Here is a 60,948-nt window from a genome sequence, read left to right on the forward strand (position 1 = left end):
GTTGGGAGGGGGAAGCCTCCTCAGTTCTCTTGGGGTGGGAGGTCCTGGTATATGGGGGTTAGGTGCTGGGGGAAAAGCCCACCATCACCCCTCAGCATGTTTAGAGAGCCCCAACTTAAACCTAGGGTGAGTCAGCTCACCTACATCCACTCTGTGCCCAGCCCAGGCCTTGGGGCACAACCCCGCCCAGAACAGTGTTCTGGGTACTGAATAAGGACAAGGCCAACACTCACACCTGCTGGCCCTACAAGGGCTCTGGAAACTCCTGAGGAGGCCAAGATGGGCTGACTTCCGGAGGCTTCTATTTTGCTGCCTAAACTCTCACTCTAGCCCTTTGGGTCAATTCCTTCCATCCCCCTCCCTGGTCTTTCACCTGCTGAGCACTCCTGATCCCACCCCTCCTTCTAGCACCCCCATCCAGATCTACATCCCCCCAAAGGCTCTCCACAGTGAGGCCTCCCAACTTCCACGCCAGGTCTTATCAGAGCCCTGGGTCTTATCAGAGCCCTGGGCCCCATCGGCCCTTACAGAGCTGGGAATTGCCCAAGGGCCGGGCTGTTTCTTCCCCACCAGACAGGCATCTGCTATTTGGTCTATCTGCACCGCTGTCCTCCTACTGCTAAGGGCAAGCTGTTTGGACCAGGAAATTCAAGAGAAAGAGATGTGTTCTGGCCCCAGTTCTTCATTTCCACTCATGTCCAGGAGTGCCTGGCTGCCAGGAAGTTTTTCCCAATAGGGGAAGAAGGAATTCTATTGCCAACGATGCAAGGCCAGCCTCCACCCTGTGGGCTCAAGGCAAGTAAGTCATCGTGGTTGAAACTGGCAGGAGGGAAAACAGAGACTGAGGCAACTCTGATGTGAGATTTAAGTACACCCCAGCCCTGGTGTGGGTGAAGTACCCCTCATATCAGATGCACAACCCATAGTTATGCTTTGGACCCCAACACGCAGGCCATCTTTAACCCCAAGAACTCTCCTCCTCTTCCTCCTGCAAGCCCCCAGGGCTTGGTCTTCTTGCATCTCCTCTGCAGCAATTCCACCCCCACTTTCATCCTCTGGGTTTGCAGCAGTCACTGTTGATCACCACCCATCTACCAGTCCCCTCCCTGTCCTTCCTTCTTGTTGGCAGACCCCGCCTTCCATGACAAAAGCTGAAAATGCCAAAGACATTTCAAAGCTTCCCTTGCACCTAGAAGTGGCCAATGGGACCTGGTTCTGACCAGTGCTATGAAGGAGAAGTCTTGGAGAGCTTAGGAGAAAGATTTTCTGCCTTGGTAAGAAAAAGATTTGGAAAAAAGTGTCCCCTGCTCTCTCTTCTTACTTTAATTGTTGTTATTGAGGGAGCTATACTTATTGCTGCTGGAGCATCTTTCTTGAGGGGAGCAAAAAGAATTGCAGAGAAATTGGCATGGTCGAGTTGCAGAATTAACCAAACCAGGAACCCCTGACATCCAGGTTTCTTGTTATGAGATAAACAGCCTCTATTTATAATCCACTTTAAATCAATTATTCTTTTTTTTTGCAACCTAAAGGATCCCAACTGGTACAAAGTTCCTCTTCCTAAGACTAATTATACAGGGACACTCAATCTCCAGCTCCCCTCCTTGTAGCCACCCAGAAATCAGACTTCAGAAAACAGAAGCCCCAGCTAGACACTGTCCAGCCACGGGGCCCACTTGGGCTGAACTCCTGCCTCCTGTTTATATCACTAAGGGAAGAAGAGGTTGAGCAAATACATGGAAACCTGAGCCTGGCACCAGATCATCAGGTCCCAAAGGGAGGTCGAGAGTGATAAGGAAGAGAGAAATGATGCCCTAGTTATCCAGTTTGGCTTTTGCCACTGATGCAGCTTCGTGCAGTATTTCTGCTATCTTCTAAGTAATATAAAGATATTTCTACTCTCATCTAAATGTGACCTTCCTCCTTCTTACTAGGTCACTGTTTCTCGCCGTATCAGTTCCAACCCCTCCTACCCGTGCACTCGAGGCCTTCCACAGCCCACGGCTCTGCTCTGGAGGGACGGGTCTCACAGTCCCACCCCACACCATCCTTCAGGCTGTATCCCCCGCCGAAAATGCCCTCCTTCTCTCACCCACCTGTGGGCCTCCACCTGCGAAGCTCAGATCAAGTCCCACTTGCTCCGTGAAGCCTCCCCAACTACAGCAACCCCGCTGACCTCTTCCTTCAAAGACTTGAGATTTTACTTCCTCCAGCACATCATTCAGCCTGTAATTTCACAGGCATCATCATTTAACTGCCATGAACATTACTGCCTGTGGCAAGAACCAAGACCCTACTGCCTAAGTCCTGGCCCCAGAGGACAGGGAACATAAAGGCCACCCTGGCTTGTAAATTCTCCAGCCCGGTGGGAGCAGGCTCTACCTCCCTCAGTTCTGACTCCAAGAAGGACAGGTTCACAGTGGTTTTGTGAACAACATGTTCTCCAGAACCATCCCAACACAGGCCCAACCTGCCATCATCCAAAGAGTATCAACAAAGAGGGGCAGCTTCTGGTGTTTGCTGTTCACAGGTCTTACAATGTCATCCAAAACACCACAAATACCAACTCTGACCATTTCAAATTTTTCCAGCACCTACCTCCAAAATATTTTAGGCCTTTATATATTCATCTCAACCAGAATCTGTAAATTAAAATATCTGGGACTTCCCTGGCGGTCCAGTGGTTAAGACTCCACTCTTCCACTGCAGGGGGCGCGGGTTCAATCCCTGGTCGGGGAATTAAGGTCCTATATGCCATGCAGCATGGCCAAAAAATAAAATTAAATTTAAAAAAAAAAAAAAGGAAAGATGTGCATTTAAAATAAATAAATAAATAAAATAAAACATCTAAGTTGCATTTCTTGCCTGAATGTCAACAGGGGTCTCCCTGTCCATTGCTACCACCACCCCTGCCCTGACTCCATACCCCCCATGTATGTCCAAAGCCCTCCCCAAGATGCCTACAAATTACAGGAGACTTTGCATTCGCATGCTCTTCTCTGCCCTGGAGACTGTTTTCTGAAATATCTGTCCTATGTCATGAGTTACATATGAAATACAACCTTTTCCTCAGTTTCCACCCAAAACAAAACACAACAAATGAAAGACATACAAAGTGCTCGTGAAAGTAAATGACTTTGCAAACTATTTGGAAGGGAGAGTCTCAGAGAAGGGTCTTATTAAGAAAGAAAAGCCAACAGACTTTCCTGAGATTAGAGAAAACTCAGAATATGCTAGAAGAGGATATTTTTCGTCAAAACTAGGTGTTACTAGAAGTGGGTGGAGGCGGAGAAAAAGTCAACCTCCCTCACCCAGAATCAGATAAAACAGACGCTGCGAACTTCTCGTGATCAGAGCCCTTCCATGGGCAGCCCAGAAGGACATGCAAACCTCCCCTCCCAAGGCCAAGATGTGAAGTAGGATGGGCCCCTTCCTAGCTCCCCGAACCTCTCCGCCCACCAGCTCCCAGCAAACCACTCCCCACCCTCTTTCTGAGAGCCCCCTAAATAGGAACCAGCTTCCCTTTTTCCCTCGCCGCCCCCCCGCCCCGGTTCCCTCCCTCCCTCTTACTAAAGTAACACTGCTGCCCCCTCCTGGCCTATCTTGGTAATGGCCCTGGGCGGTTCTGCAGCCTGCTCCTGTTGTCCTGCCTGCTTCTCTGAATTGAGAGGGCTGATGTCCCCAGCCCTCACATATACCCCACCCCACAGCTACTCCTCCCAGGACACAAGGACACATCCTGACCTTCTGGGCATCAGACTGGAGGGGCGAGGGAGGGATTGATGGGCCTGCTCTGACCCACACAGAGAGAAGCCCTATCCTTACCATTAGACCAGCAACTCCAGTGGGCAGGGGCTGTCTCCCCCTCAGAACAGGACTTGGGCCTCACCCCCTTAAACTGGGAGCTTCCTGGGGGTCACTCTATGGTTAGGGCATAGCCCCTCCTTCTCCTGGCTTCCTCAGGCAGCTGAGGACAAGATAAAGGAACAGAGGGGCAGCAGGCCAGGCCTCCAGCTACAAGCCAGGGTAAACATGGCAGGTGAACTCCCAGCTGGTGAGGACAGGCCGGGGTCACCCCTGCTCTGAGCTTTGCTGAGACAAAGAAGATCCACTCCCAAGGTGTGTGGATTTTTTTTCTCAGACATTAATGCCATTATTATAGTGCAGAACACGTAAGCTCCACCCTGACCGCTGGTGTGGCTCTCCCACCCGCCTCCCATGAAAGCAAGCAATGAGCTCACCTTTCCTCAGGGCCCAGGGCCTTTATTGCCCCCATGGCCGGTGCTTCACCCCTATCTGCCTTCCATCACCTCCTCCTGTATCCTTCTGGGCTCCCCAGACAACATCATGGACCAGCCACACAGGCCATGGCAGACACAGATCTTAGAAGGTAAGAGCCAACATTCCAAATCCAGCTCGGAGGATGCAGAGACCTCAGAGTGGTGTGGGATGAATAGGTTCTGAGAGGCCAGTAGGGAAAGGCCTAAGTCTCCAGAAAACGCAGATCAGAGTTGAGACGCATCACTGCCTCCCTTCTCTCCCAAATGCCTCCTCTCCCAGGTCTGTCTTCCTGCATTCAATTCACTTAGCACCTGCTGGGGGCCAGGCTGCCCTGGGCTCTGGAGAAACAATCAAGACAGGCAGGATCCTTGCCCTCCCAGAGTTCAAAGTCTGAGATTCAAGCAGTCATTCTTTATTTTTCCTGTCTTTTCTCTTTTATTAATTATAAAAAGTAATCCATCCTCATTACAGAAAACTTGGACTATACAAAAGCACATAAAACAGAAAATAAGAACCATTCATGTTACAAGTGAGTTTTACTTTTTTATTTTCTAGTGCTTCCTCCTTTTTTATATATTCATCCAATTAATGCATGCGCCTAGCTTTTTAAAAGCTAAATAGTTCAGAAAAGCTTATAATAATTTTTGAAAAAATGAACATTCCCTGCCCCTCCTCCAGCTCCTCTCCTCAAACGCAATCATTTTAACCGTTCCTCTTTCACTTATTCTGTGCTCATTCTGTTTACCACCATCATTTTAATAATGTGGCTTATACTTCTATTACTCCAGGCACTGACTTTAGACATTATCTACTGAATGCCTACAATGAACAATAAAGATTAACTTGCCTGGTTTTTTTTGTTTGTTTGTTTTGTTTTTTTCGCAGCAACGCACGGCATGTGGGATCTTAGTTCCCCAACCAGGGACCTAACCCGTGCCCCCTGCAGTGGAAGCACGGAGTCTTAACCACTGCACCGCCAGGGAAGTCCCTAACTTGCCTTTTTTCTGCTTCCCAATTCTTCTCCCTATCTTCCTCCCCAGTTTTGATAGTTATATTATTATTCCAGCTCTTCTCCTGACTACCTGTGTGACTTCTAATAAGAAACTGAAGGCTCCCTTTGTTTCCTTTCAGCCGGTGCCTCGTACCGCCCCCTCCCTTCTCCTCCCACCTTCTGTCTTTCACATTGTTGTGCAAAACATTCACATTCCATTCTGGGATCATAATTAAATCTTCAGGCTTTGTTTATAGGTTTAGTATAAATAACTGAAACCAAACCCAGGGCTTACATTGTTGTGGCAACATAATTATTGTTTACTCTATAGCCAGAAGTTGCTAAGATGACTCTGCTTTATCTAATGGTCCAGGGTCACACTCCTGGTTTCTTACCAGACAGACCTAGCATCAAAGTCAAAGTCTTTTCTTTCACCCTGTCCATTGCTCAAAATCATGCGACATTTTAGGATGCTTTGTTTCTGGACCATGACTTTCTTACTGTTTTCTATTTTATCTCAAGTCTCTAATTGCTTTGGATTTGTTTTTTGTGGGGTTTTTTTTTTTTTTTCCGCTTGTTAAGAGAAGGAACCTATGCTTATTACATTATATCACTACTGTCGTCTAGCTTCTATTACATGAAATTTTTCCACTAAAGTCATTTTTCTGGAAATCCACTTTGTGAATCTTTCCGAGGATGCAGTTTTCTTCTGGCTTTTGTATTTTTTCTGCATCTTCTTCTAGGGCCATGGGTTATTCTGCTTGATATTTTATCCTTTCTCCTTCGTGCTGCCAGTATTCTTCACAATTTGGCAATTTTATATTCTTAGGAACGAAAGAGTAAATTAGTTATTCCAAGTAGCTCATAGCTGATGCGGGCTTTCCTCACAATTAGGAACATTTATCTATTTCCCCAGCTGGTTTGTCTCCTGCATAGGAAGGTCACTTAGCAGTACTGTTTATGTGGCACAGCAGGCTGCACTTGAGTGAACTGACAGGCAACCCACCACTTATGCCAGAAGCAGGAAGGCTTTATTCTGGGATGCCAGGAAAGAAGTTCCAGAGAGTTTGTTCATTTTCTTTAGGGGACAGCTGGGTCCAGGCAGCTATTACTCTGCAAGCAGATATGGGAAGAGGGGAGAGGGGTGGGGCTGCCCTAGCTGGTCCACAGGCAGACTTTCAGCCAACCCTAACAATGCTATCCCCCCTTCTCATTCCCATCCTCCACAGCCAACTCATCCTGAAGTCTCTCTGGGACTCCAAAATGTACATCAGTTCCCGCCTTCACTCCATTCCTTTCCGGACATCATATTCTGTCTGAGTCTTCCTTCACTCTGTTTCATCTACTGAGACACCTCCTTCAATTTTCCATCTTCTATAAATGTTTGAATCTCTTACTCACTGTCTGATCCATCTCATATCACCTTTGCTGCTATGAGCTTCTATCCCCTTTTTAATGGGATCTCTGAAGGGAGACACAAACACAAATCCTCAACCCATTATTCAGAGCCAAATATCCATTATGAGTCATTTGCTATATTTTCTTCCAGATTTTTTTTTCTGGCCGTTAAGTTTCCAGTTTATGTTCCACAGCATATTAATTTCACAGGAGATTAAGTTTTCTGAAAAGAAACTTTGGAAAAATTTTCCCTCTTAGAAATTTATAGTCACACATTAACATAATGTATCAGTCAGTATTCAGAAATGCAAGCAACAGGAACTGCCTCAAATTGATTTGAACAGGAAAACATCTTAGTTGAATGATATTAGATATTTGACAGATTCATCAAGAAGACTAGATAATGAGGGCTTAGAAAATGGGCAAGAAGAAACAAAAGCTACACAAACAAAAGCACAGCAGTCTGGCAGGGACCCTATGTGGTCACCCTGGGCACTGGCCAGCATGGGCACTGGCAAAGCTGTTGCCCACTGTCAGGAAACATTCTCCACCACCTCTGCTTCTTGGGGAAACCAGCCCAGATCCAAACTTCCAGGCAGGTGCCTCTCTCTGGTTGGTGCAGCTGCCAAGGAAGAGAGGAATAAAGTACATAACTAGAATTTTCAGCTTCTGCAATGGGCGATGGAGTCTGCTTCACGAGATGAGATATTCCCCACATATAGGATGGGAATCCAGGAACTGGGCAGCCAAAATGAAAAAATATCCACTTCCCATATCCAACAAGGCTCTGAGAAGACTCGCAAAAATAGATCCTGTCTGGTAAGGTTTCACTTAGGCTTTCCCCGTCTTATTTTACCACAGCCCTTTTTCTAGAACAATTATTAACATCTCACAAAAAGTAGTGCTCTACAGAAAGCAATATGTGAGATGCTGTTACATATACTAGAGTAATATCATTGTTATGCAAAACTGGAATCATACTGTACATATAATTTTGTATTGCTTAATGTGCAACAGTATATAACAGTATATAAGTTAACAGGGCATAATTAATATGCTTTCCTTGTTTCTGCTTTCTTAATGCTTTCCTTTTTTATACCTCCTTGCTCTTTCCTTTGTTTTCTACTTTTGTTATAAGGATTATGTTTATTTCAACATATCTTCTCCAGTTACTTGCAAAACATGTACTTCACTCTTCATTTTTCCTGTGGGTACTTTAAAGATTTTCAAAAAACTTTTTACAAATATTATTCTAATCTTGAAAGTCAAGAATAAAGTTATATCCTTTCATTTTCCTCATATGAAATAAAGAAATGAATACACTTTTACTCTTTCCAAATCACTTCCTACTTACTGTCAATGATTTGCAATTTAAATTCCCATTGTTGCCAATAAATTATTGTGTTTACATTGCATTTTTTCTTGAAACAGTTTTGGGGTTTTTTTTTAATTTTCTTTATTTTTTTGGCTGCGTTGGGTCTTAGTTGAGGCATGCAGGATCTTTCATTGTGGCATGGGCTTCTCTCTAGTTGTGGCGTATAGGTTTTCTCTCTCTAGTTGTGGTGCGCGGGCTCCAGAGTGAGTGGACTCTGTAGTTTGTGGCACACAGGCTCTCTCATTGAGGTGCTCGGGCTCAGTAGTAGTGGCATGTGGGATCTTAGATCCCGACCAGGAATCGAACCTGGGTCCCCTGCACTGGAAGGCGGATTCTTTACCACTGGACCACCAGGGAAGTCCCTGAAAGAGGTATTTTTAAAACTTACTTTTAAAGTTTAGTATAATAGTAAATTAATAATATATTTTATTATTATGTTTTGGTAATTTGATCTGACTATAATTTAAGTGGTTTTATTGGTTTATTATCAAGAATTCTAAGTCACCATGCTCGAGTTCTTAATTTTGATTCATCTTTCTTTTTTTTAAATGTTTTTATTTTTTTATCTATTTATTTATTTTTTAGAAATTCACGTTCTTATTTATTGATTGATTGATTGATTGCTGTGTTGGGTCTTCGTTTCTGTGCGAGGGCTTTCTCTAGTTGTGGCAAGTGGGGACCACTCTTCATCGCGTTGCGCGGGCCTCTCACTATCGCGGCCTTTCTTGTTGCAGAGCACAGGCTCCAGACGCGCAGGCTCAGTAATTTGTGGCTCACGGGCCCAGTTGCTCCGCGGCATGCGGAATCTTCCCAGACCAGGGCTCGAACCCGTGTCCCCTGCATCGGCAGGCAGACTCTCAACCACTGCGCCACCAGGGAAGCCCTTGATTCATCTTTCGATCAGGGGTAGTACTTCCAGTAATTTACTGCAAGAAGAAAATATAATCAGTATATTTACTTCCAGAAGAGAATATAATTAGAACATTTTATGGACCTTGGCACATCTGAGAATATTTTTCTGGTGTCTTTACAGATAGCCAACAACTTAGTTATAAAATTCTGAGTCACAAACTTTTTTTTCCCCACAAAACTGAAGATTTTGTTCACTTGTGATCCTTACGAGTAAATTCTAAGAAATATCAGATACTTGAGTTGTTCCTTTCTAGATAACCGTTTTCCCCCTTATAATCCAATACTTTTTCCAGAGCGTGTCTAGGCATCTCTGTCTTTATAAATTTTACATGGATTGCAGTAAGCCCTCCTCCTACACATTCTTGTATCTTTTTTCATCTCAGGAAGGTTTTCTTTCTTTGTATTGTAAATAATTACTTCTGCTCTATTTATTCTGCCCTCTTTCTCAGGAACAACCATAACCACACAGGATGGTGCTGAGATTAAATGTCCAGGTGCGGAAACAGGCCCACCTGGGGTCACACTCCAGTTCCCATCCAACAAGCTCTGTGATCTTGGGCATGTTTATTAATCTTCCTAAAGCTGTTTCCTCATGTGTGAAAACAGGGTAATAATACTTTGCAAGGAGTAAATATGATGCTTATAAATGGATTAGCATAGTGACTTGTACCTGAGAACATCAGGTTGCAAGGTACCTGAAGTTTTATCTTCTTGTTCAAAATCAAGTAGAAAGGAAGGAAGAACAAGGAAAAAAACTTCTTTATGATTACAATTTCAGATTTGCTTCATCTTAATTTGTGCTTGACACTTAATCCACAATGCTTGGAATAACTGTGTTTTTAATTTTTCCCTCTGTTAAGAGTGTTAAGATGTTGTAACCCTTTTTTTTTTAATTTTTTTTTATTGGGGTATAGTTGTTTTACAATGTTGTATTCATTTCTACCGTACAGCAAAGTGAAGTAGAATTGTTGTAACCCTTTTATATAACCCAATAATTTTTTTGTAATGTGAATGATTTCACCCTTTAATTTATCTGTGTGCAATGAAGATAGTCAAGCATTAATATGAATTATTACATTTAATAATATAAAAAGCTAATCCATGTGGGGAATGCTACAGCTCTAGAGAAAGTTTGGGATTTGTTGTTGCTGTTGATTTGCTATACTGACCTCACCTGTGTTGATGGCCCAGGCCTTCCATGAGTGACAACCTGCAATTCTATTGGACACTCTTAGCGGCTACCATTATTGTTATAATGTCACAGACCACTTTCGGTCTCCTCTTTCTTCTCTCTTACACCTTCTTCCTGCCCTATGGTTCTTATGAGGTATTGAAAGATTGGGAAGATCAAGAAGGATTTCAGGGCTCTGGCTGCCTCCGATGGGTAGAGAGAAAGATAGGATTGCAAACACACGCATAAAGTAAAGTAAACCCTGCAAGAGACTCGTCTGTTGATGATAACCCTGTGTAACCAGGAACTTCCCTCCTTGCTGATGTGGCGGGGGGGGGGGAGGGAATCCCCTACCCTTTCTAAGCACCACCATTCTTCTAGGTATCCAGGCCCCCACCATCCATGTGGGTCATTGGAGGGTGAGATGGGAGGTTCAGCCAAGGTCTCCAGGCCCAGGGTCACCTTCCTGCTGACCCAGGAGGTGCTGGCCCTGATCAGCTCCAAGAGGCGCCATCTCAGGGCCAGAGCTTGTTCTGTAAGCTCAGTGATCTCTCTCTGCTCCTCCACCCCACTTCGTCATTGCCCTGGCTCCTTGGGGGGGAGCGGGGGAGGGGTCTTAGGGAAGGATTACATACACATCCAAATCTTTATTATCTTGCAACTCTACCCCAGCTTTTTAAAATGCAAGCACCAAAAATGTGACGCCTATGTTTTTTCAGGTTCTGCGCTAACCACATCCTTAAAGCCACAGTGACTCTGGTCCAGCAGCCTAAGTAGTGGGAGGGCTCAGGGGTATCACTCAGTGAAGCCAGAGGAGGGAAGAACACAAAGGGCCCCCAACCCCATCTCTGAGCCCTTGCAGAGCAGACCCTTGAGGACAGTGGTTCTCAAAGTGCAGTCCACGGAAGAGCAGCACCAGCAGCACTTGGGAACTTGCTAGAAATGCAAATTCTCAGCCCCAGCCGACCTGCTGTGTTAGAAACTCGGAAGGTCCTGCGATCTGTGTATTAACAAGCACCTCGGGTGACTCTGATGCATGCTGGAGTTTGGGAACCATGGCTCAGATACCAAATGTCTTCCCACGTTTTCACAGGCGGAAGAAACTCTCCCGAGAGAAGACAAAAGAGAGAGTGCTGCCAGATTTTCTCAGTCCTCGTACTTCCATGGATTTGGTGTCTGTGGGGCTGGCTAATGTAGAGATTTTGTCTCTCTCGTGACCTTCGTGAATCATTCCATGAGAACATGGCGGTGTCAGGGGCTGCAGCCTAGACCCCTTTTCAACCGGAAGCTCTCTTTGCAATCTCATGGCAGCTTTGTGGGATGGGTCATGTTATCCCCACTTTCCAGCTGAAGAAACTAAGTTTCAAAGAAGTTAGCTGCCTTTTCTAAGTCTGAGCTCAACGCCCTCCCTTCTGCAATGCCGTCCAGCACCAGAATACCTGAGTGTGTGTCTCAGCCCTGCCACCAGCCCTGAGCCACGGGCACAGAACTTCACTTGTCTGAGCCTCGGTCTCCTCACCTATAAGGTAGGGGTACACCTGACCTGCCCGGCCCACCTGCCTCACAGAGTCATTTAGAGAGCCAGGTGGGAGAAGAGGACATCAATACAGTTGTAATCTCTTAATTATCCCCCGTTGTATGGGTCTGTGGGGGAGGGGAGGTGGGCAAAGGACAATGTCCCAAGGAGTGTGCGGGGAGGGTAGAGGAGTCACCAAGGATGTAAGCTGCTGTGACAGAGTGTGAATGCGGGGGCTCCTGAAGGGACGTCTTAGGCAGGCCTCTTTTGGCTGAAAAGAACAAAACTAAAAGTAGCGTCAGGAAAAAAAAAAAAATCACATCACTGGAGAACACGGGTAAATGCCAAGACTCAAATGATATCACCTGGTTTCTAGATGGATGGATCCACTGATGCCCTGTCTCTCTCTTAAGAGATCGCGTTCTCCCCTGCCTTAGGAGGCCTTCATCCATGAGGAGACAGACAGCTCCCGGCTTTCATCAACCACATATGGCAATCACAAGGCAAAGGGAGCTTTCTTCCTCTAGCATCCTTCCCCCAGGAAAGGACCCCGATTGGCCCAGTTTAGGTCACACGACCACCCCTTCAACAATCCCTGTGGCCAGACTGACATCATCCACAAGAGCTGGATTTGAGGCTTGGAGAAAAGAGCGTTCTGACACTTCATTTATGTAGTTTGTGTTTATTGCCAAAGACCCAGGAAATTCCATCCCACAGGACATTCCACAGGATGTCAGGCTGCAAGGTGTTCTCTGAACAGTTTTCTAATTCCCCCTCATGCTCTCAACCTTGTCATACTGAAACTCCAGCCTGACATGGTTTCAAAACTGTCCTTCAGGAAACCACAACACCTAGATCCAACCTCCAGCCTCCAGGCACAATTTCTTCTTGGCTACGAGCCCCGTCTTGCTGTATCACCCATGTATGCAGAGCCACATTGCAGCCAGGTCGGGATGGCTGGTTGACCACCATCCACCAGGTGCCTCCGCTCTTCCAGGTCCTGGAGGGACTGAGCACAGCAGGCTGGCCAGGACCCACGACGTCAGCGGACGGGGCTGTGAGACCAGCCTGCCTGCAGCCACACGCCCACACTGGGGCACGCAGGAGTAAGGCGGTGTAATTGGGAACACCACCAGAATGAAATGAAAGTGGGGAAGGAAAGTTCCTCAAAAGGGGAAGAGATAGTGGTCAGACCTGTGTGCATGAAAACGAAAGTAGCAAGGACACCAAAGGCTGACTGGCCTCCACGGGCCTTAGCAGGGCATCTGACCTTACTGAGCCCTTTCTCACCAGTCATCTGGTCCAGTTTGACTCGCCAGCTCTGTGCAGCTGGTTTCCTTCACTGGCTCCATGAAGAAGAGTTTCCATTTCCAAGACCAGGGAGGAGAGGCTGTGGAATTTTTTGCCAGAGAACTGGGAGAACTTATGAGTCAGCTGTCCGGGCCAAGGCCCAGGTCCTGGGGCAGGTCAGCCAGGGAGGAGGGGCTGACCCTGCAGAGAGGAGGGGGAAGGGGAGAACCTGGACTGGGGGCTCAGAGGGCACAGGACCCTCTCTCCTGCCCACCAGGGCTACACTCCAGGGACCAGGCTCTCCCGCAGAGGGAGCGAGAAGGCTGACAGGGCAGGTTGCCAGCAACTCAGCTGTGGGGCTGGGGGACGGCAGGGGACGGGGGTGGGGGGTGCCTGGGGAGGGGGATCGTCTCTGGCTTTCTCCTCCAACAGCTGCCCAACCCAGGAGCCAGAAACTGGCTTCCACTCTGCACTGAATTCCTCACTCCCTGTCTCCCACCTCCCTCCCATTCTCCTCCTGCTGCTTCCAGCCAAGCCTGAGGTCAGACCCTACCCCACCCTGCTGGTACAGCTGCCCCTGGTCTCTGAGGAATGATAATCCCCAAAGCGATATTACTAAGAGTGAAGGCTCTCCTGCAGCCAAACGCGAGTCTACATCATCTCATTCATCCTAACCCTGTATATGGTGGATTCTATAATGATCCCTATTTTAGGGACGAGCCAATTGTAGAGAGAATACGTAGCTTTCCCAAAAACACACAACCAAGAAATGAGAGAGCCAGTGTTCAAGTCCAAGTCTGTTCTGGGGATCCCGAGCTGGGCCCCCCTGGCTGCTCTCCTGCCGCTTCATGTCTCACCCAGCAAGCCTCCTGGCCACCCTTTATTCACCCCACAAACCCTGGAGTCGGTGTTGCTAAGAGAGCTCCCTAAAATGGAGCCGGGAGGCCATTGAGGAAGTGAGACATATGCGTGTCTCAGCCCACATAGAAGCTGACCTTTTGACCACTCACTGTCTTCACAAAGACATCTAGAACATCTGCCCAATGTTCCAGAACCTCATGATACTTATCAGACCCTTACCCTAAAATAACTCACGCCAGCCTATCCCTTAACGACAAATATTTCCTTCCTTGTGTCAGAGGACAGCCTTGTGGCTTTCGTCCTTGTGAGCCCCTGACCGTCTCTTCCTCAGAACACTGTTTCTGGTTGACCTAAATCTGTGTCTCCCAAACTGCAATTCTTAAGAGCCCAAATAATGTTCTTTGTTCTTTCAGGCCTTGATACTGATTGTCGTCTGACAGCCCCGACGTAACAGGATGTTCAAAAAAGAACGTTTTCAACTGAATCCTTTTTTACTGTGGCCCCAATGCTGAGGACAAAGGGTTAAGTTTCTATGCATTCTAAAGAGAGGCTCTTGACCAGCTATGGAGGACTTTCTAGGAAGGAGGTGAAGCAGAAACACAATGTCTTTACCTATCCCTCCCCTCAGAGGAAGGAGAGGCCGGGGTTGGTCAGAGGCAGGAGGGAAGCAGGGTGTTGGCGGGGCTGCTATCGGTTCCCCACCACATCCCCCAAAGAGGTAGAGGGCAAGGCGCTTCCCCTTCACCTTAACCCGAGTGAGAACCACTCAGGGCATGGGCCGTGTCCTGTGGACACTTAAACTCTCAAGGGAAGAGCCTGGCTGCCCCAAAGCAGGTGTGAAAAGACGCCTGTGAAGGGGTGAGGTTACCCTTCCCCCAATGGCGGGGCGATTGTCAGGGTCCTGTGGCTAGACGTGGACCCCACCAAAGGGGGCCGGCCTCCAGGACAGAGGGACCCCAGTGGAGAGTCTGCGTGGAGACTTCTGCTGGGAGTCAGGGCAGAGTGGAGGCGGGATGATGTAGAGGATCAGCTGAAGGGGGGCGCTCTGACGAACCCACAAAATTACCCCCCCCCCGAGAGAGTCAACATTTGAACCCCCGCCTGTGAGGACTCCAAGACCAGATGATGACCCCATGTCTCTCCTGTCTCTGCCCCTGAGAAGGGCCAGAGGAGACACGGTGAGCAGGGAAGGAGGGTGAAAGGACCGGTGGGACCAGTAAAGAGGCAGCCCCCACTTCCAGGCCCCCAAGGGGCAGGCCGGGCACTTTCACTGGGATAAGAGACTTCGGACTGAACTTTTCATTTCCTGGAAATCAAGAGCTGAGTGACTAGAAAGGCTGTAGCACCTGCAAGATTTCATCCAAGGATAGAGAAGAGTAATGGTAGAAAGCAGGTCTATTGGAGAGCATTTGGGGAGAATAGAGATCTGTTTCCGTCTGCACTTCACTGAGTGCAGTGCATTCTCTACGCTGGCTGTGTTTCGTAAAGCACCTGCTCTATGCCCCGCAAGGTGCTGGGAATGAGAGACACAGCAATGAACACATCCAGGGTTCCTCGTGCCCTGCCGGAGTTCACGTGAGAGTGGAATTCTGGGTCTGTGTCCACCCACAGCTGTGTCTCCCCACCACCCCCTGTTTTGCAGAGAGACTTACTCTTGGGTTTAAGTTCAAAGGATTCATCAGCAAAATAACCACTCTACACTTAATTAAGTAAGAGATAAGAAACTTTATTAGGTTAATTATAAATTGTAGCACAAAGATAAGCAAAATGGTAAGAAATAAATGTATATACAATCACCAAATTGGGGAAACACCTACATCCAGATCCAAGCAGCGCTGGCAAGTCCCTGGAACAGCAATCTGGAGTCCCAGTTGGAAGTAGTAAGTTACAGCATATGGACAAGCAACACAGCAAGAAATAAATGTACATACATCACCAAATTGGGGAAGCACCTACATCCAGATCCAAGCAGCGCTGGCAAGTCCCTGAATCAGCAGTCTGGAGTCCCAGTTGGAAGGTCCCAAGCGGTGTGTCCACCCCACAGGTGAAACTTCAGAGTACTGCTCAAAGGAGTCCTGCTTTTAACACCAAGCCGCACGCTGATAATCACCAGCTTGCGCGCAAATATGCAGCTCTGGCTATTATCAGAAATGCTTTGCTCTCTAGTCGTACGTCTCCGAATGTTCGCTGATCCTGGGAAGCGGCCAGATTCCCAAGGCCCAGGAAACTTCGTGACTTACTCCCTTCCTTATCTGTTGGTTCTCAGGCTTGCTAGCACCGTTTCTACTGACCTACACATAGTCCAGCAGTTTAGCACCTTCAGGGTCTTTGTTTGATCAAAGGTCTATTATTGCCTCTGAAGCCTGAACAAGACTACTAACTTCCCCAACACCCCCGAGTAGCAGGACTGAGCCCTTGCTGTATTCCTGAGCAGGTGACTCACGGATACCCTCTGCTTGGCATGTACAGACTCGGGACCCACACGTTGGGCTTGATCTCAAATAATCAATTCATCCCTCCCCTTGCCTCAGAGCTGAACTTGTCCTCCAGCTCCAGGATTTGTGTGGATCCTAGTCCTACATAAAAAATTCTTCTGCAGGTCCCCACCCCTAGCCCTTTATCCCACAACCTTCCACAGTGTGGAAGTGTGTTCATCCATTCAACAAAGATTTATGGGACACCTATTATGTGGCAGGCCCTGTGCTAAATAAAGATGAGGGGACTTCCCTGGTGGCGCAGTGGTGAATCTGCCTGCCAATGAAGAGGACATGGGTTCGAGCCCTGGTCTGGGAAGATCCCACATGCCGCAGAGCAACTAAGCCCGTGAGCCACAACTACTGAGCCCGCGAGCCACAACTACTGAGCCCGCGTACCACAACTACTGAAGCCCACGCACCTAGAGCCCATGCTCCACAACAAGAGAAGCCACCACAATGAGAAGCCCACGCACAACAATGAAGAGTAGCCTCTGCTCACCACAACTAGAGAGAGCCTGTGCGCAGCAATGAAGACCCAATGCAGCCAAAAATAAATAAGTAAATAAATAAACAAATTTTTAAAAATAAAAAATAAAATAAAGATGAGGATGACACGGTCCCTCACTCTGAGTAGCCCCCAGTGTGAGTATCAGGAGAGGGGATGGAAGGAAGGAGAAGCAGAGAGGGACAGGCTTGTAAACAGATGTTCATATCACTACTACTATGTAATAGGACTAGTATAGAGGGGTGTAGGGGCTTCTGTGGGAGATAACAGTAGGCACCTGAGATATCACAAAGGAGGTGACATTTGAACCTCGAGTGGGTTTCCCAGGAGACAGAAGAAATAGCATGAACAAATCACAGAATGGACGTGGCAAGATCAGACCAAGGCAAGTGTCCAGCATGTGTGCAGTGCTCCTTTCTACCAGCAGAGGGTGTCCTTACAAGGGCACCAATCCCATCCTGAGGGCTCGACTCCCATGACTTCATCCAAACCCAGTTATTTCCCAAAGGCCCCAACCTCCAAATATCAATACCATCACATTGGGGACTAACATATGAATTTGGGGGAAACAAACCTTCAGTCCATAGCAGAGGTCAATATAGGATTTTAAGCTACTGAACCAGCTTTATTTGCCAGAAAGACAAATTTGACAGCAATGTGGAAGACAAACTGGGTCTAACTCAATTTTTCCTTGCACTGTGGGGTTGCACATTAGCAGGGCTGTGTGACTCAACCCTAAAGAGGAGCAGAAGGGTCTGGCTTCTGGTCCAAACATCTGGCCATCAGATTTTCCCAGGCAATCCCTTGGCAAAATCTCACCAGCCCAGGCTCTCAGGCATCTCTCCTAGGCAGGACCACACTGAGTGGGAACTGAATGGTCAGCAGGGGGCACCAAAGGACTGGTGATTGGACAGTCACACGGCTGGTCAGAGCCTTCCTGCCACGTGGTGAAAAGGGAAGCCTTCCAGGTTCCAGACCCTGGCACAGCCTGATCCCCTGGGCTCCATCATTCCCAGCCTCCTCCTCCCCTCACCCCCCGCCCCCCATCCATACTCTGACCTCAAATAGGAAGTCAGAAAAGGAAGGAGGTGGATTTTTTTCCCCAAATTCAGGGCAAACACACACACATACTTTTTTTTAAGGCTCTTCCCAGTTTCTTAGAGAAGTTTTTACTCACCAAACTCAGCAATTTCCTGATCAAGTTTTGGATCATACTTTTGTGTATTCCTAAACTAACACCGTGGCTCTGAGCTATGAACAAGGATGCTTCTCAGAACATAAAATCACAAGCCAGAGCTGGGCGAGAGCCCCAGAACTGATTCTGATCTGGTAATAATTCTGCACTCTTGAAACTCACAAGCTAAAAACTGTATTTAGTAATATATTTACCACAGGTGATCTGCAGCTGGGAAGAGGAAAGGACACCCAGAAACCATCTAAATGTCCAAAATTAAGGGACATTACCAAATGCTGAACATCAGCAGGAAGGAATAGTGTGTCATCATTAAAATGGAAATTATACACTTGTAGGAAAATTCGGTAAGAAAGTAGAAATGGGGACTTCCCCAGCGGTCAGTGGCTAAGACTCCGCGCTCCCAGTGCAGGGGGCCTGGGTTCAATCCTGATCAGGGAACTAGATCCCACATCCCACATCCCACATCCCACATCCCGCATGCTGTAACTAAGACCCAGAGCAGCTGAAATAAATAAATAAATGTTTTTTTAAGAAAAGAAAGTAGAAATGCTTGTCTCTTTTTTTTGCGGGGGAAGGAGGATGCATTAAAAAGAGTTTTGACTCATTCCTGGAGGCAAACCTAGTCTTCCCTCCCCCTGAGAGAGTGAGGGCAGGCAGAGGAGCTTCCTGCTAGGTTGGGAATTTGATTGCTTGCTCGCTTGTTTTAAAGAATAAGTGACTACAATGCCTGTTTTCTATATTTCCGTATTCTGGTATATTGTGCAATTTTTAGGTACCAAAATATTAGCATTTTTGTCCATATAGCAACATTAATTCAGTATTTTTAAAAACTTGAAATCTTAACCATTTATGTATTGAGATGTACCTAAGAATTTGAGATGTACATAATGTAACCTATAGGTTACATTAAAATTTCAAATAAAACAAATGTTAACGCTATTAGAAAGCATTCTTCTATACCTCCATAATCTGCAAAAGGTGACAGAAGATGGCAATCAACAAAGTAAAAAATAATTCTTATTATCCCTGAGCAAAGGAGGTTGGACGTTTCAGTACTGAAATTGATACCAATTCCTCTGCGTCATCATCCCTGTTGATAAACGAAGTAATTAAGGAAGGCAAAGCAAATTGAACATACGTTCTTTAAAATAGAAACTGGCTTACAATTAACAACAAAGACCGCAGGCCCTGAAAAATATTCAAAAGCATCTCAAAGTTACTAAACAAGAAATGAGTTTATTAGAAGACGGAAGCGGCTGCCCCTCACCCCTATCAATCTAGATGAAGATGACAGTGATTTCAATAGCTGGCAAACTGTCCACAAAATTACATTCACAGCTCAAGGACGGCACCACTGATGATGATTGCTTTTGAAAATTGTGCTATTTTTTAACTGAAGTATAATTGGCTTATTATATTATATTAGTTTCAGGTGTACAACATAGTGACTCAATTTTTCTATACATTACAAGATGACCACCACAAGTAGTCTAATTACCATCCGTCACCATACAGAGTTATTACAATATTATTGACTATATTCCCTATGCTGTATGTTACATCCCCATGACATTTATTTTATAACTGGAAGTTTGTGCCTCTTAATCTCCCTCACCAATTTCATTCATTCTCCCCCCATCTCCCTCCCCTAGCAATCACTAGTTTATTCTGTCAGAGAGGAAGCAATTTTCCTCTGCCCTTCTAGGTTCTTCTGGCTGATCTAAGAAATTAAACTGACATGAGACAGATTAACAGGAAAAAATCAAACAAAAGGTTAATAACATATATACATAGGAGAAACCCAAGAAAACTGAGGAACTCACCAAAATAGGTAAATCTTGCACCTTTAAATACCATCTTCAGCTAAAGACAAAAGAGGAATTGGGGGTAGTGATTTGGGACTTCAGCGAGGAGGAAGGCATTTCACAAGGAGATGGAAAAGCAGATGTTTGGTAAACAAATGTTCGCTGGGCCTTGCAGACAAAGCGACAGAGTAGACTCTGATATCCAGGCCCAGTGGAGCTTCCCCCACCACACCTAGCCCACATTCTTTGCACAAATCTCTGGTGATAGCTCTATTCTAGATTCTTTAGGCAGCTAAGGAGGAGGTAAAGAGAAAGACTTCCTGAGTCTTCTGTTTCTTAAAAATGATCATCCTAATCTAATCCTCATGCCAAAGAGATACATTTTAGGGGGCAAATCTTGCTCCCCTCCAGTCCCACCTTTGAAATCTCTTTTAAGAAGTTTCATAGACCAGAAGTTGAGTTGATCAGTTGCCTTATATCTCATTGAACCCGTCTCTTAGTGCTGACAGTAGGTCAGTTCAGTTACTCATTTCAGGAGGCGGTAATGCAGGTGGGCTCTCAAGGTTAGGGCTTTAGAGTACAAGCAATCAGGTATTTAATAAGAGACATTTCTATGGAGAAAAAGAAAAACAAAGGTTAATGATTGGAGCAAATTTTCTGAGTCCTGAGAGTTGCCAGTCGAAGATTTCTAGATGTCAGGGCTGAAGCATCTTTTGCAGTTTGAAATGTCTCTGGTGATGTCATCAGGTATTCAGGTAAACTTTCTGAGTGGCTTACACAGCAGCAGGCACAAAGATTGTCTAAACATGGGCTATTGCAGGGGTCTCCTTTAAGCTTATATCAAGTTCTTCAGTTTCCATTTGCAGGACTTCAGGAAAAGGCCCACTTTAGTTCTCAATGATCCCAAGTCAAAGTGGGAGAAAAAGTGGAAACATTAGTTTGGAGAGCTGGAGCCAAATATTTGAGGAAGCTAGAAGAATTCAGAATCCAGTCTAGTTTACAGAAAAATAAAAGCTCAAAGACGATTAACAGAACTAGAATCTAAAATCCACGGACTTCCCTGGTGGTCCAGTGGTTAGGATGTGGCGCTTTCACTGTAGAGGGGAACTAAGATCCTGCAAACCCCGTGGCGTGGCCAAAAAAATTAATTAATTAAATAAAATAAAATCCACAATTGTGTACTATAGTTTCCACTGAAACACTTTTTTTTTCTAAAATTACCTTCATTTCTAACCAAGATAGCCAAATTAAGACTAATGTATTTGCAAAATAAGTTTAGTTTCATTAAACTTGGTCTGATTAGGGACTCCCTTGGCGGTCCAGTGGTTAAGACTCTGTGCTTCCAATGCATAAGGCACGGATTCAATCCCTGGTCAGCAAACTAAGATCCCACAGGCCAAGCAACGTGGCTAAAAAATTTTTAATTTTTAAATTTAAAAATTTTTTTTAATTTTAAAAAAACAACTTGGTCTGATTATTTATATAAACCCAGCAAGAATAGCAATTGACCATATAGGCTCTTTTAAGTCAGCTTTTTGGGAACTTTTCATAAGGAATCTCCAGATTGAACTTTAAAATGCCTCCGAGGCCAGGAAACCATGCCAATAACTTGCCATCACACTTACCTGTAATGCCTATAGATTTGGGGTAATTCCTCTCTTCCTGAGGTCCCCAAAATATCCTGAGGTTCTTGTAACCTTCCTTACTCACCTGGTAAGGCTGCTGGGAACCCTGCAAGCAAGGTACTAGACTATTTTTCCAAGGAGCTTTTTTTTTTAAATATTTATTTATTTATTTTGGCTGCACTGGGTCTTAGTTGCAGCACGTGGGATCTATAGTTGCGGCATGCAGACTTCTTAGTTGCTGCATGCGGGCTTCTTAATTGCAGCATCCGTGCAGGATCTAGTTCCCTGATCAGGGATCGAACCTGGGTCCCCTGCATTGGGAGCGCAGAGTCTTACCCACTGGACCACCAGGGAAGTCCCTCCAAGGGGCTTTAAGTCTCCATAAAGTCAATCTTAATTCCTTAAAGCTGTCTGGTCACATCTGATTCTATGCATGTCTCTCTCAAACATGACATTTCAGTCAAAGCCTTCATAATATAACCAATGTTTCCAATTGTGAGTGTTACAAGGAGAAGAGATTCTCAGTGAATATATGTAAATAACTATATTGCCATGAAAATAAAAACATTCACTAAGAGTTTCCAACTTCTTGGGGGACCAGGTAGGGAGAAAAAGATAAATGTCTCAATTCTGCTTACAAAGGTATAATTTACCAAATTGATGTAAGTCATAATTAGAGGAAAGATTTCCTTATATCTGGAAAACAAAGATTAAAAAGTCAGTAATATTCCAGACAAAAAGTTATGAAAACTACAATCTTACTCATCAGTTTATTTAGTCCCATGTAATTAGTTCTTGTTGATCTTGATCTTCTGTTAGTATTTTTATGAAGCCATCAGCTTCTTCATTAGAGTTCTGTAATTTCTTACCCAGTTCAGTGGTATTATCTAAAAGTTATCAGAGGGACTTCCCTGGTGGCACAGTGGCTAAGAATCTGCCTGCAAATGCAGGGGCTTTATTACCCACTCTGTTGGGGTTTTATCATAAATAGATGTTGAATTCTGTCAAAAGCTTTTTCTACATCTATTGAGATGATCATATCATTTTTATTCTTCCATTTATTAATATGGTGAATCATGTTGATTGATTTGTGGATATTGAACCATCCTTGCATCCCTGGGATAAATCTCACTTGATCATGGTGTATGATCTTTTAACGTATTGTTGAATTCAGTTTGCTAATATTTTGTTGAGGATTTTTGCACCTATGTTGCTCATCAGTGATATTGGCCTATAATATTCTTTTTTTTATGGTGCCCTTATCTGGTTTTTGTATCAGCAATGCTAGCCTTATAGAATGAGTTCAGAAATGTTCCATATTCTTCAATTTTTTGGAATAGCTTGAGAAGAATAAGTGTTGATTCTTTTTTAAATGTTTGGTAGAATTCACCTGTGAAGCCATCCGGTCCTACACTTTTGCTTGTTGGGAGTTTTTAAATTACTGATTGAATTTAATTACTGGAAATAAGTCTGTTCACATTTTCTATTTCTTCCTGATTCAGTCTTGGGAAATTGTACATTTCAAGAAATTTACCCACTTTTTCTCAGTTGTCCATTTTATTCACATATAATTGTTCATAGTAATAAGACTGTGTTTTTTTAAAGATATCATTTCATCTTCCTTTTTTCAAAGTTAAGTTTTCTTTATATTTATATAGTGTTTGGTTTACTTTTTGAATAATATTTTATTAATTTTACCTACTAATTTAGATTAGAAGAATAATGCATCTTTATGTTTATGTTTATATTTGAAGTTTTTGCTTTTATTTGACACTTTGTCATGTGTTTCTAATTTTTTGAAATATTTTAATACATAACTCCAGTGTTTTTTTTGTTTTGTTTTGTTTTTTGTTTTTATTTATTTATTTTTGGCTGTGTTGGGTCTTCGTTTCTGTGCGAGGGCTTTCTCCAGTTGCGTCAAGCGGGGGCCACTCTTCATCGCGGTGCGTGGGCCTCTCACTATCGGGGCCTCTCTTGTTGCGGAGCACAGGCTCCAGACGCGCAGGCTCAGTAGTTGTGGCTCACGGGCCCAGCCGCTCCGCGGCATGTGGGATCTTCCCAGACCAGGGCTCGAACCCGTGTTCCCTGCATCGGCAGGCAGATTCTCAACCACTGCGCCACCAGGGAAGCCCCCAGTGTTTTTAATGTTATAAATTCTGAAAACTTTTACATAGAATACAAGTATTCAACCCCATATTTTAATAATGTGCGCAATATAAACCAAAACACAGGTATTGATATTTTGCTCTCATATAACAATCACTAAGAATGAGCTTTCCTGGCTCAACTGGTTTTTCTGTTGCTATGAATTTAAGGTACAGTTAGAACAGAGTTTCTGGTGTAAAGGAATGAAAATGGTGGGAGGGAGCTTGGCGGAGCCAGGAAAAAATGAGGGAAGGAAAGTGGAGTTTGCAGTGTGGGTACCTGGGGAGAGCAGAACTGAAAGAATTGTCAGGGAGTCAGCCATTCATTGTCCAGGGAGTGCTGGGTAACAGGGCTGAGGGAAGGAACCATGCAAAGGGCCTTCCATGAGATGGGGTGGAACCTAGCCCCTGCTGGTTAACCCTTCAGTATTCACACCATCAGCACCCAAGTTTCAAGTCTTCCTGTGAGTGAAAACTTCCTTCTCTGCACCAAGCACCCTACCAGCTGACCACCCAGTGAGGAATGCCTGGCCAGTAGCAGTCATCACTCTGCCACAGCTGTACACACACACACACTCAAACACACTCACACACTCAAACACACTCACACACTAGGAGAACAGATTTCCATAGCACCTCTAGGACAACTGTACAACCAAAGAGCACCCCAGGACACCTAGTGGGGTGGTGGAGAGGAGCTCCCTCTGCTGAACCTGGAAGAATAAAGAATTGAAAGCAGAGTCCCAAAGGGATATATGTACACCCATGTTCATAGCAGCATTATTCACAATTGCTAAAATGTAGTAGCAACCCAAGTGTCCAGCAACAAAGGAATAGATAAGCAAAATGTGGTATATTCAAATAATGGAACATTACTCAGCCTTAAAAAGGAGGGAAATTCTGACAAATGCTACCACATGGATGAAATCTGAGGACATTATGCTAAGTGAAATAAAGCCAGTCCTAAAAATACAAATACTGCATGATTCCACTTGTACAAAACACTTAGTCAAATTCATAGAGACAGAAAGCAGAGCTGGGGAAAGAGGGGGAATAGGGAATTACTCTTTAATAGATACAGAGTTTCGATTTTACAAGATGAAAAGAACTATGGAGATGGCTGGTAGAGATGGCTGTGCAACAATGTGAATGTATTTAATACCACAGAATGTACACTTTTTAAAGGTTCATTTTATGTTCATTTTATGTTACGTGTACAGCATACCTCATTTTATTGGGCTTCACTTTATTGCACTTCACAGATATTGTGGTTATTACAAACTGAAGACTTGTGGCCACGCTGTGTCAAGCAAGTCTATAGGCCCAATTTTTCCAAGAGCATTTGCTCACATCATGTCTCTGTGTCACATTTTGGTATTTCTCACAATATTTCAAACTTTTTCACTATTATTATATTTGTTACGGTGATCTGTGATCAGTGATCTTTGATGTTAAGCTTGCAAAAAGATTATGACTCACCAAAGGCTCAGATGATGGTTAGCATTTTTTAGCAATAAAGTATTTTTAAATTAAGGTATGTACATTTTTTAGGCATAATACTATACTAATAGACGAATAGTGCAAATGTAACTTTTACATGCACAGGAAAACCAAAAAATTTGTGTGACTCACTTTATTGTGATATTCGCTTTTTTGCGATGGTCTGGAACAAAACCTGCCTTATCTCCAAGGTATGCCTGTATTTTGCTAAAATTTTTTTCAACTGGGAAAAAAAAGTGAGGTCAGGAGAGATTTGACACAGACAGAGGAGGCAGTGTGACCACAGAGGCAAAGACTGCAGTGGTGCAGACACAAGTCAAGCAACGCCAGCAGCCACCAGATGCCCAAAGGGACAATGAACCAATTTTCCCCTAGAGCCTTTGGAGGGAGTGTGGCCCTACCGACAACCCCTTGATTTCAGACGTCTGGCCTACAGGACTGTGAAAGAATAAATTTCTGTTATTTTAACCCCCCTCCAAATCCCCACTGGATTGTACACTTTAAAAGGGTCAATTTGGGCTTCCCTGGTGGCGCAGTGGTTGAGAATCTGCCTGCCAATGCAGGGGACACGGGTTCGAGCCCTGGTCTGGGAAGATCCCACATGCCGCGGAGCAACTAGGCCCGTGAGCCACAACTACTGAGCCTGCGCGTCTGGAGCCTGTGCTCCGCAACAAGAGAGGCCGCGACAGTGAAAGGCCCGCGCACCGCGATGAAGAGTGGCCCCCGCTTGCCGCAACTAGAGAAAGCCCTCGCACAGAAACGAAGACCCAACACAGCCAAAATTTAATTAATTAATTAATTAAAAATAAATAAATAAATAAAAGGGTCAATTTTATGGTACATGAATTATATCTCAATAAAGCTTTTGTTTGTGTGTGTGTGTTGGCTTTGCTTTGTTTGGTTTGGTTTTTTTCCCCAGCTTTATGAGACATAATTGACTCATAACATTGTGTAAGTTCAAGGTGTACAAAGTGTTGATTTGATAAATGTATATATGGCAAAATGATGACCACCATAGCATAGCTACCACCTGCATGCCATCACATAGTCACCCTTTCTTTTTTGTGGTGAGAGCATTTAAGATCTACTTTCTTAGAACATTCAAGTACTTAATAACACAATATTGTTAGCTATAATCATCATGCTAGACATTAGATCCCCAGAACTTAAGCTTACAACTCTAAGTTTAGACCCTTTTGACCCTTTGCCTAACATCTCCGCATTTCCCCCAACCCCCAACCCCTGGTAACCACCACTCTATTCTCTGTTTCTCTGAATTCGACTTTGCTAGATTCTACATATGAGTAAGAACATACTGGGTTTGTCTTTCTCTGTCTGATATCTCACTTAACATAATGCCCTCAAGGTCCATCCACGTTGTCACAAATGGCAGGGTTTCCTTTTCTCTCATGAAGGAATAATATTCCATTGAGCATATATCCATTGAACGTCCCTTAGACTGTTTACAGATCTTGGCTATTGTGCGTAATGATGCAATGAACATGGGAGGCCAGATGTCTCTGTGAGATCCCAATTTCTCACAGGGAAACACCTCAATAAAGCTGTTTAAGAGAGAGAGAGAGAGAGAGAGAGAAGTCTATTTTTTCTTGGGCTTTTTGTTTTTTTGGTTTTTTACCCGTGCCTTTCGTCATGCGGGGATCTTAGTTCCCCGATCAGGGATTGAATCAGTGCCCCCTGCATTGGGAGAGCAGAGTTTTAACCACTGGACCACCAGGGAAGTCCCTAGGCTATTTTTTTCTTGTAATGAAAATACTCTCTGGGTGAGATGCTGGCTTCTGGGTGCGGGGCACCCATTATACACAGAAGGCACTGCGCCCAGGGCACCGAAAACATTTTCATTTTCATTTTGTTTAAAAGTACAAGAAAACTGGATATACTAATAATGAATATATAATAATGAATCCATCTTGGTTCACATTTATCTTTATACCAACACAGTCATAAAATACAGTTTTTAATATTTTCCTATGGAGGAAAAATTCCACAGAGGCAAAAGTACCTAGAGCCCATGGAAGTCAAAAGCAGCCTCGCTCCTAGGTAATTTGTGAGGAAATCGGTCACAGCTGTCACACGCTGCAGAGAAAGAACCGGGATTGGGACACCGATCAGCGTCCCCACTCCTAGGTCTAGAACTTCCCCCCCCAACCCAGACCCCCCCAGAGCAGGCAGAGCCTGGCATAGGAAAGCTCCATTAGCTTCCAAAGCGCCAAGGGCCTAAACGCTGGGACATCCTTATATAAGAGCAGTGGGGTGTCCTGAGGGATGGGTGTGGCAACTTAGCGTTTGGAGGCTTGAAGAACTGTGGGTGGGGGAGACCTCTGCGGAGGGAGCACCCTGCAGGTCTCCCCACCTGAAAGCCCTACGCTGACCTGGAAGCAGGAGAACCTTCTGATGCTGTGAGTGTAGCCTTCTTGAAGAGAGGTGTAAGGGGGTGCCTCAGGACCCTCCCCACCTTTCCCCTTCCCTCTGGACAGAGGGCTGGGTTGCTCTCCCCTAGATTCTGGAAGGACACAGGCAGGGCACTCAGAGGACAGGGAAAAGGGTCTGCTTGGGCATATCCCACTGAGCAATGGCCAGTGGCTGACCCTACACACACCCCACCTCCCCTTACCCGTCTCCCTTTTCAGGCTCCTCTGGGTCTGTCCCTGCTCACCACCTGGACTCAGTCTGCAGGTTAAGTCCCAAAGTGCCAGGAAGACTGGGGTGCTCGCTCCAAGAGTGCCATCACAGGCCTCCTGGCCACCCACCCAGGTGCCAACCTGGGGCCTCCTAGCCTCTCTACCACTCCACCCCCGCCACACATCCAGCAGACGCTATGTGTTCATCTTTGGGCACCTGCCTGCCCTCTTCCTGCCACCCCACTGCACTCCAGGTCAGATCCTCGTTGTCCCACCTGCAGTGGCCACCAGCTTCCTGGCCTCTTCCCCAGGGTCCAGGTCTCTTTGAAGGCCAGGCCTTTAACAAATCACCACTCTATTCAAAACCTTCAATACCCACCGCACACCCATAGCTTACAGGCAGGGCTTTTAAACATTCCCTGGAACCCTTTCTTAAAAGAAAACATAATGGAGGAGGCTGGTCTACGAAAAATACAGAGCTCTGGCTAAAATAGGGTAAGTGGCCAGAAGCTGCCCTATCTGAGCCATCACCCCACCATGGGCAACCCCTAAGCTACCTCTGAGAACCCACTAGAGCTCTTGTAGTTCAAAAGCCACTAGATCCTATCAGACTGGCTAAAACGTTTTAAAATGATACTGCCTAAGGCTGTCCAGGATGCTGGATCATTTACCACTAATGGGAAGTGTGAATTGTTGCTGCTGTTTTGGAAAGTAATATAGCAATTGCTATTTAAATTAAGTATGTATATGCCCTTCAAGCCAGCAGTTTCACTCCGGGATTCTGTACTAAATGAATAAAACCATCAGTCCTTAAGAATGTGTATACAGAGATGTTTATTCAGCAATATTATTATTGCTTGTAGTGAAAAAATTGGGGGTAGGAAATGCCCACCACTAGGGAAACAGGAAATGATCAGATAAATTATGGTGCTTCTGTACCGTGGAATAACCTACAGCCATTAAAAAGAAGGATTTAGGGCTTCCCTGGTGGCGCAGTGGTTGGGAGTCTGCCTGCCGGTGCAGGGGACGCGGGTTCGGGCCCTGGTCTGGGGGGATCCCACGTGCCGCGGAGCAACTGGGCCCGTGAGCCACTATTACTGATAAATAAATTTAAAAAAAAAAAAAAAAGAAGGATTTAGACCTCTACCAGTTGACTTGAAGGGATTTTCGTGATATATTGTTAAATGGAGAAAACATAAAATGAGAGAAATATATATATATATATATATAATGATTCCATTTTTATAATGCAATTACATCATACAAAACATGTCATATGTGGAACTATATTTATACAGTTTTTTAGAAAGCTATGGAATAAGGCATCCTAGTTTATTAACGCTGGTTATTTGAGTGCAAGAAAATAAAACTTGTCAGTGAATTTCTCAGTGCCCCAGTACAAACCCTAGCCTCCTGGGACTCTTCACATACCATGAGGATTAGACTCATAGCCATTTGTGTCATTAATTGCTTGATCCAAAAGGATAATAAAACTTTTCTTGTTGCCCAAAGAGAGAGAGTCAAATGCTTACCACCTGCAGTAGGTCCCAAGGTTAAGCCCCAAGGAGCTCAGGAGACCGGAAAGCTCCTCTCTAGGTATTTATACTTCAAAAGAGATGAAGACTCAGAAGTTAGAGATCTCTAGGACCTAAAAACTGGAGGCTCCTGGAGCTATCTGGTTCCTAGAGAAATTTTCTTTACATTCCAGAGAGTGGTGTTAGGATTTAGGCCCGCAACATTCCCAAGGAGACCCTTTCAGAAGGAGAGGAGAACCGGTTCCCTTTCCCTCTTTATAAGTAGTGAAAAACCATCTTTCCTTGTCACTTGCCTTTGAATGTCTGGTCCTTGAATGGGACCTAGCCCAAGATAGGACCCAAGCCAAGGCAGCCCTGACTCACTGATTATTTCTATAAGTCATTTTCTACACTCTCAATATGTGATTAAAACATTTAAGAGAAAAACATGAAGAAGAAATGGCCAAAATACGTCATGATGTGATAAGCCCTAATGAACTGGCAAAGGGAATGGAGAGGGCCCAGTTCTGAATTTACAGTTTGCCCTGGGTGGAAGCACTTAGTCCTTTCACTTGTTCAACAGGGTTAATAATACATACTACACATAACTCTTCTGAGCATCACGAAAGAATGGATATGAAAGTGCCTTGTAAAAATAAAAGTGCTATACAAACGTACAGTGGCTTTATTCCCGACAGTATCAGATATGCTTGGCAGAGAACAAAGAGCTACATACTGTGACTCAGTCCAAAACCCCTCCCACTGGGGCCCGCCCCAGCTGACAGACATGGGCTGCGGTGCTGCTGTTTCAGCTTCCTGGGTGTCAGGCTGACTACGACGTAGGATTAATGCCCATTTATGCACAGCGAGGGAAAAAGGAGCCTCAGCGAGGGGCATGGGGGCACGCAGAGCCACTTCCACCAGTGGCCTGGATCAGCCTCAGCAAAGGGACAGGGTGTGAAGCCCCCAGCTCACATCTGAACGTCTCCCTCTGCCCTAAGCCCAGGCCCCTGTTCCACAGAGTGAACTAAAGGCTTCATTTCCATTACATCCGTTGGAGGCAAATGCAATAAAAAGTGACCAGTCTGTGCCCCCTCCACACACAGTGCCACCCTTTGAGTACCCACCAGGTTCCATTGTAAATGCTGCTTCCTCCCACCATCCCTCAAAGAAGCCTTAAAGACCACACCCTCAAAGCAAACAAAAGATTTGCTATATGTGTGGGGTTTTATTTTTTTAATCCTGTTCCTGTTCCCCTCCACTACTATGGAAAGGCAGCCGCTAAAGGACACGCCTGTTTATTTAGCAGGTGAACTGTGCATGTTTACCGAGTCTCCTAAACCTCTCGGCCTGCCCACCCACCAGAGCTCCCTGCAGATGCATGACCGAAGGCCTTGTCTGAACAGCCCCTCCCTGGGCAGGGCAGTAGGTCTTCACCCACTGAAATGACCCCTCCTCCCTCTTTGTACGAAGGTCTTCTCGGCCCTGAAAGCCGGAGGGGCGGGGGACAGGTTTCAGATTCTGTTTGTCCTTGCAAACCGCCTTCCTTTCATGGACTTGCTCGTGGTACGTGTGTCTTAGGTAAAGGCTGAGTTGCGAGTTGCTTTATTGGGGGGTTAATTGCTGGGAGCCAAAAGAGCCAAAAGTGGTGTTTCCCTCTTCACTGGAAGGGCTCCACCGTCGTTGTTCCCTCCGCCACTGGCTCCTCCCCAGGGCTTCGAGAAAACCAACCACAACGGCCCCGCGGCGTCTTGCTCTCTGCCCACACGAGGGCGCTCGCTCCACGCCCCACTATGCTGGCCGCCGCGGCGCCGGGCCGGGAAGGTATCTTTGCGGGGCGGAGGGTCGGATAGAGCCATGGTTTGGACGCGGCTGTGCAGACCGGGAGCTCAACCTGGGTCCCTTCCTGGTTCCCAACTGTGCCAGTCCCTACTCCCTGCGGGGAAAGAGAGGCCACTAGAGAAGGAGGCACGCCAAGAGGTGAGGCTTCCAGCCCTCTTGGGACTGTTGGCTCATCCCCACCCCCTGGAGGAAGAAGACTCAATTCCGCAGAGTTGGGCCCCCCGGGAAGTGGGGAGGTGAGTAAGAGGGGAAGGAGGATATGTTCTCCCTCTGGGGTCCCCAGAGCCTATAGAGGAACTTGCCTGGCATACGCTAGGCCTGGAGGGGACAGAACTGCCCCATGGCCCTGAAACACAATTTACCCCCTTCCCCTACCCCACTGCCTGAAAACGCTAATGCAAACAGTGAACTCAGAAAATAATTCAGACAATTAGTCATCTTTCCTGATGGGGGCTGAGAGCCAGGCTTGGCTCCGGTGGAATAACTGGGGTGATTCATTCTGCTGAGGCTGTAGGGATGGGCTGGCTCAATATTGACAGAAAGGCTTGAAGGCACAGTTGCCCAGCCCCGGAGACCCCCCACTCCACCCCGAGGACCCTCAGCCCACCCCCCCACCCCACCCCTTTCATGAACACCCCTTGATTCATGTATTCGCACAGCTGCCAGCTTCTCAGACCACCACCCCTGGCACAAAGGACCCTGTCCCTGAATGCAGGGACAGACTCCTAAAGCATGCCTCCCACCATTGACCAACCAGGGCATAGACAGCAGAATCGAACTCAACCATACAGCGTCTGTCCGCAATGGTCTCCGACAGAATAGCATGCCAGATATGCCTTCTCTGCCCCCATTTCACTGTGGTGAGAAAGTGGACCGGCCCCGCCCCAAGGCCCTTCTGGCCCCTCCCCTCTCAACACGCCCAGAGGAAAAACACGTCTTAGTCTTCAGAGACCCTGCTAGGACTATCTCTGCCACACTCTGGACTCATCACAAACTGGCTCAAGCACCATTTCCTTCTCCAAGCCCATCCCAGAACCCCTTCCACGGGGGACCACTTGAGCCTTTCCTTAAGATGGCTTCACCCAGAGAGGGCATCTTTTTCTAATTCACATAAAGGCAACTTAATGAGCTCACAACCGCTTTGTTAGGGTGCATCCACCATTTTGTGGACCCTCCCACCAGCTCCCCTGGCCTGGTGAGTCACTGAGTCACTCCCAGAGGTAACGGTGAGAAAACCCTCTGGAGGCTGATGCAGCACCAAGCAGAGGAGGAAACAGAAATCATTGGGAAGCCAGGACACAGGGATAGATTTAACCAAAAAAAAAATTTATTGTACAATTACCCACCACTAGACAGGCCAGCTAGAGGGTGTCTCCACCTTCCCAATTTATTTTCAGCCCCGGAGGATGTCATTGTAGATCATGGCCAAGGCCCCCAGGAAGGTGACATATTCTTGGAAGTTCACCACCTGGTCCTTGTTCCGGTCCAGGTCGTCCATCAGTTTTGCAATTTCAGCATCCTGCAGCTTCTAACGTGTTAGAATGGGAAATCCAGACTCAATGGTTGTGAGACCTTGGGTTCTCTGCCTTTCCCCCTCCCAGGCAGCCCTCTCTCATACAAATGGCTCTGTGCTCACTTGTCACCAAAGATCCAAGCCCACTTTGGGTTCACTTGGCTTTACTTCTCCTCTGTTCCTCACTCAGGAGGAGTGAATACCAGGCTACGAGTTTCCCCAGCTCCTCGGGGGTGTGGACCAATGGTCCAGTAAGGCACATGGTCTAGGGCCCCAGAATGTGGGTAAGCCTGAGTCATGCACCTGGCACCTCACCCTCTCCGGATCCTGCTTCTAAAGGGCAAGAGGTGGGGAGAGGGGGCCTGGGGAGGTTCACTCACCGCCCCAATGGTGAGCTCCTTCTGGATCAGCTCCTTCAGTTCACTCTTGCTCAGGGTGTTCTTATCGCCCTCCTGACAGGAGTACTTGTGGAAGATGGTCACCAGGAGGCCAATAGCCTGATCCAGAGGGCACGCCATGGCTGAAGGCTGGGCTCAGAGCTGAGGGCAGAGAGGCTGGTCAACGCCCTGGGCAGCAGGGCCTTCTCACTCACCCATACCCCCCCAACTCCCTTTGACAACCCGTGCCAAACCACTAAGTGTCAGATGACATCAGGAGACAGCCCAGGGCTTGTAGGGGAGGGAGAGGGCAGAGTCTAGGGCCAAGAGGTGAGTGCCCTACAGAGGACCAGAGCAGAGGTGGTTCAAGAATTCTAAGGGACAAATAGGACCACAGCTGAGAACTCTCTTCCAGAGGTTCCAAGAAAAGTTGGGGAGTATGCTGTGAGTGAGGGTGGAGGCTGCACACCCAGCCCTACACACACACAGCCTCACAGGGACACACTCTGCGAAACTGACACACCCCGCGACACACTCTCCCAGCCCCAGAAGGGCCACTGCGGGGAGCCGCCCCACCGGATGCCTTAGCCCGGGGCCAGCCCGGCCGCTCCCGCCTCTCCCTGCCGGCCCCAGTCTGGATGCAGGCGGACTAACCCGGGGCGGGCCGGCCCCGAAGGACGGGGGCTGCCCTGCCTAGCGAGCACTCACCGCGGCTGCAGCGACGCGAGAAGGAGCGGCCGAGGGGGATGGCTGTGTGGCCAGCCCGCCAGCCTTATAGCGGCGCTTCCGGGAGGCCGGCCGCCCGCTGCCCGCCAGCGCCCCACCCTGCCCGCCCTTTACACAACGTCCCAGCCCCAAAACTTTCCACGCCTCCTGCCCCGGGGCTGTTCGGGGCTCCGCGGGGCGGGGGCGCCGAGGGGAGACCGCGGCCAGCCCGGTGACCTCGAGCTCCCTCCGAATCTCCAAAACTCAGTTTGCCCCCCATCGCGATGTGACAAGGCAAGGGGAGGAGGCGGAGAGCCGGGCAGTGTCAGAGTGTGCGTGTCTGTGTGTGTAGGGGGAAGGGGGTGGAGAAGGGTGCCCCTCCCCGGCGCCGGGGGGAACGGGGGCGAGCCCTAGATGAAGGACGGGGAGCAGCCAGTGGTCTACAGGATACGATTTAAAGGACGTCTAGGACACACATCCCCCCAGGGAAAATAAAGTCCTACCACCACCCTCGATCCCTTCCCCCATCCCCCCACCTGAATTCCACCCGCAGCCTCTTGCCCATTAAAGTGCACACACACACCAGAGTCAAGCCCTGTAAGTGTCATTAGTTATTTACCCTCCAATGCAAAGTCTGTCAGATCCTCTCCTAAGAAAGGATTTCGATACGGGGAGGGAGGTGGGGAGAGCAGAAAGCCCTGGATCCCAGAGATGACGGTAGGGCTTGTTGCTGAGGGGGAAACGGAGGAGAGGGAAAGGGGGCCGGCATGGAGATCAAGGCCAGACTCCCCCTTCTTACCAGTGTCGTCAGGGGGGCCTCCTGTGAGCTGGTGACAAGTCAGAGTGGGCTGTCCACCACTGCCCTTGGGGACCGCATCCCAGCCACCCCCAGTGTCCTCACTCTCAAAGCACTTTCCCCCTTAGCTTTCTCTGCATATTTGCAGCATTCCCTGGAGGCAAGCAAAAGCCTGGCCCCACTTCCTCATTTTACTGGAGGGCAAAACTAAGCCTGGATAAGATTAGTCACGTCCGCACTGAAGAACAGGAAGTGGGGTGGAAACCCAGAACCCGAACACCCAGAGGCTGCCCACCCACTTAAGGAGAAGCTCTGCCTGGTCCCACCCCACCCCCAGCCAAGGTGGACAAGAATGTTCCAAACCAGCCCTGGACACCTGGAATCAAAAATCTTTATTTCCTCTGCTGGAAGGGAAGGCTGAAGCAGGGTCCATCTGGGAGGGAGGGGAAGGCAAGGGGCCACGGAGGGTCTGTGAGAGGAGCCGCAGGGGCCAGGAGCCAGGGCCCAGTCATTGGTTGTCCGCCAGGAAGAAGTCGTTGTAGGCCACGCACAGCGTGGTCAGGAACACCGAGTACTCCCTTTTTTTGGTTTTTTTTGGGGTTTTTTTTTTTTAATAAATTTATTTATTCATTTATTTATTTTTGGCTGCGTTGGGTCTTCATTGCTGTGCGCGGGCGTTCTCTAGTTGCGGTGAGCGGGGGCTACTCTTCGTTGCGGTGCGCGGGTTTCTTATTGCAGTGGCTCCTCTTGTTGCAGAGCACGGGCTCTAGGCGCGCAGGCTTCAGTAGTTGTGGCACACGGGCTCAGTAGTTGTGGCTCGCGGGCTATAGAGTGCAGGCTCAGTAGTTGTGGCGCCCAGGCTTAGTTGCTCCGCGGTATGTGGGATCTTCCCGGACCAGGATTCAAACCGGTGTCCCCTGCATTGGCAGGAGGATTCTTAACCACTGCGCCACCAGGGACGTCTCCGAATACTGCTTGAAGTCCATCTCCTGGTCGCTGTGCTTGTCCAAGCTCTTCATCAGGTCATCGATGCTGCTCTCCTTCATCTTCTTCGAGGGCCCAGGTAGAGAGACAGGTCAGCCACCCCTCCCAGCCCTGCCCTGACCCCTGGGAAGGCAGCCTCAGGCTGATCCCCATCTGAGTCAGCAACGGAGCATCTCAACCCCCAGAGTCTCCCCCCAGGCCACACCCAGCACAGGGCGACACCAAGCAGAGCTCAGTGACCTGACTCCTGAATCGGAATAAATTACAAGAGGAAGGCTAATGCAGCCCCCCTTCCCCTCGACACTTTCTACCACCCAAAGAAATAATAAGCTAGATTTCATACAACACCTAACAGAAACGGCTTGGTGACTATGTGGCACTAAGCGAGATCCAAGCCTTATTCCGTCCCTGCAGGACAGCTGTATGGAGCAAGTGCCTGGCACCCAGTCCTCTTCCTTGTCTGGTCCCCTGCCCAACCAGCCCAGCTCCACCAAGAGGATGGAGACAGCGCCCTCAGAGGGAACAGGAAGAAAATACAGACACATCCTGCCCTCTCCCCTTCACTGCCCTCACCTCCAGCTTTGCCACAGGAGACAGGACTTCGGGACATACAGAGATGGAAACAGACTCTCTGTGACGCCACCCTTGTCCCCAGTCTGGGCTCCTGTTATAGCCAGGCCCTCCCCAGGGCCTCTGTCCCCATGTAGTTAACCCTGCTGGACCCATGGCCCCTCCCTCTGCCCTCATTAACTCCAGAATGCAGAGAGCTTGGCAGGAAGGCCAGAGGGGAGGCCTGGTGACACCCACGCCTGCTTTGGTCCCCTGTCCACAGAGACGCACTAGGTAGAGCTTCTCTCTGGGGAGCCCCACTAGGGTTCAAGATGCGACAGGAGAGGTCCCCAGGCTGATTTTAAAGGAACGAGGGAGGTTGATACATGGGTCCGGGCTGGAATTCCAGCCTCTCACTAGCTGGGTGTCCTCAGACAAGTTATATAACATATCTGAGCCTCAATTTTTTTTAACTGTAATAATAACATAATGACTACCTCATAGGCCTTTCCCTTTGTCAGTTGCCTCCCTCCCACCATCTCCATCTGGTAAAAATCAGTTCTTCCCCCTTCCAAACTGTGTTCACAAACTAGTAGAATGATCCTTTTGGTTCCTGTGTCAGCACCAGCTGAGAGCCCCAGACGTGCCAGGCACGTGGAGGAGAACCAGGCGGGGGCCCTGCCCTTGAGCTGTGCACAGCTGACCTGGACCCCTGAATCACCTCACCCACCCCCACTCCATCCCTCGCACAGTCTCCACAGCTGTGAGAGCCCTGCCTCAACATGGAAGTTTCCTTGATCTCCTTCTCTAAACCTTCGTGCAGGCTGAGGTCCACCCTCCAGACACTGCCCTTCTCCGTTCCCAGTGAGACCTGACTCATCCCCAGGCACGGCCCAAGATGGTCACCCTCTTCCTTGGGTCTCTGTCTGTACCCTTTGGCCATCCTGTCCTTGCTGAGACTAGTTGTACCCTGCGGGTAAGTGTGTATCCCCTCACGCTGGGCCTCCCACCTCATGCTGGGAAGCCCCCGGGGGTGGCATCAGTGCTTCCTCTTTTTTTCCCTCCACTCCCCCATGGTGCCCACGGAGCCCTGGGACTCTGGGGTGCAGGGGAGGGACCGACACCTACCTCACCAAGACACAGGTCTTTCTTGATCAGTTCCTTCAGCTCCTTCCTACTCAGAGTCAGTTTGCTGCCCTCTCTCCCTGAATATTTATGGAAAGTGGTGACCATAGTGGTCAGAGCCTTCTCCAAAGAAGTCTCCAACATGTGTGTGCAGTTCTGGAGGCTGAAGGGAGAGGAAAAGATCCCATTGCCCAGGAAGCTGGACCTTCTGCTTCCCCCCATCACTAGCCCACCTCCAAGCCTCTCCCTCAAGGACCAGCTACTGGAACCCACGATGAGATCAAAATCTACCAAGTGGACCCCAGTGTCTCAGGACAGATTGTAGTGAGAACCAAGGCAAACTTGGAACAGCCGGAGCAGTGAGACTGACCAGGCTGGAAGGAGGCTGCACGCTTTTCTGCTTAGGAGATGTTGAAAAAGGGGTCTAGGGACAGAGGGGTGACAAGATGGCCTCCCCAAAAGAAGAACTGGTGACGGATGGTGGAGCCAATGAAGGGTCAGGATTTTCTCCCTGCCCGATCCATCTTGGGCACTCATTTTCCAGAGGCTGCCCTCACCCAAGTCACCCTCCTTGGCCCGGGTCCCTGAATCACCTAATATCAGGGAGTGTCCCATTATAGAAGTGGGGCAGAGGGCAAAGAGAGAGTCCAGGGGTTGGAGGAGGCTGGGGCTAGAACTGGAAGATAAGATCTTAACAGGAAGTCAAGGAGGGGTGCCAGGACTTGTCCAGCTGGTCACCAGCCTCTGGCCCAGAGAACTGTACGTACAGACCAGCCATGAGGCAGTGAAGGGGGTGGGCCTATTGAAACCTCCAGGGTCATTCTGAGAGCTGGATCCAGAGGTTGGGTCTGAATGGGGCCCTCCAGTCCATCAGCACAGCCACACCCACCCAAGAGAAGAAGCAGCTGGAGCTCCTGTGACTCAGACTTGGAAACCACTTCCCCCTTAGGCAGGAAGGAGCCAACACCCAAGAACCTGGGGGCTACAGGTAAATCTGTGTTGAGTCCTGAGCAAGGAAAGGAGGAAGAAGCTGCTGCCTCTTACCTACAGACCAAAGCCCACCTGACGATTCTTGAACTGGACCTGAAATTCATCTCTTACCACCCCAAACCCTCAGCCTCTCCCCACTGTCAGGAGACTCAACCAGGACCACAGTGGAAGGCGAGGCCTCTGGGCATCTGCAGCAGCATCGGGGCTGGTTCTGATCCCCACCTCCACCCCCAGGGCCACTTCTCAGGAAATCCCCATAGCCACGATTCCAAATACTCTGCCCTCTTCTCCCCAAACACATGCCCACTCATCGGGCCCGGCCTTCCTTGGCGGAGGTCACCAGAGCTAGTCACCCTCTGGCCTCATCGCCCAGCTTGCCCCACCATATAAATGAGCAAGGAGATGAGAAGGAAAGACTCACCAAGGAAGGAGAGAGCCAGAGAACTCACGCAGCAGAAGCAGGCTCCCTCCCGCTGCTCTCTGACTTTAATTCCCTTGCTCCAGTCCCCAGGAAACCAGGGGAGAGAGAAGGCCAATAAGAAGGGGCCGGAGACAAGGAGGCCCAGGTCAGAGCCTCCTGGGACACAGATGGGGAGAAACCCCCTCTGCCAATCTCACCTTCCTTGTTTCCAAACAGATGGGACGGGGGGCACACTGAGTTTACCATGGCACACACATCTTCAGTCCTGGAAGCTTTGTCTTCCCAACCAAAAATCAGAACTCACGATCTGATGGGTCAACAGCCAGGCTCCCTGGAAAGAAGATTCAGGAGGTACGGGACAAATGCAGAGTGTCCACCCATACCCTAGGCCACTCTCCACATTGGGGCCCTCCCACCCACTCCAAAAGCAGGACAGACATCTCAAGATGGGAATCAGTAGGGGAAGATGTTTCCTGCCAAAGGCATAGTCAAGGTCATTAGGAAGTATGGAGCCTAAGATTTTTTAAAGGCTTTTCAATGAATGATTTCTTCTAAGCCTCACTCATCACCACGGGAAAGAATTGTCAGAGGCTCTTGGAATGGAGAACTGAGAATCGGGGACTGAGGCGGAGATCAGGGAAGGATAGGGCTGGATGATGGGGTAGAGGCTGTGGACTGTGGGGAACAGGTTCAGGGTGCAGAAATGACCAGGGTGGGGATCAGGGAGAGTTGCCTGTATCCCAGGAGAGACTCAGACGTTGTTCTACCACCAACCAGTCCAAGTATGAGAACAGAATGGAGCTAGGGGCTTAGCACCTATTGCTGCTGCAGCCCCACCCTAGCCTGCCTGGATGCTCCCCGCTGGCCCCCACTCCACTCCCACCCCCAGCTGCCAAGGTAGAGAGGCAGCAGGGACTGGTCGCTAAGCAACAGGAGTTTCCGAAGTTGGGAGTGATGCAGGAGGAGGCCCAGGGGAGGGCACTCCATGGAAGATGGGCAGACTGGGGCTGGGGGGAGGGAGAAGGGGGAAGTGGCAAACTCTTTCCTGGATCAAAATTCTACCCAAGTCTCTGTAGTCACACTCTGAGGGAACATCTGAGTCACCTACCCCACTCCTCTGAAACTTGAGACAAAAACACAACGTGATGAGAAGGAAACGGGAAAGCTAGAAAAGTCAAGGGAACAAGACCTTCCCTGCCTCTGGACCTGCCCTCAACTCACCTCTTCCTTGAAGGTCCCTGTACCACCCAGGCATGACCTGGAAACTAACCACAGTCCCACCCATTGCAGGCTAGAACTGCTGGCCTTCAACCTAAGGAGAACTAATACCATGCCTGATATTTTCTGGGAGGAAAAAAATCTCAACTTCATTTATCAGATCCCTATGCCTGGAATTTTGTCTCCAAAACTATGGTCACCTCCCACCACCTCCCTCCCTCCCACCCCAGCCACTATCCTCCCCTCATCCCTCCCAAGATCCTTTGTCCTCCTCTGTTGGAGCATGACTGCTAACTGGTAATGAATCCCATCCTAGGGCCCCTGGGACAGAGATGGGAGTTAGGGAAGGAGGATTTTCTCATGCTGCGGCCAACAGCCTGCTCTTCCTCCACATCACCTCCCTGATCTGACTGTGGAATGGTAGGATTCATCCATCCCTGGGCTTTGAAGCCAGGGCACTGGAAGGGGTGGCAGGCAGGACCTGGGCCGTAAATGTCAGGACTGAGCCTTCCTCCCCATCCCACTCTGGCCTCACTACTTCCTCCCCATGACTCAGCCCTTTCCCCACCACCCCCAGGGCACCCACACTCCATTCCAGACCCCAACCAGGAGCAGATGTGATCTTCGATCCCATCCCAGCCTCAGTCAGAGGTCCTGCCAAGAGGCAAGGTTGGGGAGGTGGGATGGGTGAGTGCACTGGCTAAGATCCTACCGTTCCAAGCCTCTGGGGGTCCCTTTCCCTGCCTTCGGCTCCATCCAGAGTCAACTCTGTCCCCCACACATGTGCACAGTCACCCACATCCGTCTCCCACCTTCTCTGGTCTGCTCTCCACTTGCCACAAAACCGCAGCTCAACTCCCAGCGCCCCCAGAGTCTCTCAGACCATCAGCCTCATAGCTTTCAAGAATCTTTATTGAACTTGTTTAGTATCGTGCTCACATCTGGAGGAGCCAGTGCGAGGCGCTGTGCCCACCACCAACAGGGAAGACCCCAGCTGGCAGGTCCCGGCCCCACATCTGAGGAGACTTCATTTCTTCCGGGGTTGCTTATCGGGGAAGCCTTCGAAGAACTCGTTGCACATCATGGCGATGCAGGACAGGAAGACGCAGTACTCCTGGAAGTCCACCTCGTTGTCCTTGTTGCTGTCCAGGTTGCTCATCAGCTTCTGGAATGCAGCTTCATCTGTCCTTTTCTGCGGGAAGAAGAGGCTGCGGGTAGAAACCAGAAGTCGGGGGGGCAGGGCGGGCGTGCGGGTGGCCAGAGCTAGGACTAGACCAGGTTTGCACCTCCAGATGGGAGCCCAGGAAGGCTTAGCCACTCCTTGGGGGGCCCAGCTTTGGACCTCTAGCCCTGGGGGCTAGGCTAGGGCTGGAGGAAGGCCACCCCTCAGACAAAGAAGTCTTGAGTACCTGGGTACAACTGGATAAAGGGGACCACAGCATCTTCTGCCAAGGTCATTTTAAGAATCTAGTTAGACAATGGTCATTAAAGCAATGTATAAACTGCATAAAGGTTGATACAGATGGCATCTGTGATTGCTCGGGGGAAGTCTGTAGGTGTATGAGGGTCTCCATAACTGTGTCTTCACATCCACAAGCCAAATGGAAACTCAAAAATGGTTTGGGGTTGGGGGGATAAATTAGTAATATGGGATTAACAGATACACACTACTATATATAAAATAGATAAGCAACAAGGATTTACTGTATAACATAGGGAACTATATTCAAAATATTGTAATAACCTGTAATGGAAAAGAATCTGAAAAAATATATATGTGTATATATAACTGAATCACTTTGCTGTACACCTGAAACTAACACAACATTGTAAATTAACTATACTTCAATTTAAAAAAAAAAAAAGAAGACACAATTTTCATACAATCGTAAAAAAAAAAATGGTTCATTGCTGTAGTGATGGCAAGTGTCGGAACGTCCTGGCTCACGGATCTCAGCTTTATACACTGACTACCTTGGGAAGTTACTTAGCCTCTCTGAGCTTCAGTTTACCTCCAGTTAAGTTGTGCAAAGCACCTGGCAGAGTCTGAGCCGTAGCCTACCGGCTCGTTCTCAGCCATCTTTCTGCAGAGAGCCAGGACGTGAGCAGCGGGTGCTCGCTGTGCTTGCACCGCACGCAGGCAGAGCAAGCTCTCTGCCCCCACTTCCCCGTCTCAGCAAGATGGCTGACCAACCGCTATAGATGCCAGCTGTAGCCAATGCTTTGCAGAAAACAGGTGCTTCCCAGGCAGGATCACTCACCCCCAAGAAGCTGGGCAGCTCCCGGGTCAACAGCTCCTTTAGCTCAGACTTGTTGAGCTTGAACTTGTCACCCTCCTTGCCTGAGTACTTGTGGAAGGTGGACACCATCACATCGAGGGCCTTCTCCAGGGGGCACGCCATGGCGGCAGTCAGGATCTGGGGGCAGGGTCACAGAGACACCCAAATTTTCCCCATCCCACCCCCGGCTATGTATTCAGAATGCCCACCCTAATCCCATCCCTCAGGGAGCACTTGGTGAGACTCTGCTCCCACCATAGAGGCAGCCCAAAAAGTGGGGTTCGGCTCCTGGCAGGTGGGTGTGCACAATGGGAAATCCGTGCTTGAGGCAGCGAACCCCTGCAGGGCCCAGGGCACAGGCTCTGGGTTTCAGGCAGCCAACTCCACAAGAGCGCTTTCTTCACCCCTCACTCGGTCCATTCACTCCCACGCTCAGTCCACAGCAGCCCCACCCCAGCCCATTCTTCTCCCTCCCAGCGTTGGGCTGGGCGAGGCTGCTGGAAGCCTGCCCAGGGCCCTGTAGCGGAAAAAAACAGTGGCCTAGCGCCTAGCTTGGGGAGGGGCAGGGTGAGGTGGCAGAGGCACAGATGCAGGAGGGATGGGGAGGCCACCCTCCCTTGGGCCAGGCTGCTGTGTGCAGGGCAGAGCCTCCTAGGACACAACCAGACAAAAGCCCGCAGTCGCCTTCTGCCTTCACTGTGCTTCCTACACCCTGTGAGTGTGCACGCACAGGCTAGGGCAACCCAGCAAACACAAGCCAACATGCATACCCACCAGTCACACGCACCCCAAAACATACTACGGCAACAACGCGTGCAAGCCCCAGCATCACAGGACGGCTCAGATAGCTCCCACCCAGCCACCTGCACACTTTTTGTTTTTTCTCTCTCTTGCATGCACACACACGTGCACGTGCACACACACACATCCCGCCCCAGAGCCTCCACATAGGAATCTCACATCTGGACCCCCTTAGCACATCTGGCCCCCACCAGCCTCCCCTTCTCCTGCCCCAGCCTTGACCTGACACCCCTTGCACACCCCTTGCGTGCCAGTCAGGCGACCACAACTCACCAGGCCAAGAGAGGAGAAGTGCTGAGGAGAGAGGGTTGGAGAGAGAGGAAGAGTGGGGGAAGCCCAGCAGTCTGACCTATTTATACCCCTGGCCAGGCCCTGCCCATGGCAGGGGATGGGGGAGAGCGGGGGACAGCCCTCCTATCATGGGCCGATGTGGTAAACACTACGGGCCCCCTCCACCAGCCCAGCCTGGAAACCCAGCTTCCTGCTGTGGGCAGGCACAGATGGACGATGGGAGAGCCCCAGTGGGCACAGGCAGGGGCCTCAGTGGGTGGGTGTGCGCAGCTCAGCTTGAGTTTTAGGGAGCTGGGGGAAGGGCAGGCTGTGCCCGGGGCGTGAGGGACAGGGAGGGAGTGGTCCCACTGGGCAGCCGGCATAGAGGAAAGGGGATTCAGGGGTGGTGGGTGACAGGTGGGAGGTTGTCCTGGAAAGGGGTTGCCCAGGGACACAGGGAGGGGACCCCAGGTTCAGTGCTGGGGACAGCTCACACTGCCCTTCTCCCCTCCCAAGGGGGCTTTCTACCATGCTGAGTGAGGCCCAGGACGGGAGCTGGGGGGTCTGGGGGGAGGAACAGGCTAACACCCAAAGGAGGCGTTGGGACCCCCACAGACACATCCGTGGAGAAGGGACCACCCCTGAGGGAGTGATGGAATGGGGAGGGGGCGTCAGGCCTCGGGTCTCAGAGATGGACTGAAGGGACCAAGAGCACATGGGAAAGAGGAGGGTGTCAGGAGAGGGATTTAGGGGGCGTCAGGAATGAAGAGGGCAGGTTGCGGTGGAAAGTTAGCCGTGATACGGCACAGAATGGGGGAGGCAGGGGTCAGGAGAACCTCTCAGGGTAGGGTATGAACTCAGGGATTGAGGGAGGGTCAGGAGAGGGGGTGTGAAGCCCCTCGGGTGGCTGTGGCTTCAGGAAGGGGGTCGGCCTGCAGGTCTCGCCTTCCCCCTCCAACGCAGGGCATTCCCTACATCAGGGAGAAACACCCTAGTCGGACCTCAGACACCCTAATCCTATTAGCACTGCACTCTGGGCTCCCACAGCCCCAGGCAGGGAACAGACCCACCCCCTCCACTACGGCCCTCCCCTCCCCTCAGAACATCCTGTCCAGTGGACTGAGTTCTGTCCCTTCTCACCCTCCTTGACAGCCCAAGGGAGCTTCTTTTTTTAAAAAACAATATTTATTTACTTATTTATTTATTTAGGCTGCGCCGGGTCTTAGTTGCGCCACGCGGGATCTAGTTTCCCGGACCAGGGATCAAACCTAGGGCCCCTGCATTGGGGGTGCGGAGTCTTAACCACTGGACCACCAAGGAAGTCCCCAAGGGAGCTTCTCCTTCAGAGACCCCCCAGAGAGAGAGAGAGACCCCCACACACACCAGCCTCCCATGGACATTGTCCCCGTGTTGATCCCCCCGCCTCCTGCAGGACGTTAAGACCATTTCATTTCCGCAAGGTCTTCAACTGCCCTCAGCCTCCTGTCCTCCACTGGAAAAGGCCAGAGGGGAGTGAAGCCTCAGTGGGACTCTGTTCCCAGGTCCCAGCTGTCCTCTCAGAAGAACCAAACCGAGCCAAGTGATGCCAGTTCTTTATTAGGAGCAAAATAGGCCCTTTCCCACCGTGGTCTCCTTCCCGCACACACTCTGCTGGGCCTTGACAGCCTTCGTCCATCATGGGCCACAGTGGGAAGGCAGCGGCTGGCTGTCCTACAGGTCACTAGCTGTGATCCCGGGGAAGGTCCCCTCACGTCTCCTGGACTCATGGGTAAAAGGGGTTAACATACCAGGGGCAAACCTGGGAGATTCTAGATGGAGGGGACAAGGGAGGGGGGAGGGGGGAGAGCTGACATGCCCAGGATGACCTCAGGGCAGAGATGGAGCAGGTCCGGAGCAGACCCAGACCCCTACCCTCCGATGGCAGCCCTGCCCATCACTGGGAGCAGTGGGGGTCCAGGGCGCAGTCCTTGAAGTACTCATGGCACTAGGTGCAGAGGCAGGCAAGCAGGCACGTGTACTCCACAAAGTCCACCTCGCAATCCTTGATGGCGTCCAGGACACCCATGAACTTATTGTGGTCACGCTCCCGAAGCTCTGTCTGTGCAGGGCGGGGATGGCAGGGTGAGGAGGGCAGAACAGCCTGGTGCGCACAGCCCGCTTCCCTCCCTCCCCTCCTGGGGGTGTCCCAGCCATCCCAACCCACAACCCTCTGGGGGCCAGCCTCAGCCTCCCTGTTCTGATCATTCACCGGTGTCAATCCCCCTCCCAAATCCTCTTTCCCAGATCATTTACGGAGCACCTACTACTTGCTACTGAGTGCCAACCCTGTGTCAGGGGTTCTTCACAGAGCTCTCACTCAGTCCTCCCGACAGCTGGGCCAGGCAGCCCTTGAGATGATCATCCTCCCACTTTACAGATGAGGAAACTGAGATTCCTGCTGTGCCCGTCCCCCTCCCAGCATCCCCTCCCCGCAGTCTAGCTTCCACCCCCTTGCTGTCCGACGCTCAGAGCTCGTCTCCAGGTGTCTCTTTGCAGAATCCGAGCAGTGCTTCCCATGCGGGCTCACCCCAGGTGCTCATGGGCGTCCAGGTGGGCAGCTCCTTCTCTAGTAGTTCCTTGAGCTCTGCCTGGCAGAGCTTTACTTGTCTCCACAGGGCCCTGGAAATTCCCGGAAGGTGCACACAATAGCAACCACTGCCTGCTCCAGAGGCGCCATCCTCACTGTCACAGAAGAGCAAGGGTGTGACTCACGGCAGAGGCCGAGTCAGACCCCCTGCTCAACTCTGCCCTCCGTGCGTCCCAGGGGATGCACCCAGACCTGACTTAATCCCCTGCAGCCTTCCCACCCCACAATCTCCCCCTCCTCTGAGCAGCCCTCCCTGACTACACCAGCCCCTCCTCATTTATTTCCCGACTGCCTCCCTATTTCTGGACAGAGACCTCATTTGCCCAACATCACTGCAAACTCCTCAGGGAGAGGTGCCCACCCTTTACCTGCACCCTGCACACTGGGGGTCCCTGAGGACTCCCTGATTCTCTCCACCTTTTCTCATCTGACGCCCAGTCCAGCTCTGTAGCACCCTCTGAGACACAGCCCCCCTGGCCCTAGAAGCCTCCTCCCCCTCAGGACCCCAGAGCTCCTGCACAAGGGAGCACCCTTGCGCCATGCTCCCGGCCTCAGGCCCTTGGCGGAGCTGGACCTTCTCAGGGAGAGTCAGGTCTCAGAAGAACCTGCACCGCCTCACCACCACCCCATCACCATCCTTCCTGCGCTGAACTCAGGGAAGCTGCAACCAAAGGAAAATCTTCCGCGACGCTCTATGCCTCTGACTAGCTGTGCAGCGGAAGATGAGCCATTTACCCTGTCTGGTCTCAGGTGCCTTATCTGTAAAATAGGGTTAATCCCACCTCACAGGCCTAGTCAGGGACCTGAACCAGTTGGTCTCTGGAGACAGCGAGCTCAGGTATGTACCAAACTGTAATCTGCTCTCCCTGAGGCCATCCCCCTGACCTCTGGGGCTCTTGAGACAGAAGGCTCTGCAGAGGGGTACCCCATTCTGTTAGAGGGGAAGCCCTTCCCAGAATTGCTCACCCACTCCCATTCCACGGGCCCCTCCCACCGCCCTTCTGAGAGATGCCTCCAGCCTGGAAAAATCCTAAGGCAGCCAGGAAGGCATGTGTTGTTTCCATGTGAGCCCAGTGACTCACTTCTGGTTCCCCCAGGGGACAGGAGTCCTGCAGCACGAGGCAGCCTGGGCCAAGGCTCTCTCTCTAATGATTTGCTCTCTGCCAGGCCCTGTAGATGGTCAGGGTTGTGGGGGAAGAAGAATGGGGTTAAGTGCTGCCTGGGGTCTAACACTTTGTGACAGCCCAGGATTGGAGTAGGGTTCCGGGTTCCCAGGAGAGGAAAGGGCCATGATCGCAGGGAATAGGGAACCTCAGAGGGGCCGAGCTGCCCTTCTGGGTTCCTGCCAGCCCGCCTGGCGCCACCACTGTTGCTTTGTCAGAAGCTCGGTGCCTGGAGACTGGAGGGAATCCTCTCTTCCCCACAGCCCTGGCCCATCTCAACCCGTTGGCAGGAATGAAAGCTGTGGGAGAAGCGGGAGCTAACTGAGGGCCACAGCAGCACTTTAACCCCATCGCCCCGACCCCTCCGCCAGACCTCAGCTCTGCACACGCCCTAAACCCAGGTTCCCCGACAGCCCCTCACTGCACAAGGGACCCCCTGAACCCATCATATCTGACTTCCTTCACCTCATCAGTCCCTGCTGTGGTCGTCCCTCTGCCCCCAAGCCCAGACCCTGGGCCAGGAGACAGACCTGGAGCTGCCGGACACCCAACCCAGGGCAGGACCTAAGCAGCCGGCGCTCACCACAGGTGTCGGCGTTTCTGCTGGAGGAGCCTAGAGACAGGGCATCCCTATTTGTAGCCTCCCAAGGAAGGAAGGGAGCAATTATGGGGGGCCCAAGTAGGTCAAGCTGACGATACCCCCAGGGGCTCCCCTGCCTCCTTCCCTGGCAACCCCTATTACAGGCCCCACTGGCCCACCTTGCCATGCACCCATCAAAGGCCCCGTCGGGGCTGCAGACACCACCACCTCGTCATTTTCCCTCTGCCCTCCCCCAGAGCTGGGATCCGGGCACAGCCTCCTACCCATCTCCTTCCAGGTGGTTAGAGAAGACAGGTCACTCATCACAGCCATCCCCTATCTCTTCACCCTGAAAAGGCACCCCGGAAGAAGACACAGTGGGGACACACTTTCGCCTCACCCCCAGAGAATCCCTCTGGCAGAGGGGATCTTGGCGTGCCCCTGGTTAAGCCCCTCATTTACGGTGAGAGCACTGAGCCTGTGAGACACCCCCGCTGCCTGATCTCCAGATCGATGGTCCTTGGATGCTTCGGGCTGAGAACGGCTTGCTTCCCTGGGTAGATCACCAGTAGGATGTCTTTGAGACCTGGGAGGAAGGTGTGCTGCTCCTAGGGGCGCTTCCAGAAGTCTAGGCTGTGTTCTCCTGGTGCCCCCTCCTCCTCCTCCCCTAGTTCAGACTCACACCAGGGTGGCCTGGAGCTTGAGCTCCTAAGGCCTGTTTCCTGTCCTCCCTGGCTCCATTCAGCACCAAGGCCAAGTTCCTTGCACTCCCGTGGGGTGGGGGTAGATTTCCTCTGGTTTCTGGCTTAAGCGTGTAGCCCTTTGGGGTCCCAGCGTTATGTGGGGTGTCCCCCTTGCCTCCCCTCCTCAAGCGAGCCCTTCCTCGCTCCACACTCTGTCAAAGCCAAAGGTCACTTTGGCTCAGTTTGGCCGATGCCCTCAGGGCATGAGGGGTCCCAGTGCCCCACTCACCTCCTGGAGTCTGCTTTCGCTAAGATTCTGGTCCCATTCCTTAAAGCCTTGTGAGCTCTTCAACGCTTTGAAAAAGATGTTTTTATTCTATCCAGCACTTTTTGTTTTTTTTTTTAGCCGGAGCTGGCACAGGCCACCATGTTGCCAGAAATGGAAATCTCTTCATATCTCTCCTCCCTCCCTCATCCCTGGGCCTGAGAGACCCCTCCCCATTTCACAGAAAGAGATCCCAAGACCCAGAAGAGTGTGGGAAGGGGAAGAGGAGTCAACCCCCAGGCCTCTGAAGAAGCCCTAATACTTGTGGGCTTGAGCCAGAGAGCTCATGACACCTTGGCCTCATCCCAGGCCCCCTGCACCCGAACCTCAACTGTGCCATCAGTTCCCCGAAGACTCAGCCCCTGTGGGGGAGGGGAGCGAGCAGTGGGGAGGGCAGGGAAGGGAGGGCTGTGATTAACCCTGTTTTACAGGCAAGGAATTTTGGGGAGTAGGGGACAGAAGCAGGGGCCAGAGTAGACCAGCAATTAATTCAGTTCTAGGTCAAGCTCTTGTTCCCACCTGTGACATCCCATCTCTGCCAACAGCCACCTCCCTTAAGCAGGTCACCTCACCTCTCTGGGCCTCATTTTCCTCATCTGCCAATGACCAAGGAGAATAATGGTCATCACTTCATAGGACTGCTGTGAGGCTTAAAGGACTTTCTATGTACAAAGCTCATAGATAAATAGTGCCGGCACATGGTAAGGGCATAAATGTTAACTGAGAGGTAGGTAACTTGCCCAAGTCACACAACTAATTTGTGGCAGGGTGAGAGCCATTCATTTTTCATGTGAATATTTAGAGGCACCTGTGCTAAGCATTGGAGGTACAGCCATAAACAAAACAGACAAAAGCCAAGCTCTGTGGAGAGGACCATCTAATGCACACAACAGACAGTAACAAATAAATGTATGATAGACCAGCGACATAAATGCTAGGAAGAACAAGAAAGCAGGGCTAAGGGGAAAAAATGGTGGTGGGGCCTGGGGTACTTTACATGGATGGTCAGGGAAGAGCTGGGCAGCCTGCTCCCAGCCTGAGTCCTTATCCCCCAGCCTTTCATGTTTCCAAGCCTGGCCACGCCTCTCTGGGATGCCTCACCTTTGTTTGCCCACTGGGAGAGGCTCCGACTGAGGTGGGGGGCAGGGAAGGCAGGAGCTCACCCAGGGAGGCAACAGCCGAGGGGCGGGTGGGTGGACGGAGAGGTCTGGGTGCAGGCGCTTTGGGGCTGGAGGACCGTCGTGGGAAGAACACTTACTGGACCCTCACTCCAAGATCCACCACCCTCTTGCCTCCACCTCGAGCATGTCCTTTGCCTTGTTTGGGCCTTAATTTTTTGCCTCCAAAATGGATTTGGAAGGTTCCTACCCTGAGACTCCAATGTGAAAGTGCTTTGTATCACCTGCTGGTCGGGTGGACGGTGTCAGGGCAGAGGTCTCGGAGTCTAACTCAACAACCACACGCTAAGTTCCCTCGATGAGGGCAGCAGGGAGAGAACCAGGCCTTCCCTCCCCCCCCGCCCCGCCCCCAGGTCATTTTGTCCAGCCTTCTGCATCCCCACAGGCTAGGGGCAGAGCTGCAGCCTTTCTTATCTTGCTTTCCCAAGTTGTTCTTACAGGGATTGGAATCTTCCTGCCCTGCTGGGGGTTCTTCCCCAGCATCTACCCTGAATCCCCCAAATGCACGTGACACTAGCCGCCCCTCCGAGGCCCAGACAGGAAGCGTCCTCCTCCTTTCCCACCCTCTGCTGTCCACACTGTCCACTTGATTCTCTACCTGGGAGTGGAGCCCAACACCCTTGGCCTCTCACCCGAGCTGCCCCGCTGCAGATGTGGAGCTGACCACAGAGAAGTGTGCCCCAAGTGGAAGGTAAGGGTCTCTCCCCCACGGGAGCAGCATGAGGGAGGGAGGGTGGGAGCAGATGCTCTCTGACCCGGCAGGACTGTCCCTCTCTCTCTCGTCCTCTCTCCCTGCCTCTGTCCCCCACTATCACCACCATCACCTTACAAAAGCCTCTGGGAAACCACCTTGCGCCATGAAAGTCAGTGTCTGGTTCTGCACCTCAGGGAGAAATAAGATGAAGTGTCCTAGAGCGTCTGGACATTCATGTGCTTGTGCCAAAAGGACCTGGGCTCGAGGGACAGGGTGACACCACCCCAATCTCATAGCCCCATGGGGGTCAATGAACCTCATCACACTGATTCATCTCCTTTCTCATCATCTGAGCCCAAGGTAGGGAGAGTGTGGGAGCGGGTATTTGATTACTGAAGCTGGAGCCAGGGAGGCCTTTGCTACAGAATTAGGGGATGGGGGTGGGGAGAGGATCTGAATTGGGATCAAGGAGAGCCTGTGGGGCTTAGACCTACAGGCTCTCCTTGGTCTTTTGAGGACCAAGTCAATGCCTGACTGCCCATTTCCATGATGGGAGCACTGAGTTAGAGGGGAGCCCAAGTGACCTAAAGATGGGAGCATGGGGAGCCCTATTTCAATCATTCCCCTGCCCCAGATCCACCTTTGCCTTCAGTCTCTCTTTTCTTGGAGGGTCAATAGATTGCAGGGATAGACCCAAAAGAACAGAGAGCAAAGTGACAGTAGGACACTATGGGAGGTGACATATGGGTCCCTGAGGCTCTCCTCCCTGCCGCAATTCCAGGAGGAAGTGAGAGAGAATCTGGCCAGCGGGCCTTTGAACAGCACCATTTTCTGGACCCTCCTCGTCTCTGCCCCAGCAGGGAGATTTGCAGGAAGGGGCAGGATGAGGGAAGATTATTGAGACCAGCTAAGAAAGTCACGTGTTTGTTAGTCTGTCAAATATACAGAACGAAATTAGTCCCATCCGGTGCCTAGCCAGCCGGGGAAAGCTCCAGAGGCAGCCAGCCGAGGCCAGTATCCACCAGCCAGAACAGCCCCAGGACCTGGAACTGAGCCCCAGCAGAAGCCAGGATCCACTGTGAGCAAACAGACTCCAGTCGTGCAATCACCAGCAAGTGGACCCACTTCCCCGTGGATTCAGGATTGAGACACCAAGAGCGTCTAGACTCTGCCCAGCCAGGTTCCCTTCATCTCCAAGGCTTTGGAGGAAGGGGAGGAAGGCCCAGGCTGCCACCCCCGCGTCCCATAGGGGTGAGGTCCTTTCTTACAACCTGGGTCAAGTCCCAACACTACTCATTTAACCTCTCCCAGCCCCTATTTCCTCCTCTGTGAAATGCAGAAACTAATAACACATCCCTCATCCAAGTGCTATGAGGATTCAATGAGATGATGCTAGAACAGGCCTAGCAGAGAGCCTGGCCGGAGGGCATGCTCCGTGAATGGCAGATGCTGCTTCCTCTCGGTTTCCTTATCTGTAAAAAGGACCTAATGATAGCTCTTTTGAGGGTTACCATGAGGCTGAAGTGACAGTGAGCATGAAAGAAGCTTTGGGAACTGCTGTGGAAATGTTAATTACCATTATGATGAGTTCCTGACCTATATTCACCGGCTCCTTTTCCTATAGGATATTAGGAAAGTGGGCTTCTCTCTTTTCATCGCTAGGGCCTGCCCAGCCTTGCCTCATCAGCCCCAGACGTGCAGTTAGAACAGTGAGAATAAGCAGTGTGTCCCAGAACCTTCTCACTCCTTTCTGTCTTTGGGGAGCTCTTTTCTGAGCTACTCTGTAAGCAGTTCCCAAGTATCAGAGCTTCCCAGGGAAGTAAGAAAAGTAAGAAAACAATTCAGAAAAATATTGTCTATTGCTTGTCTGCTATCCATCCCCCGCTTCCTTATTATTAAAACCCTTCTTTTCTTTCAAAGTGTCAACATGCCCAGCTAAAAATACTTGGTCACAGCTAGGACTAGCCATATTACATAGTTAAGGCCAAAGAGATGTAAGTAGAAATCTTTGGAGACAGTATTTCTTGCATAATAAGAAGGCAAAGTCTCTTGAGGGAAAGCTTTCTGCACCCTACACTTCCTCTGTCTCTTAACCTGGAACATGGACAGTGAGACCTGGAGGTAGAGCAGCCATCTTGTGATCATGAAGCAACATGCATAAGGGAAAAAGCATACATGCTGTAGATTACAGAGCAAAAAAATCGGTGTCATATGACATCTCTGAGCCCCTGAACCAACCTTGAACTAACCCTGAACTGCCTGTCTCAGATGTCTTGTTATGTAAGACAATTAAAGCCACTGTTAGTCAGGTGATCTGCAACTCCAAACTTAATAAATTCATAAAGCGGAGTCTTCAAACAAAAGAATCTAAAATGTGGAATTGACCAAGTGGAGGAGGGAAGACAGTGAGATATGAGGACCCAATATGTGCAGGTTGAAAGTCAAGGACATTTGTTATGAAATGACAAAATATTTAGTCAAATTGTCCCCTGATGTATCTTGGGATGCAGACCAAATAGAAACCTAGGTGTAGTGATAGAGGAAGTGGTAGGAAAAGCTTAGAAAATCAGCATGAGTTGGCTCCATGAATCTTTCATCAAAGACCTGAAAGAGAAAGAGGCTTCTATTACAAAAACCTAAAGCAGGTGTTACTGGCTTTGGGACAAAGCCATGGGTGAAAGCTAGAAGGATCTCAAGAAGATTGCTAGTAATAATTTGAAGGGCAGTGAGGAAATTGTTACTGGAGACTGAAGAAAAGGCAACCCCTATTATGTAGTGGTGGAATGTCTGGAAACACTATTATCCATGGTAACGTGGAAAATAGAAAGATTACATAATGAACTCATGGATTGGCTAAGGAGATTTTTGGACAGAATACTGAAAATGCCAATTGGCTTCTTCTGGCTGCCTATGGTAAAATATTAGAAGAAAGAGATGAACTAAAGAAGGACCTCTTCAATTCTGAGTAGAATTTAGAGGAAATACAGAGGGCCCAGGACACTCTTTCCAGGCAGCAAATGGCTCTCAAAGTAATAAATGGCCTCAGGGCAAAGACCAAATCCATGGCCCTGCCAACAAAAAGGGCCTCAGGGGTAAGATAAAGTCAAAGATGAGATCTTTCATGGAAACTTCAAAAAAATTAAAGGGCAATTCTCAGATCTCAGATAAACAACATGGCTTCTAGGGACTTCCCTGGTGGCGCAGTGGTTAAGAATCTGCTTGCCAGTGCAGGGGGACACAGATTCAATCCCTGGTCTGGATTGCTCCACATGCCGCGGAGCAACTAAGCCTGTGCGCTACAACTACTGAGCCCGCACGCCCTACAGCTCATGCGTCGGAACTACTGAGCCCGTGTGCTGCAATTACTGAAGCCTGCATGCCTAGAGCCCGTGCTCCACAACAAGGGAAGCCACTGCAAAGAGAAGCCCGTGCACCGCAACGAAGAGTAGCCCGCACTCGCCACAACTAGAGAAAGCCCATGCACAGCAACGAAGACCCAACGCAGCCAAAAACAAAACAAACAAAAAACACCAATAAGGCTTCTAATAATTTTAGCAGTGTGTCTCTTTCAGGCAAGAGGGCCTTTAAGAATCATAAGGGAATTTTCTAACAGCTCTCTAACTCTAAGGTACAGAGGGCCAGTCTCAAAGAAATTTGTAAATATGTTTTTTGGTCTAATTAAGTGAATTATAAGTTGGTACACAGGAAGCCCACAACATTTTTAAAGGCATTATATCATCTTGGACTGAAAGGGATAGAGACAGTTCAAAACAAAAGAAGCTTTGAGTCTTTAACTGAGCCAAGCCAGGTGACAGGGCATCACTGAGCAATTAAAATATTGCTTTTAAATTAAAAGCAATTAAAATTTTTTGTCAACAAGCAAAAAATGTTTACTGAGTATAAAACTAAAAAAGGTAGAGAGTCCTCCTGGGCCCAAGAGACCCACGGCGGGAACCACGAGCTGTACATCAGGACCGGGCTGGGGAGCCCTGGAAGAAGTCGTTGTACATGATAGTGACGAGGGCCAGGGAGAGAGCGTACTCCTGGAAGTCCACCTCCTGGTCCCTGTTCTTATCCAGATCACCCGTCGTCCTCTTCAGGCCCTCCTCATCCACCTTCTTCTGAAAATGAGAGACAGTGGGGTTATCACCAGGCTGCTGTCACGGGTCAGAGCCCAGCTCTCCCTCCACACTGGGCAGCCAGGTATGTGGTGGGCAGGGAGCCCCTGGGAGCCACTAGGAGGCCAGGTGAGTGAGGACAGAGAGAAGTGCATCAGTGGGCATCTCCGGCGCCCCCTGCTGGGAGTGGGGAGCACGTCAGGCATTCCCTAAGCACAGGATCAGCTGTACTCCCCACAGGAGCCCAGCAAGGTGGGCACTACCCCCAGCTTGCTGAGGAGAAAACTAAAGCTTTCTGAAGCCACCACCACTCCCCATGACCAGAAAAGTGAATTCAAAAAAGGCGAACTCTTTTTCATACCAGACAAAATGAAACCAAATCAGAAAAGTGTGACCAAAACAATTTTTTTTTTTTTAAGTTTTATTTATTTATTTATTTATTTATTTTATATTTGGCTGTGTTGGGTCTTCGTTTCTGTGCGAGGGCTTTCTCTAGTTGCGGCAAGTGGGGGCCACTCTTCATCGCGGTGCGCGGGCCTCTCACTGTCGTGGCTTCTCTTGTTGCGGAGCACAGGCTCCAGACGCGCAGGCTCAGTAGTTGTGGCTCACGGGCCTAGTTGCTCCGTGGCATGTGGGATCCTCCCAGACCAGGGCTCGAACCTGTGTCCCCTGCATTGGCAGGCAGACTCCCAACCACTGCGCCACCAGGGAAGCCCCAAAACAATTTTTTTAAAGAGAGAAGGACATGCCTCATACGTTCAAAGCCTGAGACCTGACTTTGGGATTATCCAGGAGTCGGCAAGGGAAGGGCGAGGGGCAAGTTGAGAGCTGACGGCATTCCTCTGCAAAATATCTCAGGGTGCGTGTCTTAGCTGGGCTTTTCTCTCCCTACACACCTTCTTAGTTTGGCATATAAATATGGAAAACAAAAGAGAGAGAGAGAGAGATCACACGTGAGAGCTGTGTAATCTTGAGCCGGTCTCTTCCCCTCTCTGGGCTCTGACAGCACACCCATTCTCTGGGAAGCTGCGGGGAAAGCCAGCAATAGAGCATTCACACACACATTCACACACGGGCCTCACTCTCACTCCAGTGAGGCCATGGAGGGCTCAATCCCACCCTGGTGTCTGCGTCAGCAGGCACCCTCAAGGAAGGGAGAAGAGATTCAGCCTGCGCCCCTGCATGCACACACCAGGACCCTCCCCGTCCCAGGCCGGCCCCACTCACCCCCACAAAGCTGGGCAGCTCCTTGTGCAGAAGTTTCTTCATCTCCCCCTTACTCAGCTTGAACTTGTCACCCTCTTGGCCAGAGTACTTGTGGAAGGTGGTGATCATCACAGCCAGCGCCTACTCCAGAGGACTGGACATCTTAGATCTGGGGCTGCAGGGCTGGCAAGTAATGGAGACGCCTCAGCCCAGCCTGCAGGACCCACTTCTGCCCCAAACTGCCTCTCCAAGCCCCTCTCTGAATGGGCAAGCAGGGCTGCATCTGCCGCTCGGCCTAAGGCTCCCTGGGCAGGGGCCATACCTTCACCTCACGCTGCGGGCAGATGCTAGACCTTCCTCTGTATTTGGAAGGGCCTCATGTCTCCTCCCATCACACTTGGGGCCCACCCCTGAGTGCAGGGCTCCCCTCTTTGAGCATCTGTGGAAAGGAAATGACAGGGTGGCCAGAGTCCCATTTGGGATCCTCTGTGTGCAGCTCCTTCCACAGGCCAGTGGGCTCTGCGCCAGCGCTGCGGAGATGGGTATCTCCATGGGCTAGTCACTGGGGCTCGCTGGGCTCTGGCAGTGGTCATGGCTATGGCCCAGGGGTACGAGGTTCCCCGAGGAGTCAATTCCTTCCTCTGCCAGAGGGTGTCGCTCTCCCATCTAACTGGAAGCTCCCTTGGGCGGGCTCATATCCTCCCTCAGACGAGGGGCTCTCACCGGGTAGGGAATGTGTGTCCCCTCATACTGGAGGCCCCTGAGCAGGGGTGCTGGCTCTATGCAGACAGGGCATGGGTAGGGTGGAGGCAACCGAACACCCGCCCCCCCCACCAGGAAGCGTCCTATTGGGACTGGAATTAAAGAAACTAAAAGCCCAGTGCCCTGGGATCAGGGCAGAATCTAAGACCGAGGACAGACCTCGGAGGTCATCCTTTCCAAGGCTCTGCCTCTGAGAATGGTCACACCACCCCGGGAGGGTTAAGCAGGTCCCAGGGTGAGGCCAGAGGAGCTGGCATCAGAAGCGAGAAGAGCCCCCGGCCCATCCTGCCAGCCCTGCCTTCGGGAGGTAGGAGAAGACAGGAAGAAGCAGTGGGCAGGAACCCAGGCGGGCCCGCGTGCTCGAGATCCCTGGCTCTTGTTCCTCAGTCCTGCTGGAATCCAGGACTTTGCAAAACAACAAAAACAAAATCCAAACAAACCCAGGATCCTCCTTAAAGCACCCACCCTACCCCCACCCACCCCATGCATGCTTCATACTCCTGGGCTTAAAGCCCCAAGAAGTGCCTCTAGACTGACAGCCGGACTGCGAGACCCAAGAGAGAGCCTCAGAGTAACCCCTAAACACCACAGAGGAACCTGGAAAAGGCCTCAGTCTGACACTTCACAGGAGGTCCCCCCAGATGCAGAGACCCACAGAGGCCCCAGGCCTCTTCCACCAAGGGAGCCAGAAGGAGACAGAGATCAAGACAAAGGGACAGACGGCACAAAGTAGCACAACACTGTAAATCAACTATGCTCCAATAAAAATTAATTAAAAAAAAAAAGACAAAGGGACAAAGGTAGAGACCCATGGGGGTCGGCCCCACCCAGCCCTCAGCAGGACAGAGGTACTCACCAGACCTGATAGCAGAGAGACACCCTGGAAGGAAAACCAGGTGCCCAGAGTGGGGATTTATATGCCAGCCCCACTGGCCCCCAACATTGTATTTTAAGGAAACCAAACCTGCCCTAACCTGATCCTGCCAAAGCCTGGCCTCCTGCCACTCGCAGCCCCGTCCGTCCCAGAGACTGCCAGCTGCGCTGCCAGCTGCCCAGCTCAGCTCGGGGAGAGCTCTAGGCCAGCCAAGGGCAGCCCCTCCCCCAGGCCCACCCAGGCCACAGAGGGGAGCGGGAGGTGTCATGGGGAAGGGGTAGCCTGGGCCCAGGGCAGGGGAGACAGCCCCTGTTTGCAGGGCCTGGTGACTCAGGCCAGGCTTTGTTCTCATGACACACGCCTGCGAGCCACAGCTCACTGGTGTGTCAGTGGTTGCAGGTGCCCGCTGGGACTGCACAGGCCTGTGTGTGTGCCGGAGAAGCCAGAAGGCAACTGGGGGGGCATCAGGAAGGAGAGGGCAGGGGCACCTCAGGGAACGAGGGAGACAAAGTCACTTTTTTGGTTTAACATTTATTTATTTATTTATTTATTTATTTATTTATTTGGCTGCCCTGGGTCTTAGTTGCGGCATGCGGGATCTAGTTCCCTGACCAGGGATCGGTCGTGGGCCCCCTGCATTAGGAGCACGGAGTCTTAGCCACTGGACCACCAGGGAAGTCCCCAAAGTTACTTTTAATAGCCGGAACCAGAATACCTTTCAATAATGTAACAAGGAAAGTGGGTATGTTTAAACGTACCCGGAAAGGCCCCCTTTGGGTAGGAGGGGGTCTGGCAGGAGGCAGGAAGGCAGTGAGAGGTGGAGATGGCTCTGTTATAGTCAGCTGGGGTGAGCAGCAGTCTGTGGTGTGTAAGGAAGCCCCTGGAGGGTTGAAGGGAGAGGAGAAAACTCGGGCCTCCTGCAGGCTGGGAGGTGGGCAGGTGACGAGGGGCCAGACAGCTCCCCAAGCCCGGTGGCCAGGCCTGGGTGAGGCCACAGCCTCCCTCACCCCACTCCTCCAGGCCCCTCCCCAGAGAAAGGCAAACACTGAGGCCTTTCAGGACCCAGCCCAGGGAAGGAGATTTCAGAGAAGAGCAGGCTTCACGCTGCCCCTTCCCAGGCCCCCCTCCCCTACTGCCCCAATTCCGTCCCGGCACCGCACTTCCTGTGGGCCCAGCTCCCCTCCCCCCACCAGATGTCCACCAGCTTCTTTCCCCTCCCCCAACACCCCTAGTCCTAGGTGACTCACCCGTGGTTCCAGGCCCAGATGCCCAGGCAGTGACTCAGCGGCACCGCCCTCCTCTCCCAGGGCCAGGGCAGCCGCAGTCCCAGGGCAGTAGGCGGAAATCCCAACCCAGCTTGGGAGGAGAGAGCACTGGCACAGACACCCCTCATCAGGCCCACCCGGGGAGCTTTGGCTCATGATACCACAGAGAAGCTCAGACTGAGTACCCACAGAGGGTCAGACATCAAGCCAGGCTGCTGTCGTCCTGCGGGCCACCGTGGGACGTGGAGGCAACCTGAGCGGCGTAGATGAAGTCAGGCCTTAGGGCCCCCAGCATCCTCTCCTACGCCTTTGCAAACCACCCAGTGTCCCTCCTCCCCAAGGCACTTGGACCCCTCGTGCTACTGCTCTTCCCCATCAAAACCTACTTCAGGCCGAGTCTGGAATAAAAGTCGTTCACCCTGAGGTTAAAGACCACTGGGGTGCAATGCATTGCTTTTTACAGCACTTCTTCCATTTTAACTGAGGACTTCAGCAGACGCCACTTCTGCTCAGAGACTGCAGTGGTGTCCCCGTGGCTCTTGCTGGCAGTGAAGTGCTTCAGGCTTTGGCCCCCCACCTGCATTCCAACCTCCCCTGCATATCCCCTAACTGCCTGCTCACTGTGCCTGAGCACATGGGGCTACGTGCACCTGGGGGGGGCCAAGACTCTGTTCAAGTTCATCCTTCTGTTCAGAATGTGCCCACTCACCACATCCCTTCCTGCTGAAATCCCACCTCCTATCCTTCAAAGGCCGGTTTAATGCCCCCGACCTCACGGACCCCGCCGCAGGGCCAACCAGATTCTGTCTCTACCTGCTCTGTCCCATACCAAGCACTCCTTTTGTCCTGTGTGCTCAGAGCATTCTGCTCTCCATTGAATCACTCGTGTACTTGTCTTCTCTCGCCCTCACTCCCACATGGTGAGCTCACAGGGCAGGGACTGCAGGAGCAAAGGGTCTTGCCCACACCAGGTGCTAACCGGGAGTTTATGGTTACCGAATGGGGGGTGGCGTGCTGGGGGCAGTATTTAGGAGCCAGGGGGCCTTCCCACCTCCCCAAATCACATCACTGATTATGCTACCAAATCATAACTTCTCTGGATCCCAGGAGTGGAACTGAGACACTGGGTTGGAAAACGGAGCTTCAGAGAGCTATGAGTCCCTGAGAAGTGACTGCAGGAAACATCACGCTCCCGGGACCCAGTGAGGGAAGGAGCAGAGCAAACTCCCCAGCGGGCAGGGATGGAGATGGGAGGCAGACAGACGGAAACTGGGAGAAAAGGTCTGAGAAAAATAAAGTCACAGAAACAAAGGGACTGTGAGGGAAAAGAGAAGAAGACCAGAAAGATGAGAGAGAGAGAGGGCAAGAGTGCCACTGATTGCTAGGGGCACTACCTGGACACCTGTCCTTAAATAGGAACTGAGGCCAGGACAGTGCCCATCAAGGGGCCATATTCCTGAGACTGATGAAAATCACATAATTTGCCACTAACTTGCTGTGTGATCTAGAGCAATTCCCTCCCCCTCCTGGCAGAACAGGAGGGTTGGATAGACCGACCCCTAGAGTCCAATCCCGCTCTACATTCTCCACTTCTCCATGAAGGCAGAGAAGCCAGGACACAGGCAGGCAGTGGGCACATCCTGGCAGTGACTGTGCCCATGCCCAGACTGGGAAGCTGGGTGTCTGCTTTCCGTCCATCCCTTCGCCCCAGCTCCAGGTGCCAGAGGTTTCCCACCAGTGGCTCCTGGGCTTTGCCTGTCTTGTTTATGCCTCCTGGTGGTTGCGACATGTCATTGCAGGCTGGTCTCTGGGCTCTCCTTTCCCTCCCTCCTGTCGGGGTCTGCCAGTTCTTGCCCTGCCCTGCTCCTGACTCAGGCAGGAGAAGGCAGTGCTGATTCTTCTCCAGCGAGCCTTCCCACACCCACACCTCTCACACCTGCCTGATGTATGAAGTTTTTCCAGGCCAGGTGGACTTCTGTAAACTGTTTAAAAGCCACAGGGAGCGGGCAGGAGGGAACTAGGTGGCAGAAGTGAGGTGCTGAACACTGTCAAGCTCTGCCAACCCGCCCACTGTCCCGGGGACAGCTTGGCAGGAAGAGAAATAGTCTTGCTGTTGGGGCCCCAGGTTTAAGCCCTGGCTTTCTCCTGACTTACTGTGCGACTTTGGGGGAGTTGCACCAACCTCTGAGCTTAAACTTTTTCACTACAAGGATCCCTTTTATTCTACTTCTCCCCCCCCCACGCCCCCGCAAATCTGCTTTGAGATATTTTCTCTTAACAAACTGAATGAAATAATTTATCTACTATCCCCTGACAGCCTGCTCAGCATGAGAGAACCTGCGTTATCACACTGGGTGTGGGTCATTCTGGATCTGCTGTGTGTAATGCATTTGTCATTCCCTTTG

General features: G+C 50.3%; 5 protein-coding genes across 13 annotated transcripts; all 5 read right to left on the reverse strand.

Annotated features, from left to right (window-relative positions):
• Positions 1-32,346: 32,346 nt before the first annotated feature.
• S100A6 (S100 calcium binding protein A6) lies at positions 32,347-34,573 on the reverse strand. 2 transcript variants are annotated; one of them, XM_036859769.1, is made up of 3 exons: positions 34,436-34,573; positions 32,935-33,093; positions 32,347-32,569 (listed from the first exon to the last, which is right to left on the reverse strand). In XM_036859769.1, exons 2-3 carry the CDS (start codon positions 33,070-33,072, stop codon positions 32,435-32,437), a joined length of 273 nt encoding a protein of 90 aa, XP_036715664.1. In that variant the 5' UTR covers positions 33,073-33,093; positions 34,436-34,573; the 3' UTR covers positions 32,347-32,434. The 2 variants fall into 2 exon arrangements, with proteins under 2 accessions (XP_036715664.1, XP_036715573.1); XM_036859678.1 differs by lacking the exon at positions 34,436-34,573 and adding an exon at positions 33,640-33,775.
• Positions 34,574-34,736: 163 nt separating this feature from the next.
• On the reverse strand, positions 34,737-38,531 carry S100A5 (S100 calcium binding protein A5). The gene is made up of 4 exons (XM_036859545.1): positions 38,502-38,531; positions 37,094-37,253; positions 35,408-35,481; positions 34,737-35,010 (listed from the first exon to the last, which is right to left on the reverse strand). The coding sequence occupies exons 2-4, from the start codon at positions 37,232-37,234 to the stop codon at positions 34,941-34,943; spliced, it is 285 nt and encodes a 94-aa protein (XP_036715440.1). The 5' UTR covers positions 37,235-37,253; positions 38,502-38,531; the 3' UTR covers positions 34,737-34,940.
• A 2,082-nt stretch (positions 38,532-40,613) lies between these two features.
• S100A4 (S100 calcium binding protein A4) lies at positions 40,614-43,287 on the reverse strand. The gene is made up of 3 exons (XM_036824921.1): positions 43,073-43,287; positions 41,981-42,136; positions 40,614-40,911 (listed from the first exon to the last, which is right to left on the reverse strand). Exons 2-3 carry the CDS (start codon positions 42,119-42,121, stop codon positions 40,747-40,749), a joined length of 306 nt encoding a protein of 101 aa, XP_036680816.1. The 5' UTR covers positions 42,122-42,136; positions 43,073-43,287; the 3' UTR covers positions 40,614-40,746.
• Positions 43,288-44,687: 1,400 nt separating this feature from the next.
• Positions 44,688-45,785, reverse strand: S100A3 (S100 calcium binding protein A3). The gene is given in 3 exon segments (XM_036829432.1): positions 44,688-45,163; positions 45,645-45,710; positions 45,713-45,785. Coding segments are annotated over 3 exon segments (300 nt in total). The 3' UTR covers positions 44,688-45,002.
• An 8,410-nt stretch (positions 45,786-54,195) lies between these two features.
• On the reverse strand, positions 54,196-58,565 carry S100A2 (S100 calcium binding protein A2). Of its 8 annotated transcripts, XM_036866130.1 has the most exons (4): positions 57,379-57,570; positions 57,261-57,284; positions 55,664-55,825; positions 54,196-54,439 (listed from the first exon to the last, which is right to left on the reverse strand). In XM_036866130.1, exons 3-4 carry the CDS (start codon positions 55,769-55,771, stop codon positions 54,287-54,289), a joined length of 261 nt encoding a protein of 86 aa, XP_036722025.1. In that variant the 5' UTR covers positions 55,772-55,825; positions 57,261-57,284; positions 57,379-57,570; the 3' UTR covers positions 54,196-54,286. The 8 variants fall into 8 exon arrangements, 6 of the variants coding, with proteins under 6 accessions (XP_036722025.1, XP_036722055.1, XP_036722036.1 ...); XM_036866160.1 differs by lacking the exons at positions 57,261-57,284; positions 57,379-57,570 and adding an exon at positions 58,526-58,565; XM_036866141.1 differs by lacking the exon at positions 57,261-57,284.
• Between the last annotated feature and the right edge of the window lie 2,383 nt (positions 58,566-60,948).

Source organism: Balaenoptera musculus, chromosome 1 (genome assembly GCF_009873245.2).
Source record: "Balaenoptera musculus isolate JJ_BM4_2016_0621 chromosome 1, mBalMus1.pri.v3, whole genome shotgun sequence".
NCBI lineage: Eukaryota > Metazoa > Chordata > Mammalia > Artiodactyla > Balaenopteridae > Balaenoptera > Balaenoptera musculus.

Coding starts and splice junctions, on each gene's coding strand:
- S100A4 (XM_036824921.1), bottom strand. CDS start 42,121: ATGGCGTGCCCCCTGGAGAAGGCCCTCGATGTGATGGTGTCCACCTTC. Junction 40,912..41,980: donor AGCTGCCCAGCTTCTTGGGG/GTGAGTGATCCT, acceptor TTCTTCCCGCAG/AAAAGGACAGATGAAGCTGC.
- S100A5 (XM_036859545.1), bottom strand. CDS start 37,234: ATGTTGGAGACTTCTTTGGAGAAGGCTCTGACCACTATGGTCACCACT. Junction 35,482..37,093: donor AAGACCTGTGTCTTGGTGAG/GTAGGTGTCGGT, acceptor GGGCCCTCGAAG/AAGATGAAGGAGAGCAGCAT. Junction 35,011..35,407: donor GACCAGGAGATGGACTTCAA/GCAGTATTCGGA, acceptor AACCAAAAAAAG/GGAGTACTCGGTGTTCCTGA.
- S100A2 (XM_036866160.1), bottom strand. CDS start 55,771: ATGATCACCACCTTCCACAAGTACTCTGGCCAAGAGGGTGACAAGTTC. Junction 54,440..55,663: donor AGCTGCCCAGCTTTGTGGGG/GTGAGTGGGGCC, acceptor TCTCATTTTCAG/AAGAAGGTGGATGAGGAGGG.
- S100A6 (XM_036859769.1), bottom strand. CDS start 33,072: ATGGCGTGCCCTCTGGATCAGGCTATTGGCCTCCTGGTGACCATCTTC. Junction 32,570..32,934: donor AGGAGCTCACCATTGGGGCG/GTGAGTGAACCT, acceptor CTAACACGTTAG/AAGCTGCAGGATGCTGAAAT.